The following is a 56,716-nucleotide window of genomic DNA, read 5'->3' as shown; positions in this document are numbered from 1 at the left end:
CCAGTCCTCAGTCTGAAATAAATGAAATAAAGCTGTTGATTTAGCTGCACACTGATGAGAACTACTCAAGCCACACCTGAGGCAGAGCACAGCCCAGGTGTCTGGAGGTTCACATCAAGGGGCACAGCCCTTGCACTAAATTGTGCTTCCTGAGGCACAGCAGCACACAAGCAAGGGAGCAGCTGGCATAGGAGCCAAGAAGACACTCCAGGATCAAACGAGGCCACAGAGTGTCCATTTCCATCACGTCCTCTACTCCCCATTGCAGATGCACATTGAACTCTTCACTTCGATTAAAGACAAATATATAGGTACCTTTTCTTCCTGTAAGACATCTTTACCTTTCATGCTGAAGTCTCAGTTCTGGTGTTTGAGGGAACCTGAAGCACCTCTTACAAGAGGTTTGGTGGGATGCAATAACCTCTGGGGAACAGGCACTGCTCTTACAGCTCTAAATCAGAGGTACCTGCCAACTGCTACCATGAAGCTCAGTGCCCCCAGGATGACCAACAGCAGCAGCTATCAGGACATAAACTACTCCTCCAAAGCAGCCAGGAGCTCCCTCAGTTGCCCCCTGCTCCCAGGCAAGTACAGGCAGCAGGGCCCAGCATGGGAGCAGGCCATCAACTTGTTTCAATTTTATCAACAACTTTGGGGGGGGGGGGGTGTGTGGGGTGTGGAGAGAGGGAAAGCAGCTTGGTTATTTGGAAAAGATTTATGGGACGATTGCTGTATGTGTGGCAGGAGCTGCTGCATGCAGTACTCGCCTGAATGCTCCAAGGCCACTGCACACACACACTCCACACCTCCCCCAACTGCTCCATCTAACACATCTGCTGCCAACATGTTTTTAGGTGACTAGAACACACCTTTGCTCGGTAAGGTGAAAATTACTCTATCCTTCAGCATAAAGCCTTGTTGAAGAGTAAAAAGCAGGTAACTGGCTTTACAGGCTGGACCCAGACCTATATGTGACTGGCAGAAAGATAACAGCCCTTAGGCACTGAGTGTTTTTCCACTTACACAGCCTTTTCAGTGGAGAAACATACCACTTCTACAAACCTGCCTTTTTTAGTCCAAATGGAATCCAATCACATAAAATACCATGTACACATCTGAGACAAAGTTCTCAGGTTGTAAGTTTGAAACGAAAGGGAGTTACAGCCATGAAATGGCCTTGATGTAGGCTCTGAGTTGTGTACAACTTCAAATGCAAGAACAACCACTGGGATGGGAAATAGGAAATAGTCAAGGTCAGTCCTGTACAAGGGTGGCAAGAATTCAGCCAGAGTCTTTAAGATCTATTTAAGGTCCCCAAGGGTCAGGGCTCACCCTGCAGGATCCCACAAGTAGTGGGACATTTGGGATCAAAGACCCTCTGGGTATCCCATCAACCCCACCAGGCTCCCAGCTTGGCTCCTGAAACCACGCCTCCGGGAGGGAGCCCAAAGGGGATATTAAGGAGGGTTACAAGTGTCATGTTGTTGCAAACCTCCTCCCAGCATTCAAGAGATGCTCAGGAGTGAGAGCTGGGTACCCAGCAGCAGTGCGGAGACACAGGGGCTGGCATGAAAAGAAGCATCAGACAAAGTAGTCAATGATGTGAGGGGGATGCTATTCATTTGAAGATGGTAACATGAAGCCTCCTAGCACGTTCCTCCTCAGAGCAGAGCATGCCAGCCTCTCCAACCTGCCCCACAAGCACTTTGCCAGCTGCCGTGGGCCAGCTTTCAAGCAGCAGCCCAGTTTTCAAATAGCCCAAAGCATAATCACAACCAACCTTACTTTCCACTCCTCTCCTCAGTGCCTGCTTCATGCCAGCTGCTGGCTGGAGACTCATCCCTTCCCACCCCATCCAGTAACTGTGTCAACAATTTGCTTCCCACAAGCAAAGAAGAAAGCAAGCAACATCCTTTTTAGCCTTGCATACAGAGAACAAATCAACACACTGTAGTGCTGTAATTGAAGCTGTCTCAACCTGTCACCATCACAGTGCTGTAGATTGGACTTAGTGTTCACCAGGCTGATTTGTTTGTTGGAGCTGTTAAAATATCTTCATTATTCTAACCTCTTGCTGTAGCACTTGAATTAAGACCCCAGAGGAGCACACATCAGTGCTCCAACTAATCAATGCAAAGACCTTTGAAACGCAGGCGGCGGCGACACAGAGGAAAGTTTAGTGGTCTTGGGGGCTGCTGGTGCAGACACTGAGCAGCTCTTCACCCTTCCTTAGCACCTTAATCACCCACTGCTCCCAGTCTCATTATGGTCATGGACTCAGCCTGACAAGCAGTGCAGCACAAAGTCATTCATCCTATTTGGTTTAGACTGGGGTGCCCAGAACAGGTAATGAACAGCCTGGAGCTTCACAAGCTAATGAGACACTGCAGAGCAGATCCTTGTTCTCTTAGTTCCTTGCTTTAAACAAGATTTTCTCCTTCTCAGTCCCCAGCACAAGCCAAAGACACCCTGGGAGTCCTGACTCAGTTGCTTATCTCTGACCCAAAAGCATGTCCCAGCCAGGTATCTCCTCTCATGGAAAGCCCAGCAACAAGCAGCAGGTTTTTGAGTGCTTCTCCAGACCAAAGCCCAGGGAAGACATTTTGAAGTACCTGGTGAGTGCAAACACACTGTGGAAGAAGTTATGAAACTTGAGCAAGGAGCATAATCTACAGTCTTGAACTCTAAACAGTGAGGCTCCTTTACCCCAAGGCAGGCATTCCAGTGTAAATCTTCAATCTGTTCAAGTGAACTGCAAGCAGGATGCCAAGGCAAATTGGGGAAATGAGAAAAGCTTCAGCCGTTCTCTCCAGACGGAAATAACTCAGCATTTCTCCCAACCTAGTGCAGTGAATCATTGAGGTAAGAAAGACTCCTGACTATTTTAACCAATCTTGCTGGATTTGGTCCGTGGTTCCTTGGCTTTTCACATGTAATTAACAATGTACAGGTTCCAGTAAATGATTTCAAATAAATCCTTAGACGACTAACAGACAGCAGCTCTAGAAATTCACATAATGGTGTTTGAAAACCTAGATTCAGATCATTACCTGGGGCCTTGGCTAGCTCATTGTATACCACAAGCCTGCATAACGATACTATAGATACTATATCTGTTTCCCTGCCACAGATCAGAGCCCCAGGAATTGTGTTGTAGTCTATGGAATGTCACATGAAGGTGATTTCTACAACAAACTTATCAGAAGAGAGGAGGAGAAATTTAAGCTCCTCCATTTCTCAGCCATCAGAAGACAGCGGTAGATGCCAGTGAATCACAGCATGCACACTGGCTATGTAGAAGTATTAACTGCTTTATCCCCAAAGTCCTGTACTCAAAGACAATTGGGTTGGGTACCCCCCCCCCCCCCCCTTTAAAAACCTTCACCATACACATCCCAAGCCCAGCCCTGACAGGTGACAACAGAGGTTTAGCCCAGAAACCTTCCTCAGTAATCATCTTTTTGGGCAAAAGCCTCTTTCCATTGCCCTGCCTAAACTCCCAGCTGTAACATGCTGTGAGAAAGATTGCAGGCATCACAAGCATCCTAAAGCAGCAAGGAATTTGCCAAAAACTCCTAGGTGAGGCTAGAAAACAGACTGATCCCACACCTCCCAGACAAGCTGTAACACCTGACACCGTTATCTGCTTTTCATCCAAAACCAAGTACTTCAGTGCATATTTAAGGTCTGCCAAATCCTGTTAAAATTGATTGCCAAACTCTCCCTTCTTATGTTCTACTGTAAGAAGTTTAAGTTGTCTATATGATGCTCTAGATGCACGGAGTTAAGATATTTTTCACTAGAATATAATTAAGTATAATAATAATAATTAGAGAATTGCATGCTGAACTACAGCTAACCTGTGATAACAAGTTTGTTGAACACCAATGATATGAGCATAGCTCAGAGCTAAGCAATTGTGATAACACCACATGTATTGCAACACACACAAGAATCGAAGCACTTGCCAGTTCCAGTGAGTTTGTAACATCCTTTTCTGTCCCAAATCACATAGAGCATCTACACACAAAACCTCTCGGTATCAGGACGCACTCCATGGGTTGCAACGAAGTTGAAGTGAATGGGCCATGTTACCCATCTCAGACACTGTTTTCCAAGTGTTACCATTTGTTGGCAAACAGATAAAGTCTGAGCCATGAACACCTGAGGCACAGCTGGTTTCTGCAGAGTTACTAAAATATTTCCAAATACCATGCCAGGAACTGCAGGATTTGTTAACACAGGGATTAAGCAGGTAGCCATACCTGGCAGAGCTGCTTAGCTTAAGCACAGGGCATGCAATTCCCATTTGGCCATGCCTTGCATGCTACACAAAACTAGAAAAACAATCCCAAGGCTGTACTTTCTCCTGTTTTCCCAAAAACCACTATGAGTCTATTTACACCAACTTCATCCAGGAGTTAACCACAAGGAACCTGTGATCACAGGGACTACACAAACATGACTTGGACACAACAGAAAAGGACTGAAAGGGCTCAAACCTGCCCCCTTGCACCGCAGCTCAGCTCCGCTCCCCGCCAGAGTCAGCAGCAGGAGGGAGAGCTGAGAGGGGGCTGACTAGTTCAGAACAGCAGCCAGCCCATATTTTCAATCCTTAGAGTCTTTTTACACTTTATCAACATTTTTCCATACCCAGGAGCGAAGGGGGGGGTAAGGGAGGGGCCGGAAGGCAGTGAGCAAAACCACTACACTTACCTGCCCACGGTCCCAGCGCACAGCACTGATGCATTCCATGTTGTGTCTCTCCAGTCAAATCAAGCCTGTTTCCTCTTGGGTCGAGGGCAGTGTCCTGCAGGGGAGTGAGGAGCAGCCTTGGCCTCTACCATCAGCTTCCCCCATGGCTGCTCAACAGCTGCACATGCCACACAGACAATGAGGGCTGGATTCTGCTACCGGGTGCCACACACCTGTACTCTTCCTCCCTGGGAGCCTCCGGGCCTACAGTCACACATCCATCCTTATTTCAGCTCACAGGACCCTCTGAGCAGATCATTCACTCACAAAGCCAAGTTTTGCCACCGCTCAGCTCAATGACCATTATTTTAGCTCCAAGAGCAGCTATCCACCCTCTCACAACCCTGCCACAGAGTCACTACAGGGAGCCCAGGACAGTCCCCATCAGCTGCTCTTTAGGTTTCCTGTCACACACAGCTGCTCCACTGGATATTCACTAGGGTCCCACCCAGAGCAAAGGGAAAAAAAACCCCAAAACTTAAGGAAAAAAAACCCCAAACCCAAACCAAAACACACCACAAACACCACAGTCGTGGTTTCAAAGCAGCTACACAGACATTTAATGTTAAAAATCTTAACTTAAACACAGAAAAATATCTAAAGAGAAAAAACCAACCCCACTTCACCCTCCATTTGTAAGCAGGGAAGAGAAAGTGCAGCCCCCAGGACCATGTGCACCCAGCTGATGACACTCCGTCACTTAGGGCTGGTAAGAGGCTTCAGCTGGGGGGAAGGTGAGTCCCACCATGGACAAGGCTCTGCTGGTACCCCTGTGAGGAAGAGGATGCCCCCCCCAGCCCATGACAGCTAAAATCCCAGTAATGAAAAGAAACATGAACTGAGACCAGTCTTGACATTTCTGGATCTTGTAATCACACTGGGTGACAAAAGCAAATTCTGGATCAGAGCCTTTCCTGGAGCAATTTAAACACATCTATTTTAAGGAGAGACTGAGTTAAACAAAGGGGTGACAGGCCGTAAGTTGAAAGCCACAGGATGTGGCATCCTGGGATTGTGTTAAAATCAGGCAGTCCAAGTAGCCTCCAAAATACATATTTTTTGGGATTCAGGGAGAAAAGGCGCTGCCACCACACAGCCAGCTGCCCTTTGTGCCATCTGCAAGTCCTCATCCCCCTGTGTGCCACGGAGAGGCACCGCCAACCAAAATCGCATGACCCCCTTGCAGGATGAAGGCTCAATTCAGAAGGATGAAATAATCAGGCAGGAAGCGAAAATTAAACCATTCAGTGGAAAATGGAGGGGAATGGTTTTTGCATTCATCTGCCTATGCTGGCATCTTGTCAAAGGACTATTATTGGGAAACCGCAGTGGGAACCAGGGACGCTGGTGGGGGGGAAAGCTCTATTTTTCCTGCTTGAGGCTCAGTGACTCCTGCGAGCTATCCTGCAGCAACAGGAGACGGGCTTGAGGTGAAACTTGAACTTTTGGTGCGTTTCCCCATCAGGTCCATTCACGCCTCCCCAGGCAGCAAATCCAGCTGTGTCAGCAGAGATGTGAGGCCGCGGTGCAGGGAGGTTTCTCATTTTCCAGCCCAGCCGGACCACTGCACGCTCTGCACAGCCCGGCAGCACTGGAACCAGCACCGTGCTGGCCGCTGCCAGAGCCCGAGCCATGAGAAATAGTGATACCTGCCAAAGGGAGAAACCTCCTTCCCCAGCACCCTTGCTTCTGCTCTGGGGGCTGCAGCACATGCCTGAGCGTGCAGAGCACCAGCCGCGGGGGGCTGAAGGGGCCTCTGTGAGGAGAGGATGGGGCTGCCCCGTGCTGGACGCAGCCACTTCCAGATGGTTCTGGCTGGTTCCAGATGGCTCCAACAGCCACACTGCAGGGCACAGCTGAGCCCATCAGTGATGCTGGTGGTGCCTCTGGGGAAATGTATTTAAGAAAGGGCAAAACCCTGCAAAGCAGTGAGGGGAGAGGGGGGAAAAGTGTGGGAAATGGCCCTTAGAGCAGCACAGTCAGGGAGGGAGGAAGGAGGAGGAGGGGAAGAAGAGGTGGTCCAGATGCTGGAGCAGGCGTTTGCCGGAAGCCCTCAGAGGAGTCCCTGCCAGAGCAGACAACCATGCCTGGGACTAATATTATAGAATCATAGAACCATTTAGGTTGGAAAAGACCTTTAAGATCATCCAGTCCAACCATTAACCTAACAATATCAAGTCCACCACTAAACCAATTAAGGGTCGAGTGATAATTAATTTCATGTTCCTGGCTTGGTGGCTGGATTATTTTTTAATGAAGTAAAACTAGGAATCATTAAGGTTGGAAAGGACCTCTAAGATCATCAGTCCAACCATCAACCCAACACCGCCATGCCCACTAAACCATGTCCCAAAGTGCCACGTCTGCCCGTTTTTTGAACACCTCCAGGGATGGTGACTCCACCACCTCTCTGGGCAGCCTGTTCCAATGCTTGACCACTCTTTCCATGAAGAATTTTTTCCTAATATCCAATCTAAACCTCCCCAGATGCAACTTGAGGCCGTTTCTTCTCGTCCTATCGCTAACTACTCGGGAGAAGAGACCAACGCCCATGGCATACGCTGATCAGCAACAAATTAATTTTCCCCGAGTCTGTTTTACCCGTGCTGAGTGACCTCCCTGCCTTGATCTCAGTCCGCGAGCTGTTTCACCCCCAGTGCTGCCAAGGAGGGGGAGCGAGAGGGGCTGGGCGTGCTGCGGGCAGCAGCCGAGGCCAGCAGCCGAGGCCAGCGCACCCAGCGGCCCCGGGGCCCCGCTGCACGGCCGGGCTGCGCCGCTCAACGCGCGGCATCGGCGCCCAGCTTCTGTGCGCGGCGCGGCGCGGCGGGCAGCGCGATGTGCAGCTCAGCGCACGGCTCGCCGCACGGCGCCCTGCAGGCCTGACGGGCGTCTCGGCGCCCGGCCCCCCAACGCGCCCCGCTGCCCGCCCCGGGCCGGGCCGCGCCCCGGTGCCGGTCGCCGCCGCTCGCAGCCCTCCCAGCCCCCAGGGGGCGCGCTAGCCCCGCCTCGCTCTGGCGGCGCTAGGGCCCGGCGGCGGCAGGAAGGAGCCTCCCGCGGCGCGCCCATGGAGGCCGGCGGCTCTCGGCGCCGCAGGTCGGCCCGCCCGGCGGGGAGGCCCCGGGGGCTGCGTGGGGGGGTTGGTGCCCGGGCCGGGCGGCCGCAGGGTGGGTGTCGGGGCGCTCTCCCCTCACCGTGCCTCCCCTCTCGCCCCGCAGCGCGGCGGAGCCGGTGGCGGCCCGCGGCCGCAAGGCCCCTCAGCGTCCCCACGGCCAGAAGGACTTCATCCCCGACGGCTCGGCCGAGCAGGCGGAGAAGCTGCGGCTGTGCCGGGAGGAGCAGTGGCAGCTCCTCTCCGAGGAGCGCGTGGAGCGGCTGTAAGTGCCCGGGGCTGGGGGCGGCCCGGCTGGGGCCGCAGGGCTGCGCTGGGCCGCCGAGCGCGGGGCTGCGCGTTCCTTTTTCCCTGGGAGGCATCATGCGTGGGGCGGGGGGGGCAGAGCACAGCCGCTGTCCATTCCGGTGTTGTTGTGAGTGGAATCGAGCTGTTAATAGCAGGCAGTGTTAGCCCAGAAAGTTCCCTTGCCTGTCCCCTCAGTCCGCCCGCTCGCGGCTCCCTGGTTGAGCAACAGCAGGGCGGCTCGCCCCGGCCTTCCCTCGGGAGCAGAAGGTCATGCTGGCACACCAGTGGCTTCGATGTGGGCATTCAGAAAGTCCTGCAAAGGGCCCTTAGTTTTCTCAGGTGTGTGCATAATCCTGTAGCCTTTGTAAATAGCCGCTGCCTTCTTGGGCATGGTCTGCGTTACACAGCCCCTTACGGATGCTCATGCGTGGCCTTGTGCGGGTTCAGTCGACTCTTGGTGTCCCTGTTTTATCAGTTTTGGTGGTTTCAACAGCGCTGCCAGTCTCAGGAGCGTATCATTTCTTGGGAGATTTTCACACGCTACCTCTCAGCACACGCTTTCCCTGTTTGGCTTGCTGTTTTCTGGTAGCGGTTTCTCTGCATTCATCCGTAGCAGCAGAAACTATTCACATAAAATCACACCACTGGGGGCTTCAGAGAGAGAATGGTGACCTCCAGCAGGCAGACATGTCAGGCAGGGTGGACCGTTACCTTCTGCTGTTGTCACAGATGGGTTTGTTCAAGTGCATCTGTAAATGTGTGGCTGGGGCAGCAGTGGAGACTCTCAGGATGGGAGGGTGACTGGGTAGGTTTAGGTTTCCTTTCAGATGGGGAAATTGTGGTACTGACTAAAGGTTCAGAGCAAGTCCATGGTGGACCCTACAGGTCTTCCTTCTGTTTCCTTGAGCCAGCTGCTAAAAATGCATGTTTTCATTCTTGCAAAGTGGCCCTGTACTTTTTGTCAGCTATTAAATTTCTCCTATGAGACCATGTGGGTAGGATATAGTGATCTGAGAGTCTTGGCAGCATCCGAACAATCGTATCTTGGCCACACATCTCCAGCAGGCTGCCCTAGCCTATGGACAGATGTCTGTGGTGCTAACTGAAGATGCTCTTAACTAGTTGGTGGTGATAAAATCTTCAGCTGGTACTGTTAGATCTAGAGGATGATGTCTTTCTAAGGCTTTACCCTGCAAAAATGCCACCTGGAAGTATGCTGCCTTTTGATACCTTCTTGAGCTTGTTGCGTTGTTACAATAGGAGTTGACTGTAGGACATGCTAGTAATAACAAACTAATCTTTAACCTTCTCAGGGGGAGTCTGGTGAAAGCTGAGTGGAAGCCAGGACAGAGCATCGTAGAGCTGCAGTCCCCTGCGGTGAGTCTGCTGCAGAGTGTACTCAGTGCCATCATCTCCTGCTGGCCATTGCGGATTCCTTAATTTGCTGCTTGAAATGGGAGAGAGCCTGGTTGTCAGCAGGGAACAGCCAGAGCCCATCATGGATTTGTGCTTCTGTTCCAGGGGAAGTTCTGGCACACCATGGGGTTCACAGAGCGTGGCAAACAGTGCCTGCTGCCCGAGGAAGCTCTGTACCTGCTGGAGTGTGTAAGTAGGACACCTGCGTGTGGATGGGGCATTGGGTCCTTCCTGAATGATTGGAGGAACTGTAGTGGCTTTAGACTGAAGTCTGAAATCACTTGACTTGTGTTGGTCACTGCTGCAGTTTGAGCAGCTGATAAACACCTGGCTCTCGACGAATTGTCTCTTTTAGCCTGTTGCTGATGGAGCTGTTTTGTCTCCAGGCCATGGGTTCATACGTTGAACTCTAAAGCAGGCTCTGTGTCATTGACAGCACATGTTAGTTCGATTGGTGGCCAGTTTATTCAGGTGGTATTGTGTTTAACCCACTCCTACGTCAAATATGACACTAGAGACTAGGAGAGTTTTAGCTGATCTGAATTTCTTTTAGTACAGCAGTAATAAGTCAGCTCTCTCATGAGAGTGAAGGGAGCATGAGGAGCATGTTACAAAATTTTTCTACTGAGATCTCTACTTTCTTGCTCTGGGGGTGATGAAGCACACATTTCTATATCAGTTAGTTCTTTACCAAAATCTGTGCATGGGGTGTTGAACTTCCACAGTCCAGGAAAACTCACTGTTGTGGGAATTTCTGGAAATGAGATCAAACCATTATCTTCTGTTCCTTGCAGGAGTTAATTGGAATAAAAGGTTTGACACTGAGAAATCCTTTTCCTCAGAACTGGTGTACAGTTAATTAGGCCATCTGAGACTGGTCAGTGCCTTTTCTGTCATAAGTTGACTTCCTCCCTTATCCAGTGTATCTTACATATTTTGCAGTGACAGGGTTCGTAAGTTCATTAGCACAGTTTTTCTGTGCTTCCCTAAGAAGCTGATGGGAATTAGTGAAACACTATCCAGCTTGGTAGGGCCACATTAGCAGCCAGTGCTGTACATACTTTACACTGAAGCAGAGATCTTTGAGGTTGCTACTTGGCATCTCTTCCCAGTATGTATGGCAGAAAGAAATATAAATGTGGCAGACAGGGGCATGAGACCAAGTTGCTTTCAGTGTTCCTCTGCTTGCAGAAATGCTGCTTAGGGCTCAGTTGGATTTCTTTGCTGTAGAGAGGGGTTTTTTTTGTTTCTCCACCGAAGCCTGTTACCAGTAGAATAGGCGCACCAATCTAAAGGGGAGCTTTTTTCCCTTAGCAAAACTTAAGCAGATTGTAGGCATCTGATGCCACCCCTTAAATCCTAACTGCAAAGCTAGGGCGCTTTTACCTCTGGCAATTTGACAAACAATACACCATAAACAAATTGATGAAAATAAAATTTAGTCAGTTGCTGAGTACAAAATCTCTCCCCAGAAGCAGAAAAGACCTGTTAGATGCCTTCAGCCCATCCCATGGGAGAGGTGTGGTTCCTAGTGTTTTGTTTTCTTTGTTTATGAGTAAACACATTTTTTTTAAAAAAAAGGAAGAAAAAGAGGCATAGCCTAAAACTGCCTCTTGGAGGTTAGTTACTGTTGTCTGGGGAGTCCACCTACGGGCTCACTGGGGCTGCAGTAAATGCTTCTGAGGAGCCACCAATTGATGGCATTCTCAGATTGCCATCAATTCCTCTGCTCCAGCTCTCTCAGTTGTACTGGTCCTAAACGTTTTTGTAGTTGTGCTGTGTCCCGAATCACTGAGATCATTGAAGTTAAGGAAAACTATCTCCCAAAGCAATGATTGTTTTAACAGTTAAGCGTTGTGCTCCCAGCTGCATCCTCCAAACAGATGCAGCGCTGGAGCAGGAGCTGACAGCTGTGGGTGGGAACTTCTTACCTGGCTGCTAAAACTAGGGCATGGGGGAACTGGGCATGGGAGAGGGACTGTAAGTAATCCAGGTGGCACATGGGGATACATGGATATCGTGAAGGTGCTGAGACTGGCGTGAGCTTACGTAGGTTTGTTCCCTGTGATTCTCTCAACACCAAGCTTTTGCCCTGCAGGGCTCTGTTCAGCTCTTTTACAGGGATTTGCCCTTGTCAATCCAGGAAGCCTACGAGATCCTGCTGTCACAGGAGGCAATGAGCCTGCCACATTACCAGGTGTGTTGGGACTTCCAGCTATTGCAGGGAGGATGAAGGCAGAGAGCCCAGCCTCTGCCACACAACCTCTTCCAGTGGCTGAGAGCAGAGTAGGACAGTTAGGGAGGGAAGGGGAGTCATTCTCAGTTTTTCCCACTCACCTTCTTCCAGGTGATCAGTTCCTGTTTCCCCACCTTTGCTTTGGGTCCTAACCCTGGCATTTTCTCCTCTGCCAGTGCCACACTGTGTTCACTCAGTTGTAGTGGAACTGAAGTAAATCGTTTGGTTTTAGGGTAGTCATTTAACCCTCTTGCTTTCCTTTGCTCTAAGGTGTTCAGCCACTTGAAGCAACTGGGTTATATTGTACTGAGATTCGACCCCAGGTAACCAGCTTTTCCTTTCCATGCTGCTTTCTCCTTTCTGAAGACCGTGAGCAGCTCTGTGCCCACTGTATGGCCCCAGTGGAATGGCAGAGAAGAGGACTTGGACCCTGCATCCCGCCTCTTGGGAGGATTAAAGGCTAAAAGTGGCACTCTACCCTTCCTTTCTCCTCCTTCTTGAGGAGGTGATTGGGAACATGAAATGGGGCATGAACTGAGGACCATCCTGGTCCTGCTTGTGGATTTTCTGTGCCTGGAAGAAAAGGTTTTTGTTGCTGTATTCTGGGGGCTGAGCAGAAGGGTAGTTTCACTGCCCCGCCCTGCTCTCAGCCTCTGTGTTGGTGTCTCCTTGCAGCACTGTCCTGTCTCCCTACGAGAGGCAACTGAACCTGGAAAGTCACTGCAAGAGCTCTGGGAAACCCAATCGCAAAAGGAGGAGGAGTTCCAGCCCCCAGTAAGGATGTGGCCGAAAGCTGCCTTCCATCTTCTCCCAGGCTCTGCAGCTTGGGAACAGCATCCTCAGCCCCTTGTGCTGTGGGTGACTTGTCTGGCACAGCTGCTCTTGGCTGTCCCCAAGCAGTGCAGTGCTTTTCCTGAACTCTTTGCAGTGTGCACTTTTGTCACATCTGTACTTCATGCAGGGCTAATAGGGGCAAAGTGCCCCTGAGCTTCCCAACTGCAGGGTTGAGATGCTGAAATAGAAGGGTAGAGAGGTCAGTGCAGAAGAAACACGTGGCAGATGTCTCCTCTTGCTCTTTTTTAGAGAGATCGCAGGCACTGCAGTGCCCATCTTGCACTTATCCACCCCCTCAATGCAGCTTACGTGCTAGGACTGTACAGCAGAGAGCATAGTTGGGTCCTGGTCCTTGCACATGGCCTCTAGAAGTTGCCAAAATGCAAACAGAAGCTGACATAATTACTAATTTTGCTAATAATTGTGATAGCTTCCAGTAGATGGCATCATCCTTTGAGAAACTGGGAGGATGAGACTGGGCTGCAAGTCCTCTCCTGTTAACAAGCAACTCAGTGCCTGAGGAGTTAAGAAATTTTAGGAATTGGGAGGTAAAACTGCTGGTTTAAAGACTGCCCGATCTTCTCCAGGAGCTAGGGACTGAATCTCATACCAGTAAGAGGTGCTGGCAGGAAGATTTCTGCCTGGCCTGTGCTGGTTTGGCTGAAGTCCATCATGTTTGTGTGGAGGTGTTTGGGTCAGTTTATGTATGGGGTGTGTGGAGGCTGCATGGCAGGTTGGGAATGTGTATCTATACAAATCAAGACTGCGATTCTCCCAGGTGTTGAAGTCAAACCTCATGCAGAACTGCTGAGAACTTTATTCTGCCTTTGGCATTCGCTGTTTGGTTTTGGCCTGCTTTTTTTCCTTCTCATTTTGTTACACAAGCAAACATCCTACTTCCAGCCAAGAAGTGGCTGTCAAGGGTTTGCAGACCTGTCTGGGGGTTCCTGCCACCTTTGCTGTCCTTCCTTCAGGCTTGGCAGACTGTATTCTTTCTGTTAGCAGGGCAGAGGCAGGATTCAAAGGGAATAAAGTTCCACCACACACTCTCCCTGTCTTTTTTGCTGCTGCTTCTGTCTTTAGGTCATATGAGAAGAAACATAAGGTATCCGAGGACCTTTCAGAAGCTGAAGGGACCTCTGAAAAAGCTGGAGATGACTGTGGAGACTCCGGCTGCCTTCCCGTGGATGAAAAGCCCTTGTCAGAGCAGCCAAAGGAATCAGATGCTGGCAGTGGAGAGGGGGAGTCAAACCCAGTTCCTCTTGATACAGGACAAAAGGACTCCCTGAGCCCCTCCAGGAGTCAGGTTGGAGACCGCAAGGAGAGCAGCACTGGCACCCATGCACCCCGCTGGGATTTTACCACCATCATCTTGCCAAACGTGGCCCCAGACCAGCCGTGCACACATCTGCCCTCACCTGACAACGGGCTCCTGCCAGAGAATGTGCTAGGGAGGGAGGTTGATGCAGCTTGCTGGTGCGCACGCATCAATCAGAAACAGGAGAAACTGTCAAGGAAGGAAAGGGAGCAGCGAGAGAGGGAGAGCTGGTACAAGAGCAGTGTCAACGCTGACCGGGAGGTGAGGGGCTGCTCCAACTGGCAGGAGTACAAAGCCCTTTTGGAGCAGAGGAGGCAGCAGAGGGTTTGGAGACGACCGCCGCATCTCTGGGACCAAGCTGTCACACCGCTTTTGCAGCCAGATGAAGCTACCTCATCAGGTAGTGGCTCTGGGAACTTGACAGGGACCCCCTTCTCCCCAACTCTGTGAAACATTGCCTGGTATGCAGCAGCAAAAGGGATGACATGGAGAAACTGAACATCAGTTTAGGGGACAGTACCTTGAGAAGGAGAATCTCATTAGAAGGCCTAGGCAAAGCAGGCGCAGAGAAGCCCAGCCATGGACATGGGGAGAGAGAAGAAAGCTTGTCCTCTGCCTTTCCATCTCTTTCTATAGCCCACTCAAGTGCCAGGATAAACAGGGCCTTGGGAGGTCTTCTAATCCATTCCCCATGTCCTACTGTATTGCAATCCTTCCTGCTAGGCTGTTAGGCATGTGAAATCAGGGCCAGCAAGATGCAAAGCAATTGCAGGGTGTCTGGGCTGTGCGCTGGGAGGAGATGAGGAAGTTGAGGACTTTGAAGTAGCCTGTGGTGACTGTGGTGCTGCCAGCCATTGTCGGAGGAGGAAGGCTCGTGGGTGGTGGTGGAGTGCTTGGAGTGCCCTGGGAGAGAAATAGCTGGTCTGATCCTTTCCTATTCCTTCTCCTTCCAGCTGCGCTCCTCCAGCAGATCAGCGTGCTGCAGCCCTCCCACATCCTGGATGGAGCCTCCCGGTTAGTAGCCAGCCAGCTAGCTCGTAGCTGTCGGGGAGTGGGGGTGTCTTGTGACTGTCTCTGCTTGTGAGGTCTGTGGGATGCTTGCAGCAGCAGCTTGGGAGCTGCCTGGCATCCAGGTTGCCGAGAGAATCCAGTGCTCCTTGACCCTGTTGCATCTGTAGTGAGGGGCTGACGTTTCCGTGAAGTACCATGTCCTGCAGCAACAGGGCTAGGGCATTCCAGGCCAATTAAAACATTGGGGTTGCTCTCTTCTCCTGCCGTTCCCTCTCTGCACCCCAGCCAGATAATCTCCCCCAGAGGTTTGGTTGGGTTTCACCTGTGCCTCATCCCTGGAATGTCCTGCCATCCCTGCTGCAGTGATTACAAAACCTTGGCTTTGGGACTTTTGTTTCTGCTCCTGCCTCAAAGAGTCTGTGTGGTGTTTGTGTGCAGTCCCTGTAGGGCAGAGCAGTTTTGCTTCCGTATCTGTTAGTGGTGCTTCTTGGAAGGGGGTCCGCGGGGAAGGGAGTGTGGCAGATGCGGGGCAGGAGCTTGCTCTGGCCTGACTGCAGGAGAGATCTGGAAATTAATTAGAACAGTTGCAGGGTCAGTCTTTTGAGGAGTGAAGCCTTTCAAAGGGCTCAAACTAGCCAGGCTTCAAGAGCTTTTGCTGCATCCTTCCTCTGCTGTATCTATACCCTACAATGTTTCATTCACATACGTATGTGGATGTGTTCTCTCCTATGTAGGCTGCAGGAGGACCCAGAGGGCATGAAGATAGACTTCAATGTGTATCAAGCAGATGCTGTGGCCAAGTTTAAGAAGACAAACCCTGGGAAGCCATATGTCAGGATGTGTGTTCGGAGGTATCCATGGGTTTTATGCTGTGTTCTGAAACATAGCAGTTGCTGTTGTGGAAATGAAGTCCTAATGACCTGTAAATGACCCAGCATCTTGTGAGCTTTACAGATCATCAGAGTGCTTCCCTTGAGGGTGGTCCTGCCCAGAATTATTTTTTCTTTCAGTTCCTCCTTTGTTGGAGGCTGTGGCTGACAATTCCCCCAGCCCTCGCACTCAGCCCACACTATTTGGTCATCTGGTTGCTGCTCATGTCTGAGTATTACTGGAGTCAGGAATAAGAAGCCACGGCTGTATTTATGCAATGCTTGTGAGACTCATGTAAAGCTCAGTGTTGCAGAGAGCTGTATGGTGCCTGAATCCTCAGCCAGTGCAGATCCCTATGGATTTCTGCAGAGACATACCTCCCCAGAGCTCTCTACAGGCTCAGGGCCATGGGTTTAGTATTTCGATCTTTGTCAAATGTAACTTAAGATCAGTATGAACAGAGGGTAGGCGTCCCCTTTCTTGCTGGATCCAGAACCTGATACTTAAACTCCATAGGCAGGTACAAAGTTCAGTCTCTGCCTTTTCTAACGTTGATATATACTAAAACTGTCCCTCCTCCACTCTCTGCAGCTGTAGTAGCCAGAGCAAGGAAGGTGGTAATGCAGTTTTACAAAGGTTTGTTGTGAGCAAGTAGGATGATCCTTGCTTTATAAATATTTTCATTTACTAGCAAACAGACTCTGCAGAATTTAAAGGAGGGAAAAGCAGGTCAGATGTTGATCCCAGCAACCTAAAGATCTTTCTAGCAGAAAGGTATTAAGATTACACTGGATTGGCAATATGCCAATAGCCCTTTGAGCCACATCTAATAGGTACAGCATGGAGCAGTGTGCAGTTGTCCTTGGTTTTGGCAAAGGATTTGACAGCTCCCAGTTCCTGGCATGCAGTGTACTTTCTCAGGGCTGGCAGCCTCCTGCTTTGACTGAAAGAGGTGGGGAGGGTCACTACCAACTCCTAAGACCGAAGTGAGTTGTTGTGATCATTGGCCAGGACAGCTTTGTCTCTGTATTCTTCTTGCTTTGAGAACAACGGGATGTTTTTCTCTCTCCAGCTTTGACGAGCAGATTCCATCCCTTCGGGCTTTGAAGCAGGTTACGTATCAAAGTGGGGACGTCCCAGTGGTCTTTGCGCTGGTGGATCACGGAGAAATTGCCTTTTATTCGCTAAAGGAATTCAAGCTGCCAGTTCATGTTAATCACTGAAGTTGCTGTCACTTGCAGAAGTGGTATGGGATGAAGGGAAGAGCTTTACTCAGGATTTGTTTTCTTGATTAATTAAATATTACAGACAATAGAGCCTGTGATAACTGGAACCTTGGGTAGTTGACCACATTATTCATTGTTACAGACTTCACCCAACCAGATGGCTCAGGTGTAATAGCAACATTTACATCAAACAAGTCTGTATGGCTTAGCTGGGCATTTCTGAACTGGAATACACACTGTTTTGTTCTTGAAGCCACTGTTTCTCCAGCTTTCACATCTCGTGGACCACTAGTGTGCCTTTTCTGTGTCATCTTTGGCTGACCTGTGGACCATTAGAAAACACTTTTGCTAGTGATCCTCTTGTCACATGTTAAGAACCACTATGCTACACCAGTCGAATGGTTGGAGAGTCATTGAGGTCAATCAGGGACAGAATAAGCTGATCAGATCAGGGGTGGTGTCCTGAGCCTCTGTCATTCAGCTATGCCAACAGCTGTCAGATCAGATTCTGATCTGAAAAAGGCACAGTCACAAAATTCAGCCACCCCGAGTAAAGTTTCCAGGCACTCGAGAGCAGGAAAGCGTGCCTTGAACACTGTTTCGTCAGCCGGAGATCACAGAAGGCCCCAGATATTGCAGATGGCACCCCCAGCCTCATGCTGGAGCAGCTGTGCTGAGATGTGTTTTGGCCACACAGCATTATGCTATATTAAAGTTTGGCCACTGATACCAGCACACTGTATCTGATAGTCTCACCAGGGCTGTACTGTAGCCCACTGTTTCAGCCTGACATCTTTCCTGGCTTTGGATCCTTCTCTTCTTTTGCAAGTGAGAGATCCCTGCATAAAGAAAGAAGCTATAAATTCCTCATGAGCCCTCCAGTCCTATAGCTGTTGTGCTCCAAACTGAGGACATCATTGCTTTCCAGGCCCTACTGTGGGAGCTTTCCACCAGGATATCCAGGTACCAAATTTGCTTTAACCTCTATGCAAAAGTGCCAGTGACAGGTGCCAGAAAGTCTGCTCAGTAGATAGAAGCATGCTGAGCATGGCTGTGTTCAGTATCAAGGTTCTTCAGAACTGTAATAGCAACTGTTTTAGATGCATTTTATTTGATAATTTTTGAGTTCCTTCTGGAGATGGGGAGAAGGCTAAGCAATAAAAAAGCCTTTTCGAACAGTGTGAGCTCCTCAGTGTGGTTCTTAATTCCTGCAGAAAATAAGTTATGCAGAGGGAGACACTCCTGGGGAGGCTGCGGGGACCCCCGTAGCACCAGCTGGTGAATGCTTGCTCATGGTCATACAACCCGGTGGCTGCGTAACCCTGTTCCTGCAGCCATCTGTGTTTGGATCCAGCCGCTGCCCCGTTCCCTGGGAGGGCAGTGTGACTCCGAGCCTGGAGGAGTCCGTACATCCGCGTGCAGTTCCTGTTGGCACACAACACCTTGCCACCTTCCTCCTGCGTGGTCAGAGGGTATTGTAGCCCAAGGTGGCATGGATCTGCTGCAAGCCCTGCGCCTGGTCCTATTTCATGCACACACCCCTATTATCAGATGCTGGAAGCCAGCAGGGCTCAGCTGAGGTGAGGGTCTGGCAGCTCCTCCCACACGCCCTCCCCTTCCTCTTCCTCCCTCCTCCGAGCAGTGCTGTTGCTCTGATAGTCCTCTTCAAACGCTGGGGTTGCTGGCAGCTCCAGTCTGTGCCCTCAGCATTCTCCCAGACTGTTTTGCAGATTAAAGGCAGTGGGAAGAGAGTTTCTAAGAACAGGCGCAGCCAGAAGAGCTCCCATCTGACCCACAGGGCTCACGTTTGTCCTGGAATTAGGTCAAACTCCTCTTGATTTCAATCAGTCTCACCTGCTTATGCCAAGGTGGAATTGTATCGATGAACTCTACAAGAGCCACCCAGTGAGTTTCGCTGGGGCAGAGACTCCCTGATTCAGCACAAAATAATTACAATTTAATAACCACTGCAGGGAGGATTGAGAAACTGTGGCTGCCTTGCTCAGCACCACAACATCTGACGGTGCCTTTACCAGGATGGGATTATGATGCAGACTGATACCACTGCTTCATTTTGGCCTGCGATGCAGATCAGCTGGATGTTGAAACAAGATGACAGAAATGAGTATTTCATTTGAAAAACATCACTTTTGAGAAGCTTGGCTGAAACGTTGGCCATTACCGGCCCCTCGTCAGAGGTAATTTCATGAGGTAATTTTGCACGGATGCAGAGAGGTTGGCAGACCTTGGACTGCCATTGCACACCACGTAACTACTGATTCCTCGCCCGGCTGTTGTTCCCTGCAGCAGGACCCGGGCTGTCCGCAGCCGAGCTGTGTCGCAGGACAGCAGCAGTTGCGCGGCTCTTTCCAACTGAGGCGTCAACTTTCCGCTCTTTCCGCCGACAGGTTGGCACCTTCCCCGGGCTCCGCGCTGAGTCCCTGCCCCTCGCGGGGCTGGCGGACGAACCGCGGCGGGAGGAGGGGGCCTGGCACGCGTGGCAGCCGCCTTTCGCGGCCCGCTAGCGCCGGCCCGGGCCGGTGCTCGGTGTCCGGGTGTCCCCGGGGCCGGGCCGGGGGGCGCGGCGCGCCCTCCCCGAGCAGGCAGCGCGGCCGCCCGTGTGGCAGTGGCCGCTTTCTGATTGGCTCCGAGCGAGCGGAGTGCTGAATTATTCATGACGGCGCCGGATGGAAGGGAGGAGAGGCCGCGGCTCAGCTTAATTTGCATGCGGGGCCCCGCCCCAGGGGGAGGGTTTGTGTCTGCGGGGCCCCGCCCCGTGGGGCGCTTTGCATTCCAGGCCCCGCCCCGCGCGGGCGGTGCGCAGCCAGGCCCCGCCCCGCCGCGCCCCTCCCGGAGCTGCCCGGCGAGGGAGGCCGAGGCCGCTGCCGCTGCCGCCGCCGCGCAGGCGAGGGGGGAGCGGGCGCGGAGCGGAGCGCGGCCGGGGCGGCCCGGCGCAGGCCCCGCAGGTGAACGCGGCTCGCTGGGGCTCCGCGGGGGGGGGTGCGGGAGCGGGGTCGGTCTGGCGGGATAGGCGCCGGGGAGGGGGTCCTCGCGGGGGTCCGGCCGGCGCGGCCCCGGCAGGGCTCGCTGCGGCCGGCCGGGGCGGCACCCGCGCCTCCTGGGCTTTGCGGCGCCCCGCGGGCTTGCTCCCGGAGTCCCTCCGGCGGGGCTGGCAGGTGCTCGCCGGTTCCCCCGCCCCCGGGTGCCCGGGCCCTCCGCGCTGCCCCGCTCCGACGAGCCCGGCTGCCGGCACCGGCCCGGCCGCGCTGGGGCTGCCCGCACCTGAAGCCGCCGTGCCCCAGCGCACCCCGGGACGCTCGGCTCGCCCGTAAAACTTCAGGCACTGGCGCTGAGGGGTTGGGCTCGTTGGGGGTTTCTGTTTGCCTTTTGTTTGGCTTGCCGAGTTTGATGTACCGCGGCTGTTGTGGCCGGAGCGTAGCTGAGGGGTACCGCACGGGAGTGCACATCCTGGGATTTCCTGGCGGAGGTCGCGGCCGCGGCCGCTTGCTCCACAACTTCCTGGTTGAGCCCTCGGCGCGAATGGGTCCGGGCCGGCGCCGCTCCCGGGGGGCTGCCGGGGGCGGCCCCGTCACGGAAGCTCCCGCAGGAGCCGCGGCCGCCCGGGAGCCGTCCCGGAGCGGCCCCTCGCACCGCTTCTGCCTCCTCCTGCGTGGGAGGGGTCCCTGCTTGCAACCTGGCCTCGCAGGTCTCCATCTGCTACGCCGGGGTCGAAGCAGATGTGGTTAATAAAAATTGCAATGTCTCCTTTGGGACGCTCTGTTCGCATTTTCTTTTGGTTGCTTGCTTGTTTTTCCTTCAAATCCCTGCCCATATTAAATATACCACGTTACTGGGGTTCTTTCTTCCTCCCCAAAGTCGTAAGAGCTTGATGGGTGAGGGAGCGTGTTGCTTCTAACAGGCGGTGAGCAGGTGAAGCGAGTTGTGTAGCCTTTGCCTCGGGTTGCCCTGCACTTGTGGCATGGGAACAAGCCGGTTGCTGACATCTCCTCTCTGGAGGTGAGGCTCAACCTTGGCTTTGGAGAAAGTTTTGTGTGTTTATATTTTGTGTTGCTAATGGTGCAGAGCAATTGAAGTAGACTTCTGGGTCTGTGTTTCTCTAATCTAGTGGCGCAAAGCTTTATACTTGTGCGAGGATAGTGACAAGGTAGGGGGGCAGCTTCACTGAGATAATAAAAGTTGTCCGTTGTAATGTGTTACTTGCTGGGGAACGCTGCTCTTTGTAGTCATCTGAGAGCGCTTCAGTCAACTGGAATATCTTGCTTTACCAAGTCCCAGGTGAAGCTGTATGCCCAAAGCAGCCGCCTGGTGATTTTAGCTTTGATTCGGGAAGCTGGCGCTTCTGGCAAGCGGAATGCAAAGCGGTGGTACGTCCCAAGGCTTCTCCGTGCATCCTGGCACGTTCGTTGCAAAGACAGCCTGGCCCACAGAGGGGACAAGGATGATCTGTGCAAATAGTGAGCAGTCCCTAATCCTGCTCAGTGCTGCTCGTAGCTGCTTGAGGGGCTCCATTTGGTTTACGGTATTGAAAAGGGAGAAGAGTTCTCAAACATCTTCATAGGATGGTGCTGAGGAATGTCTCTTACTTGGTTTTGAACAAATTGCATCTGCTGTAACTACCGACTGAAGAAAATTGTTGGAGGAATTAAACCAGTTGAGAGTCCTACATCTTCTAGTGGCTTTTTGGTACAGTAATGTGATTATTACTGGGAATCGCTTATGGAAGAGGTGTGGTTTTTTTTCTTGGCTGACATACAGGCTTGAGAGATGTTTAAGAGTAAGAGGTTTTAAACATATATAATGTAATGCAGTTAGTACATGGCAATAAAAGTATGTGATACTGCTAGTAGCCTGATCTTACTTTAAAATAATTTATCGAAGGAGGGACCGGTGGTAGCTAAATGTTTGATTTCTGTGCAGAAATTCCATGGAAATTCTCCACTCCAATTCTCATCTAAAAGTTTCTTCTAGTTAGATCTCTTTGTGTTGCTTTAAGAAGCAAATGCTTTCGTGGTTTACTCCATTGACCCACTATGTTTGGTGTAAAATGCTGTTCCACGGTTACAAGCCACTCTTCCGTTTGAATCATGCTTCTTAGTAGAAGCATACAAAGAGTTTTGCATCATGTGCAATAATGTTGTTCAGTGCAAAGACTTTGTTCTGCTGTAGCATTTTGAAATTTCATGTTGTCATGCTCCCATGACAAGGAGAACACAACAGGAGTCATTATGACACACAAGGTTTGCACAATTAGTAAATGCATTGGAAGTGGGCAGTCGCTGGTAACTCTAAGCACAAAGCTGTGAAAGTACATGAACTTGCCTGATTTGTATGATTGGTTCTCAAATTATTTTCCAAGAGCTCTTGGGGAATCTATCTCTGATCTCTTATTTAATATTTTCTGTGTTTTGGGAGGGTGGCCACCTGCATCTAGTGTTGGCACAGTCTGTTCAAGTTGTTCATTTAACTGTCTGTCTCTCCAGGTTCACAAAAATAAATCCTTTTTACAGGAGGATTTTTTGGTTTACCTCTCTGCTAGTGCCTGACTACTGTATTCAAGGTGTATCTGAACACTCTCCTGTTTATAAAAGTGTGCGTGCTGGGGGGCTAGCAGTTGATCAGCAGCTATGTTGTGTAAGGGAGACCTCTGCATGGTCTCATTAAACTATGACATTAATGTTGTAAGAGCATCTTCCCAGTGAAGCCTTATCCTGGGAAAAGGGGGTGGTATCTTATACTTCCAAGATTTCCACGTACTGCAGCTGTTTCTTCCTTTGCTCTAGCTGTTCTGCTTGGCTTGTGCTTTCTTCTTGAGTATCTGTCTTGATAGTGTGTTACAGCCGAGCGTGACTGTAGAGATGAACTTTACAGTGACAGCCCAGTTAAAGAATAGCTAGGGGTTGTTTCATCGTTTTCAAGCTAAAAGTGTTCTTAAACTTGTAATTTCACAGTGAGTCATGTCTCATGATTCTGATGGCTCCTGTAATCGATAAACTTGATAAGACTAGTATTTAAATGATGCTTTGATCATTTTTGTTGTTGTGAGATCATTGGTGCTAAGGAATGGCTTTTTCATGTGTAGTTGACCCAGCCTCTGTTCTGTTGCTGCTGACTGTGTTGGTAACAGGAACAAGGCAAACTTCTGGGTGCAGGAGGAAACCTAGTTCAGACAAGGCCACGGCGGTGACTGTTTGTTATAGGAGCACTAACTGCTTGTAGTTCAAACAAAGCTTCTTGATAAGGCCTCTTTTATTTTAGCAGGGTTGATAATACTTTATCAGATGCATAGGCAGAAATTCTCCCTTTAAGGACCTGTAAGTAGGAAGGGGTGATGAGGAAGGAATGAAAAGGAGACCTAAAGCAAGGCAAGATTTAAGAGTTCTTGAGATACTTGATGGCATTTTGAAAAGGAAGCTGTTGGACCTTATCCCATTGAAAACCTGTTCAAGCTGAGTAAAGGTTGCCTAGGAAGCACAGAGACGGTACCTTGCAACTCTCCTACGTGAGCAAAATAAACTCATTATGGGTATGTTTTTGTTGTGGGGTTAACTTGGGACCGTTTCCACACTTAATACTGTCTACGTAGTAAAAACTTCTGACCTGGGCTTCCTCATCTTGTAAGACTGGATTAACTTGTGTGATTGGGACTTACAACATTGGTTTTCTTATACTTTTGGCTGGAAATTCCACTATCATGGGAGGACATAAGCAAAAATTGCAACAAATTTCTACAAGGGGTAATTTCCCCCCCAGCCCATGCCTAGTTGATGGAGAAAATCCAGAGTGCCTTGGCATGCTGTGCCTGGGCATCAAGACACATCGCTGCATGCAAAAGCAATGAAGACAAAGCAAAATGTGGAGCTCTGATAGGATTGCTAACGCGCAGCAGTGAGGAACAATTAATGCTTCTCCTAGGAAGAAGCATTTGGCCTTCTATTGAATATGGGTCTGTCGTGAGACGTGGCATGTGTACTTGCCATAAATCTCAACATCTAAAATGAACGGAGCTGAGCAAGGAAGCCAGAATGAAATCTGGTTTCAATGTTAACTGCTCCTTAGCCTGTGATTGGAAACAGGATCATCTTGCAACTCATGCTTTCATTGCCTTTCTATATGAATAGCAAAGAGCTTTTGTTTTGTGGCTGAATCTAATCAAATGCGGTGAAAAAGGGTGTCTCATCATATTTAGCTAAGCATTCAGCTAATGAAGCAGCAGGAGCTCGATGTACAGGGCACTCTGAGCTTTGCTGTCAGGTGTCCATGTACTGAATATGTACTGAATTGGAATTGACTCATCCTTGGGCTGTTGTTGCCTATAAACAGCTGACCCCAGTGCATCTTAGAAGAAGAGAATGTTGCACATGGTTTCTGGTAAAAGGCTCTTCTTTGAAAGCCTAAAGAATTGTTTCCTTGGAAAATAAGAACATTAGATACATGCAGACCTGGCATGGCTTCAGAGGCTACTGGAGAATTCCTCTCTGGCTACTGGTAGCCACAACTGTTACCATATGGTTGTAAATGCTGACTGGCAGATAACTGCAGAGCACGCGGGACTGGAGTTTTGTGTAAGACATCGAAGGTGTGTGGGAAAGAAACTGGTCTGCTAATATGTAAATGTGCATCTGGAAGATAAGATTATACAGATTGAGGAATCTTTTTGTTTTTCTAGATTTGGAAAAGGCGCTTGCTTATTGTGCTAAAAAGAAAATTCTTCTCATTGACAAGAGCCTTGTAAACTTGTAATAATAATTACAAGTCCTCTTGGACAACCTGTGCTACAGTGGATGCCAGTCTCTTCACTGTTGCTTTTTTGCTTTTGCTCAAAACTGCTTTTCCTCTCATCTCCTCCCGTACCGTGACACTCGGGAATTCTTTGGTCAGGCATGAAACCCTGATACAAGTCAATGAGAGATGACTTTTGTAGCATGCCTTCTCTGATCGTAATGGACACATCAGCTTGCCAGGATGATGTTTCTTCAAGTGAGTGACTGCTCGATTCTGAACTACTATGCTCCTTAGCCAGTTGAGCCAGTTGTTGTGGGCTGGAGTGTGAATGCTAGATCTCTTGCATAAGCAGGTTAAAACAGCATGCTTCTAGATGCAATTAATATTTCAGGATAAAACGTTCTAGCAGGGTGTTAAATATGAAATAGCGTCTCTCTCAAATCAAACCCACTCTTCTCCTTATTTTGCTTCTACCAATGCGTTTGTCTCTGCTGTTACAGCTGAGGAGGTCTCTTTTCCAAAGTCGGGAGGATAAATAGTAGAGTTTCTCTGTGGGTTTGCCTAGTTTAACAGGTCCAGGATATTGATTGACAGTGGGAAAGGGCGCGTCTCTTTGGCACTTTCCTTTCCTTGTCTGGCTAAGGGCAAACTGTGTGTTATACATGGGTGTGATATGCTCTCCTTGCATAGCACAGCAGCTTGTCACTGCTCTGTAGCTTTTGCTAACTTAGAGTAAATATAGCCTTGTGTAAATATGTCCCTCTTTCTCTCAGGAATGTCTGGTGAAAGAAGACTTATCTGATACAATTTTTGAAATTTCAGTTCAGGTACCTAAATCATTGTAGAAGAATATACTTTCCAAATAACCTCCACTTTTATTCCTCTTTTTTGGGGGGTGTTCCCTGCTATATGTGTTCCCGTGCATATTCTTCATCCCTGCATGTGCTGATGGCACAGTTCACGAACAGAGATGCCTGTAACTGCCTGCTCAGAGCCATTTTGCTCTGTGGTGAGTGGAGATGCTAGTGATTCTAGGTGGGGACTATGTGACTCAGGGTGTTGGTGCTGATGTGATCTCCTGGTCCTCTGAACCAGGACTGCATTGCAGTCCTTTTATTGAGCTCAGGACAGTATTGTGTAGGTGGCTGGAGATTTTGGAGCGTGAGCAGGAAAGGTAAAAGGGGATTAATGCAACAAAGAGGTACAAGTTCTAGCTTGGAGAGTTTCTAAAGGGACTTCTCAATATATGGTGATGGAATATCCTGTTTATAATACCATTTCCTTTTTTTTGGTCCTTCACAGCTGGTAAGGCCTTGCTAGAAACCATTTGAAAAACTATTCAAGCTCCTCAGGGATGGCTGGCTGATTTAAATCATTAGCGAAAGACCATCGTTATTGGCAGGAGCACATGGATAGCCACCTTATTTGCCAGCTCTGCTGCTCCCATCTATACAGATGGACTGTGAAAGCTCTCTTCCCTCAAACACCATGCAGCCCCACAGTTTGAACGAGGGCCCAAAGCCCTCTGTTCACTGGACAGTCCCTTTGGTGCTCCTGGTCCATCTCTTCCTCTTGCGACACCAGCCTTCTCCCCCCTGCTCCCCACCTTGCTGTATGTGTGTATGTATCTCTTCTGATGATGTGTTACTATAGAATATATATACTGAGTCTTCATTGCACCTCAGAAGTTCTGGCCCCCACTGTGCATGTATGTTGTGTACAGAGTAGCTGGTAAATTGCTATAACTTCTTGTCCAATAAATTAAAATAAAATACCAACTGGAGTGTCCAGTAACTGTTTCATGAACAACTGAGCTATCTGTACACTGGAAACTGGAGCTTGTGAAAGATGGCCAGGGCAGGCAGGAGCACTTATGCCAAGGTAAGTTGTCAGGATGTGATTCAAACCTTTGCTCTTGGATTGGCAGAGTTTTACTTGCTGCTTAGCACCTCTGCACAGGGGAGATGTGACAGAGACTCTCTTGAGCTGTGCAGAATATGAGGCTGTAGCCTGGTATCCCCAGTGTGATTGCTAGGTTGCAAGTCAGGTCTATTTGTCATGCTTGGATCCTCCTGGTATTGAGACACACAAGGCGGTGAGATATACTGAAAAGCTTGTGCTTGTAGCTGCACATTGAACTGCAGGTGCAGGATTTCCTTCCCCTACCCCCACCTTGAGCAGGGAGTTAGGCTTGATATTTTACAAAAGCAAGTTAATAATTAATGCAGCTACCCTGCAGGCAACACAGCGCCCTTTCTGCCGTACCCATGGAGTGAGCTGAAAATGTGTTTCTTTCTCTTTTTAGCTCAATAGCTGGAGGGTTACCTGGGGTGAAAACTGATACTAGTCAATAATGCCTGTGAGCCTGGGAGTTAGCCTTTTGATTGTGTTTGTCTAAATGTTTATGCAAATGTTGCAGTTTTCCTTGCCTCTTCTTTGGATAAGGTCAATTGAAGTGATTGCAAAATGGTCAAGTGTAAAAACTTTTCTAAAATCCTCTTGGCTTATCTGTACTGGTTTGCTATAGCAATGTGAAAATGTGTATTGTGTAAGTCCTGCATGAGAGGTGCCGCTCCGTGTTGGTATCAGGTTTTAGTCACTCAATAGTGATGTCGTCTCATTGTGCTCTGGCTGATTTGTGTTACCTGCTAAACCAAAATAAATAACCTACTTCTGCTTGTTCTCTTCTCAGGCTGCTTTTGTTTATATAGCTTTGCTTTTTTTTTTTGGTTAGGATTTTTGGTGCCAAGATACTACAGCAAGGAAAATGAGAAGGTTCTTAAGACCCGGACATGATCCAGTGAGAGAGAGGCTTAAACGCGACCTTTTCCAGTTTAACAAGGTACAGTGCTTTCCTCAAATTTCAAGGCATATGTGTGTGAGGCAAATCTATCCTGAACCACTGCACAGTATAAAGGGAAGGAAAGACTACTTGAGTGTGGGTGGAAAAGTTAAATTTAAGATAGGCAGTTTGTTCTCTTTTTCAATTCTGTCCTTTTTTCCCTGATGTGCCTGACTAGTTTTCTTTAAGCTCACAAGCATGTTCTCAGTTCTGGCTTTCCTTTTTAAGAAAAAGGATATTGTCATGCCGTTGAGTGGCACTTGCTGAAAGAAGAGATCTTTGCAGCAGTTTTTATATACTCCGAGTGTTCCGTGGTTTGTCCTGCTATGTGCTGTGACTACTTATGTTATAGGTAATCTTTGCAGTACCACTGTGAAAGTAAATATTTTTCTAAAGATACACAATAAGACACAGCTTATGATGCAACTGAAGCCAGAGTACTTTGTCTGTGATTATACTTTGGGTTTATAAGTATACCTCTGTTTTTCAAATGTGAATTTAAGTCTGTGGTAGAAATGTGGTAGCACCTAGGGAGCACAGTGGCCATTAATAATGAACTTGCTATTACCTTAGTCTGAATCTGTATCTAGTTTTTTTCCTTCCCTCTGTGACGAGGAAACGGCAATGGCTGTGCTATCTATCCAGCACTCTGGGCATTTTCTTTTGAGGCCTGGCCAGGAACATAGTGCTTTCATCTTTGTAAATGCCTAGTATTAATTCATTGCTAGGCTAGTGGCTACTTATAAACACCTTCCTTGGGTATCAGAAATATATTTGTAGGTTTTGTATTTCCAAGGTTTAAATGGAATTTTGCTGAAAAGTATGATGGGTAAATGATGTCAGCCTAGGAAATAATCTCCTTGATTCATTAAAATCCTAGTGTAGATACGTACTTAAAGTGGAACTTGGATATTTGAGATGAACGATTTAATGTAATTTGGTACTAAACCACACCATTTCCACGCATACCTCCCTCGCACTGGGGAGACAAAAGGAACTCGAGAGTGCTTCAGGCCTATTTTCTGCTTGCTACCATAAGGAAACACTAGTGCAGATGCAGTAAAAATTTCAGTAAATGAAGACCAGGATTGAGTTGCTTGCATATAGCTGAATGCAATGTCAGCTTCAGAAAACATCCAAGGGATGGGTCAGAATTGCTTATGAGCGTATAAAATTGTATATACCTCGGAAAAACCTTTGCTGTTTCAGGGATGTCTCTTCCTTGAATATGCCTTTCTCTTATGAGAATGTTTGGCCAAACTTTACCTGCCAGAGACAAACTAATTTGGATGATGCAAAACAGGGTTGAGCGAACTAGCTTTTGCAGCAGAGGGAAACTTCCAAATATATTACAAGTTGGCAACAGGATTTGTGACTCCATTTGATTCAGTCCTGAAGGTAAATATTGCATCTTGTTTCTAGGGAGACAACTACTTTGGACACTTCCTAATGGTTTACTCTCATTAACAACTTGGTAATTAAAGGCCTTGCAAATTGCATTTGCACTTTTAAGCCACAGTAACTTGTTCTTTTCTAACAAGAATCGGAAAGGGAATGAACATTATACCATTACATTATACCAGAATCTTTTACATTACAGTTTTTTCTTGCATAAAGGTTTTTATTTCCCCCCAAGTTTTGTGTGTCTCATTCCAGTATTTCCAGAGATAATGGATTATTTGAAAGCCTCTACCCTTTGATACAATAAACATCTACTCACAGCTAGGTAGAATGAGAAGATCTGGGAAAGTCAGAGCTTAATTCTGGCCTGTTGAAGGTTGTGGCTTCAAGGAGCTAAGAAAATAGTACTTTCTGTGCCAAGACTGTCCTTGTCTAACGTGCTAGTAAAGCAAGCACATTAGTGCTGGTAAGCAAGTTTTTAAACACTTGTTATTGGAGGTCTTTGAAACACTTCTGATTAAGAACCTGCTTGGGAAATAGTTGGTGGGACTATAAAGTTGCTGATCAGAGAAATTACATGGTGTATTTGCACCTCTTCGGTGTATGATGCTGGTAGTGACTAAATGGAAGGTCTGTACCTTAAGAGTGCTGGGGGGGTTCCTGCCCTCATTTTATTGTTTATGCTGAAGTTGAATATGAATGCATGATGCCACACAAGTTTAGTGTTAATACAGTGGAATGTATTTGGCCGTGCTGACCTAGTAATGGACTTCAGTTAAAAAAGTCTTTTTAGTTGGTGGTGATGGATTTTTTTGTTTGTTTATTCCCTCAAGTATAAATAGGTTGCGATCTTTTTACTGTTTCCCTCTTACATTTCTGTTCCAGATACGAGGCGGTCCAGATGGTTTTAAAGGACTGATTGACCACTGGACTAGCTCTTCAAACTGTCCTCAAACTTGTGTTTGTTTCAAAAAAACACCATCCTAAATTCTGCTAGTCACTTAGCTTTGCATATGTGTTTCTCTGTATGAGTAAGAACTTCCCATACTTGTGTGTACCTGTTGCAAGAATCTGTTTTTAGCTCAGTGGATAGAATGAAGGATAAGGTATGTGGACTTGGCAGTTTACTACTTTAAGTTTATCCTGCTTTTGGAAGTAGTATTTGGATGCCTTTGGCTCAGTGCAAGCCCTGCAGAGCAAACATGTTTGGGCTGGCATTGTCAGACTAGATGATGGGTAACACACAGGTGAACCAGCCTGTCTTACAGCTGAATGTTACCAAACTGGGAACATTGCACTTAATTTATTGCTTGCTTTTTTTTTTTTTTTCTCTCGCCTATTTTCAGTCTTCCTAACCTGTTGCTAATGGGTGTGATGGATAGCTTACCTTAAATCTGAATTAGTGTCTATGCAAGGTAGATTTAACACATACAGTCCTCATTGTTTCTTCAGAAGACATATTAACAAAGGTACTGGGTTTGTATTACCTGTGGCTGGGTTTGTCTCTGCTTTGTCATAAAACAATCTGAGAGGAGAAGTGGAGAGAAATGAACGAAGGAAGACAGCACTGAATTTCATCTGCACAGCTTTAGTGTGGGCTGGGAACAACTGTTAAGTTTGGCCACATTTTTCCTGCAATAAATATGACTGACACAAAGCATTTCTGTTAGTTAATGCTGCTGACATGAGGCTTACTTGTACTGAGTCTGACAAATCTGTGGTCTGAGGAAAATGAATATGAAAGCTCCTACCTTTCCTCAAAGAAACAAAGGCCCTTTTGAGAAGGAGGGCACATTGTGGGCACTCCAGTTTCTTATTTCAGCTCTGCTGAAAAGGCTCCATTGTACCCTCTTGCCTTCTTCCCCCCTCCCTCCCCCTTGCTGGGTTTACCTGCTGAGCAGGTGAAAGGATTGGCTGATGAGAGCTGCGGAAGAGAGGGGAGGAAAGGAGGCCAGCCAAAAAGCTGACTTGATGTGATTTAACAACTGGGTGTAAATAAGTGCAAGAAAAAGATCTAGGTAATCGGTACAGTGAATGTGAATGCCTGGCCCTGGTGGTGTCAAATACAGCCAAAAAGCCACCCTGATGCTTTTCTTGCCCAGCTGTGGAAACAAATGAACAACATAGGAGGGAGTTATCTTTGTTACGTCTTATGGGCATCTTGGTTGAAGATTCAAAGCTATCAGAAACCATTAGTACATTTACTTTACTGCATTAAACAGTTGTGTAACACTGTGGTTGTTACTGATACTCTCTTGTGCTTCTGCATGCAGTACTATTTTCTGCAGTGGCCTTCTATTACTAACAGTTTACCCCTGGATGTAATAGTTACTGTAGCTTTGGGATGGGGGGTACTTAAAATTTTCTGTTGAAGGAAAACCTGGAGAAAAAATTACTATCCTATTATTATTACTGAATGGTACACACTCTGTTATGCAGTTCATAGGTCTCATACTTGAAAATTAAAGCTTTTATTGACTTGTCTGATGTGTTTACAAATTAACACATCAAAGCCAAGTTATAATTAGGCCAATATTAAGGCTAGTATTGACAGCTTCCTAACAGGCAGTACAGTATTGTATGAGTCATGGTTTTCTATTATGAGAATTATGGCTAAAGCCTTATCTTCTGGGCTGGAAGACGTCTCAGAATAAACACAGTTTCTTATTGAAATTTCATTGAAAATGGCACCTAGTTGTGCTGATGACATGACAGCGCGGCAACTGTGAACAAGTTGAAAGGAATTACGCTGGTGTCTCCCTAACAAGTTCCTCGCTTGTTTGGGGGAGAGTGGAATGGTGTCTATTGCCCATGTTACACCTGATTCAATTAAATGTCTGATCCGTTGTTAAGATAACGTTACCTTGAATCTTCTTCCCAGAATTGTATACCATAGCTTCATACTCCCACAACTTTGACAACTAGGAAGCTTTTCTGTGTTGTCTCAGTAGGTACAGAGAAATTCTTCTTTGCCTGTGCTGGTCTAGAAAACTGCCCTGTTTCAATTCTGAGTCCATAGATAAGTTCCTATTTTCGTACAGTCTCCTCTAGGAAGTTTTATATGAGTAGCTAAGCAAAGGTTGGTTAGCAACAACTTCAAGGGTGACATTAAAAAGACTGACTTCTCAAAATTCATTTTTAATAATGCAAACTTAACACTTAAATAACCTTCTTGAAATATAAATAAGTAAGGCTGGGGATTAAGTTATCATAAATGGAAATAAACTCAATGGTCTTGGAGCCAGTAGTACTAATCTTAATTTACTACATATAAATGGTTAAAAATTAGTAACTACTCCTTTGCCCAGTCTTATGAGTTGGCAAGCGGAAAATTGGGAAATGCTCCAATATTTCCAATTTTATATCTTCTACAATGTCTCATATTCCCCTAATAGGACCTCAGACTGGGGTAACTGATGATTTAGAGGAAGGAGGTCTATTTTTACAATTTATGAATTGTGATCAAATGGCTAAAACTGAAGCAATCTGGCAGACTATGGAGTCAGCCATATCCTCCTATGCCTGTGTCTTTTGAGCAGGAACAGTAAAAGGGCATTAAACTACTTTGTAGCAGCTGGGAACACCTCAGGCTAATGGCATGACCACAGAAATGAAACTGGCTTTATTTGGTTCTCCTGCAAGGGATTAAGTTGGGAAATCACTGTGCAGGAAATAAAGTCCAGGTGTTACTATTAGGTTGAATAAACCATAAAGCCAAGTGATGTGGTAGCTCTGTCTCAAAGACATGATGGAAATGAGGATGGGAGTGAGGTGCAAGTGCTTGCTTCTGTAGATGGAGGGTTCTCTGATTCTTATTTTTTTGCATGAACGGTCCTCAGACTGTTTTGTAACAAATTCCAATTCTGTAGCTGAGCAGCTTGCCTTAGAAGAACATATTTTCTAGAAGCCAGGACTGTAAGGATAACAACATTTTCCAGGAAGTAGCCCTATTAATCTTTGGGCACACAAATCCCTCTTTACATGGCTATATGTTGTTGAACACTCATGCACACTTGTTTTGTCTAAACAATGATAGTAACTGTATATTAGCACTTCTAAAAACTTGATTGAGCTATTTTACAAGCAGCTTGGTTGCATCCTGTAAGTTATAGCAGAATATTATTCCATAGTGTGTAAATGCATTGGCCATGTTAAGTGTGGTGTGTACAACATGCTCCAAATCTTCCTCTTGGTGTGGTGTAAATTGTACTTTAGGGAGGCCACTAAGGCCAAGCAACATGCTGCTCGCCATGATAGTGACTGACATCTTTTTATTACCGAATGGCTTTGAATTAGCCTAAGGTGGCCTAGCAGGCTCCGGCTCTCATTAAATTCCAACATTCCTTGTACTGCCTCTGGAAAATGGATATCAGTTACATTAGTTTTCCTGACTGCCCCATAGGAAATCTGTTTAGTTTTCTTGATGAGCACTGATGTTAACTCAATAATTCTTCATAGCTTTGCACTATTTCTTGGTGTCAATCAACAAGAGGAGGTCACAAAGGCTGACCTGTGTGGAATTTGGCAGATAAAGCTGACCTTACAATACACAGTATTTGTGTTGGACTTTGAAACTGGTTTACAGAAGTAGAGTTGATGTGGAGTGATGGAGTATGTTGTGGTGACTGAGTAAGATGTGCTTATGCAGAGTTATTTATAATCTTAACATAAAGAGCTGATTGGGTTACTGTTTTCAGAATATTTGTCTTTCATTTCTGTTACACCTCTGCGTATCCTGGCTGCAGAGCAAGGGGTTCTTGGAATAGATTCATCCTTAGGCTATTGTTCAGCAAATCTAACCTGTGTTTGAACACTTTTCAACAGAAAAAGCTGCCATTAACTGCTGTATTTCAGACTGCCATGCCATATTTAACTTCTGGTTTTTATCTGTATACAATAATGCCCATGAAACATGCTGTTGATCATGATTTTTCTTTCTCTCTACCAGACTGTGGAACATGGATTTCCCCATCAACCCAGTGCACTGGGCTATAGCCCATTTCTCCGCCTTATGGCCATTGGAACGCGATCGGGAGCCATCAAACTGTATTCTTTCAAACAACTTTGACTAGATTTCTCTGACTGCATCAGAATGTGCAACTTTGAAGACACTGTAAAAAGTTAGGCGAAGTATAAATTTGCAAGTAAGGGTTACTGGAACATTGGAACAGTTTGCCTAGGTTTGAAGTGATGTTGGTCTGATCAGAATGGGATTATCTTGCCAAGAGCTGAACTATAGCTCAAACAGAAGCTGAGCTGATGCAGATATTAGATAAGACTCTCTGCTCTTGCTATGCAGAAGGTCGGACTAGATCTGGCTTAACTTTAGCAGTCCTTCATGTTGTAAATTCCAGGGTCGTTTAAATATTTGGGGCAAGGTTCGTTCTTTTTTTTTTTTTTAAAAGCAATTCTATTTCAAAGGTTAAAACTGAAGTCAGAAATGCTTTCAGCTTCCTGAGTTTTTGACCATCCAGGCATTAAAGACCTAAACATTGAAGGTGGTGACTTTTTTTTAGCTAATGATGTCCAGTCTGATTTTTGTGTATATGTGAGGCACTGAGGTGATTCCCATGGCACGGTACCAGCTAGGCAAGCTGTAAAACAGGCATATCACTCAGCCCAGAAAGGAAAAGTTGGTGCGCTCTCTGCCTGCTTAATCATTCATTCCTGGTGTTGTTTGTGTTCAGAGGCTGGACTCCACATGCAGGCACTAGCCATCTGTCTCTTGGTTACAAATTAGTTAAGCAGGATTGTAGTGTCTGGGAAACCACTAAACATCTCTGAAAAAAACCAGGGTCCAGGCACCTCTTCTGCATATGCTCAAAAGATAAAGTAAACTTCCACGATCTCCTGTAGTGTGTGTAACCTGCCACAAGCATATAAAATCAAAGTAGACGTGCATTGGTTCTTTTCAGTCCAGATCACTAACAGTAAAACATGGTTTCAAACTAATCTCTTTTCATCTTGCTTGCTAGCAAGCTTCTTATCAATTAATTGTAGCTGTGGGTCATCCTAAATACTGTAGATCCTCAACAAACTCTTCAGATATGGTGCTCCTGGGGTGGAGTTCATGGGTTTACATGAAGAAAACAATACTGTAATGCAGATTCACTTTATACCTGATCAGGTAAGTGTATTTTCAGTACCTCTGCAACTTATGTATACCTCTCTTAAACAGCTGTTGAGTTTGTTCCAGGCAACTAGGCTGCTATTACCAAGTATATTCAAATGCTGCTTGGTTGGGAATGCTTACCCAGTGTATTTTGTGCTCTCAGCAGCACTTGTTGCTGTGGAGATGCTCAGTAAAACTTAAGAGTAGCTTTATTGTTTGTAACTGTTAGTCATTTATCTCAAGCAACATATTGGGAATGGTAATAAGGCCAGAATAGTTCAGGCAATCTGCTGCAGAAGCGAGAACTTCTTTTTCCTTTTGCAGCCCCTATTCTTCCAGTAGGTCTGTGTGGTCTGTGTTTTGCAGAACAGATAGAACAGTAGCTGCTGCTGAACTGATTTAATTGTTTTCAGGAGTTCAGAACAGTACTACTAACCTCACAGGCTGTTAAGCTTGTTGCCTTTGTGTTTTGGGGTATTGAATTTTGCTCCTGGGGATTGCTGAACAGTTATTGCCACAAACTAAAAATAGGAAGGAAGAATTTTCCAAATGTCTGCTGGCTGTCTAACCACTTTCCCTTCCTTTGACCGGCAGACTGGTGTCTTGGCCACATACTTTGTTGCCTGATGCCCCCAGTGTAGCACGAGTGGCCTCTTTATGAGAGGGATTTAATTCTTGAGGTGGTTTTGGGTGTCTGTTTGCTTAACTAATGGTATAAGCTGAAACTCCCGTGGGGAGTGTTGCACCAGGTGTGGCTTCAACAGGTAAAATGCTTCAATTTGAGCATACAGCCAGCAGGGCTGGGCTCATAAAAGGACTCTGACACAACCCTCCAGAATGAGGTTGGACACAAAGAATGCAAGGAGTGTGGTGTAGTAGACTGTATCAGCCCCACCCAAAGCTGGGGTGTGTTGCAGCAAACCACGCTGAGCGAGAAGGTGGTGAGCTAACAGCCTGTATCTGCCTGGCTGAGCTTTACAGCATAGGCTGATCTTTTTCAAGAGCCTAAACCCTTGTCATCTGCCTCGGTGATAACCTGTGCCTTTGTCCTATATAAGAGAGTTTTCAGCCTTTAGGCTATTTCTTGTCCTCCCCCAGCCCCCAAATCCCTTGATGTTAGCTAACAGCTTTGCTGCAGTATATACGCACCACTATAAAGAACTGTGGCTGGCTCCTCAGTCCTGTTTCAGCAGAGAATTACGAACAGCAGCAACTTTATTGCTAGATTTAGTGTCTTATATTTAATATTATGATTCTGAAAAAAGCATGTTGTGTGGTTTTGTAGTGCCAGCTGGTGACATTGCTAGATGATAACAGCTTGCATCTCTGGAGCCTGAAGCAGCACAGCGGAGCATCCGAGCTGCGGGAGGAGTACCGCTTCACGTTGAAAGGGCCACCTGGGTAATCCGCAAGAGAGTTTTTGAGCTAGTTTGGGGATCAACAAGCAAGAAAGAAAATTCTGCTATTGTTCTAGCTAGAGCTTGTCCTGTTCTTACAGACTGTCACTCCTGTGAATCCATTAAAGGGGCATCCATTGAAACCAAACAGTTGGCTAGGGCCTGGGAGACAACCTGTTAAGAGTGTTGTACCAAAGTAAAGGGTGACATCTTTTTTTAATATCGTGCATCCACTTCTGTGTGTACAGGAGCTGTAAACCTTAAGATTAAGTAAATCTAAGCATCCCTTAAGTCAGAGTTTAAAATGCTGCTATGGTTTTAGTTTCACTTGATCTTGCCAGTTTTGGGTGAGCTATTTTTAGCTCCTTTGGGGACATTTAATAAGAGAGGCTTCTGTAAAAAGGCATCTGGGTCTTTGTCCATGCGCTTGTCAGAAGCCTTTTGATATAATTTATCTTAAAGCTAGTGTTTTCCTCCTTCAGAAAAATAATGCCTGGCTCAAAATCTCTGCCCATAAAATAAATGACACTTGTAAATATCCATGTTGAGTTGTTACTTCTCTCAAGTTCAGTAACAATAGTCATCTTGCATGCAGTTGATGAGAGTCTCTTTGCATCGCCAGGTCTTCGCCAAGTGCCACGCAGATAACAGCTGTCCTTCCCCATTCCTCACGGGAAGTCCTGTATCTTGGCACGGAGAGTGGCAACATCTTTGTAGTGGAGCTTCCGTCATTCAGAGTGCTAGAGGACAGGACCATAACCTCTGAGGCTGTGCTGCAGCGGTGAGTGAGCAAACAGGCACTGCTGTGTAGAGGTGGAATCCCATTAGCAGACGTATCCTTTGTTAAAATGTCACCCTAGATTATGTATTGGAGCCTCACTGTTGTGTTAAGCATTGTCCAAATCTGCATGACTCCTGTGAAAGTAGCTTTTGGTTCTGGTATCTGTTAAGTAACAGTTTCTGTCCTGGTCAACCCAGTAGTCACCGTGGAGGTATAGCATACAGGCAGAACTATACAAGACACACTTGGAATAAATCTGCAAACCTTCTGCCCTGTCCCTTTTGTTTACTTTTGCAAAAAAATGTTATGCTTAGCTGTAATTACCTATTTATTTTTTTGACCAGTGGCAGAACTTCTGATGCTGCTTTGTCTAAATGAGGATTTTGTCACTCTGGAGATTCAAGTGCTGCTGAAAACTGTCCTACTTCATGTTGTTGTTGCTTCCTACTGACATTTCCATGTTACCTTTATTCTGTAAGGGTCACAAGAGAATAGGGCAGGTGATCCAGACTGTCTTTACACCCCTGGGATCCAGTCCTGGGATTTGTTGTAAACCTCGGGTTTTCCCCGAAGAAAATGAGACTGGATGCATGTTCATGTGGCAGGCCTGGTGTGATGTCTTACATAAGCCTTTTCTGCTGCTTGAAGGATTCATGAAAAGATCATACTTATTCTCATCTGTTTGAACTTTTTGTTGCTTAATTTCCTATTCTTATAGCTTAACTGTTATTACAGTCATACTGGGTTGTACCTGGAATAAACTCTTCTTGGTTTTCTTTTCTGGTTCTGTAGGGTACCAGAAGATTACTGTAACAGGCGATCATGTGAATTGGTGGAAGCCCTTCGGGAGCATCCTAAGAACCCTGACCAGATCCTGATTGGATACAGCAGGGGCTTGATTGTCCTCTGGGACCTGCAGAATAACAAAGCAACACATCATTTCCTGGGTAGCCAGGTATTAATTCAATCCAGAGTCAGTTCAGCAGGGGAGGAAAGGCTCTCTCCTCTCAGACCACTCTGAAGACAAGTAGGTGCAGGGCGAGTCTGACAAAGCTTCTTTTTTAGTAAGAATGCATTGATTTGGGGGGGGGGGGGGGGGGGTAACAGCTCTCTGCACAGCAGTCATTGTGTGTCTTCCTCTTTAGCAACTGGAGAACCTCTACTGGCAGAGGGATGGCAGTAAATTCGTTAGTTGTCACTATGATGGAAGTTACACCCAGTGGCCAGTATCCAGTGACAACAGGCAGCCTGAGCCTCTGGAAAACCTTGTGCCTTATGGTCAGTAAGTGAGGCTTAATTGTTGCATATTCGTCTAAACACAAACTCATTTTGAGCTTGTGTGGGATATTTAAGTTGCGTTCTCCCCAGTGTTTAAACCTAATGGCAAAATGCAGAGCTGCCTTTTGAATGGATCATGAGCCTAGACTAAGGGATTTCAGTCTGGTTTATTTTTTTTCATGGATTTTAAGCTCCTTTACAAGAGGTCTGTCCTGAACATGGAGAGCAAATGCGTTGAAGAAATTAGTGTCCCTTATGAAGAAGTGTGTTGGTGATTCAGCTCTTTGGTTTAGTTCGTGTCCTGTTCGGCAGGAGTTGCTTGGATCTTCTGTAATTAATAGTGAGCTAAGTGTGCTTTTTGTCGACCTGAGCAGTGATGAAATGATGCCTCTGATTTGCTGAAACCCATCAAATGGGGATGACCTCATCTGTCAAGCATATAGAAGCTTCTAAAGCCCTATCACCTTTACATTAGTTTCAGGAAAGCCTGTGTTTTTAACAATCCTTTCTAGTTAATCAGCTTCTACAACAGCACTTCCACTCCCTGTTAGCCATCAGCAAAGTGGTTCAAAACTTCCCCTGAGGCTAAACCTTGTTTTGCTGAGGAGTACTGTGGTCAGGGTGTCCCAGAAGACTACTTGTCTGATGTGGCTTGGTCTGGGGAGGTGGTGGTGGTGCCTACTAATTCGGGTGGCTCCCCTTGACTTGGAGGCTGAGGTGACCTAGGAGAAGCAGAATAAGGAACTTCTTAATGTAAAGATGCACTTCTTGAATTACGGCAAACAACTCTGTTCTCTTAGGTCCTTTTCCTTGCAAGGCCATCTCCAAGATCTACTGGCAGACAACAAAAAATGGGTAAGTTCATGGTGTATCCCTTCACTCTCACCTGTTTAAAGACATCTAAAGGGTGCAGTGCGCAATACCGTAAGAGCCCTTTAGAGTAACATAAGAAATTTTTGTCATGCCTTTTTGAAATTTGCTTATTCTTGACTTCAGCATACACCACTCTAACTCTGTCTTTCTCTTAAGGCTTCCTTACATTATATTCCAAGGTGGGATGCCCCGGGCTAGCTATGGTGACCGGCACAGTATCTCTGTTGTCCATGGCAGTCAGCAAACAGCCTTTGACTTCACATCACGGGTGATAGACTTCTTTATAATCTTCAGTTCAGAGCCTACTGCAGGTATGTGATGAAAGGGCAATACTGAAGAATTAGGATAGCTGTGTATGCATGTGGAAATCTGCCTGGTATAAATAACATATGAAATGTGATAAGGAGGTCAATTGTTTGGGGGTTTTCTGAGACTTTAACAGAGAATCATAGAATCATTTAGGTTGGAAAAAATTTAGTCCGACTGTAAAAGAGATTTGCCATTTAAAAGTGAAGTGTAAAATACCGGTGTAAAGAATGGTCTGGTTACAGATGCCATACATTCCTCAAAAAATTAAGCTACTCTATTAATGGGAAAAGATCTCTTAGGCTCATGTCTGTGTAAGCTGGACACTGGACATAACCAGGTCGTGAAATGAAGATCTGAATATTGCTGTTTGGAAATAACACTTCAAAGGAGGCAATAATTAAAACCAGAATGTACTCCCACTGAGACACTGTTCCTTTTAATTACTACCTGGATTTATGACTAGGGCTCTGGGTAATAAATCAGCAAAGGGTGACATAGAACTAAGGGTCAGCATATAGAGAACTTAATTTACTGACTGCTGGTGAACATGAATGTAAACAGTTCTAAAACTGAATAGCACTCATTCCACAGCTTGCTTAGAGCTTGTCAGATTCTTGCTTCTGTTGAAGAGCTTTGTTGCCCTTACTTCCACAGTAGCCGTAATATTCTTTCTTTTCATGGAATTGTAAAGGATTTTCTCCAAGAACTGTTTGTCTAATGCTGGTGTAGTTCTTGCTTCTGGTTAACTTGAAGTAACTAAGTACAAAATGCTATTTCAAGCTCCACAAATGTGCAGTATTGGAAGTTGGGTTAGACCAAATCGCAGAAGTCTAGATGCTTTTTAGGAGCTTGTAAGCAAATCTTCTGTTACTAAATCTTCTTAGGCTTTCTAGTGTCTGGTTGGCCTAGTAGACTGGTTTCCAAACCAGTCCTGTGTGCTGCCACTGGTGGTGGTGACAGCTCCCAGCTACACACTGTGCAGGCATGGGCATTCAAGTACATCGATGCAGGTTGGCTCCCTCTGGCCTATTGTGCAAAGCAGACCACAGACCCAGGGGAGGGCGGTCTTGGGAAAGTAAGCTTAAAGAAACAGCTTTTGGATTTCCCCCTGCCTTTCTCACTGGACCTTAACAGACCCTTTCAAGTCACTGAAAAACCAGTAAAGAAATAGGCAGAATGTAACTGAGATGAAGTGCCTGTGTCTGTCTGTCTATTATAGCTTTTTCCCTACACGACACTGCCTTTTATAAGCATCTTCCAAATGTGCGGAACCTATAGGTCTAAATGTTCAAGCTTAACAATGCCATTAAACCTGAGGTACTGTTTAGCTTTTATCATTAAAGAAACTAGACCCTTTTACTTTTTATGAAGTTGTCAGAGCTGAGACTCTAGATGATGGAACAAAAGTCTTAAAGATGGAAGAAATCTGAGTTTTTTAGGTGAGAGATTGACTACTTAAAGTTCAGTTCCTGGATATGATTAGAAGTCCTTTAGGATGAAGTAACTGAACTTCACAGGTTTTATAGTTGTACTTCCCAAGGATTGAATTATGTAGTTAACATGACTTCTAGGGGGTACAGACAGGAGCTGCTAGAGGAAGCTGAAGCTGTTGTACTTAGATGAGGAAGTTTTTTTACAATAAAATGAGGTTTCTGTGGTTGACAGGATTCCTTGTGGCTGATTGCCTAAGCTTGGTGGATCTACGTAGCTTGCCTTGTTTGCCATTAAGCAGTCTTCCCTGCAATGGCAATACGAAGGTATTAATTGTATACCAAAGCCACTTAATTTAAAAAGCACAAAGCTTATGCATTGCAGCATGGTGGTAGCTGGTGACTTTCCACTACCCTGAATATGCTGTGGAAACAATTTTTAAAAGGCTAGCCCTTCCTGTTTTCTTTTTTTTAAATTAGCAGGTGGATGAGTGTATGGCAGTCATGACAAATTCTAGTATGCTTGCTACTTCAGCAACTTAAAATAGATTCTTGCCATAAGCAATGAGCTCGGATGTGTGCCTTTGCAGGGAAAAAATTGTTCAAGTGGAATATATTTGGTTATTGTTGGCAGCAGCAGTCAGAGTGTAGGGCTCATCATGCATAATGTAGTACAGGTATGATATTATTTGTTCTATTCAGAAGTCCTGTAGGCAACTGCAAATGACGGCACATAAGAAAGCAAAGTAAAACTGAATATAAAACATTTTTTCATGAAGAAACTGAACTGATTAGTGGTATTATGGCTGTGGCTAATCAGAGGTGAAACTTGGGGTGTCTAACTAGAGTGGTGCCAAGTACTAATTATTTGAAGTTAATTTTGCTGAGTGAACAGTGTTGGTATGTGCTTGCTTATAGACGTGCCTTCTTGCAAGTATGTTCCAGGTAATCAAACAACTAAAGAAGGGAAGTAAAAGTACAGGTTAGCAGGGAAGGTCAGTGAAAAGCTGCTAGTTTGCTTATGGCTCACTGTTTATCATAGCCCCTGCAATGACACATTACAGCTATGCATTCACTTAGATTTCTGTAGCTGTGTTCATCATTATTGGTGTGAACTGATTCGTGGTTTTGGTTTTCCCCACCAGTTGCTATTGTGGCTGTCTCGCAAACATTACTGCAATAATGACCTTGTAGACTAAATTTTTTTCACTTTAATTCTAGTTACAATGAAAAAATCTTAAATTCTTGATTGTGTCAGGTGTCATCTGTAAATTTACGTTAACAGATTTCTTGTGTTTGTAATCTTGTCTAATATACATATGAATATATATTAGATGATGTACACACTGTTTAAAAAAGAAAGTCCAGAGGATGTCTCACAGCATATGAGAAGCAGGGAGAATGAAAAGTAAGAGCTGAACTGTAAATACTTGTCAGTTCAAGCAGAGCAGCATTCTGCAGAGCCCAAGGCATTACTGTGTTTAAGCAGCTTAGCCTAGATGGGCTGTGGTCCTAACACAGTACTAAATGGGTCACTGCTGGGGTTTATGCATGTCTGTCCACCCCATGCTGTTAATTAGCTGTAGGTAAAGTCCTTTGAGTTCTGGCTGTGAATATGAGCTTGTGTTATTTAGCCATGTATGCTGGTAACAAATTTTTTTTTATTCTGCAGTGGAATCTATGAAAAGTCACTCTGACAGTCCCAGGAGTGGTGTCAAGAAACATGAATTTGCAGTAAATCTGTTTAGTATCTTGAAATCTATTAATGCTAGTGCCTCAATAGGCGCAGTTAACACAGAAGCATTTAGAGGTTTTGCCAACAAAAATGTTTGTGTAGAGCTCTGTGAATAACAGTTTTCAAATAAGCCTTACAGGAAGCTTGTTTCTATTAACCTTGGATGGTCATTTTTCTCAGCCTCAATGAATCTTATTTCTGCAGAGTTTGATGACCCTTCTGCTATGGTGGTGCTGGCAGAAGAAGAGCTGGTAGTTATAGACTTGAAAACTACAGGCTGGCCAGCAGTCCATCCTCCATACCTGGCTTCTCTCCATTGCTCAGCCATCACCTGCTCACACCATGTCTCTAACATCCCACTGAAACTGTGGGAGAGGATTATCAGTGCTGGGAGCAAGCAGAACATTCACTACTCGAATATGGTATGGCAGCTTTAAACGTACATGTGTTCCCATGCATTTAAGAACAGCATGACTGCTCAGAATGTGGGTGGTCTGTGCGGCTGACTGCGTGTGGAGGGACGAGTCCCAGCAGACATTGTCCTGCCTCTTAATAGGGTCGAGAAAGGCTTTTTCCCAGAGCACCACCAATACAGTTACTCACACTGGGGGATTAAAATGTGGTATTTTTTTCAGGCTTTGACAAGCTAGAAGGAAAGTCTGAGTGTCCCCAGCTGTCAGTGGTAACAAACTTCTCGTTTAGAAGCATGAAGCTTTCGGCACAGCTTCTTGAGGAAATGTGTAGAGTATCTTCTAAAAAGCACAGCTGGTGTCAGAACAGGAACATCTAATCCAAACAAAAGCTAACAGCATGGACTGTTTCACTGCCACTTGCGCTGAAGTTCATGCTCTCCTGCTGACTGCATATTCTCTTCACACTGTCACTGCCTAGGAAGTCACAGTCTTCCCTTACTGTATTTGTAGCCGTGGCCGATTGATGGTGGTACCAACATAGCTCCAGATCCTCCGCAGAGGGACTTGCTTCTAACAGGGTACGTACTTAACTGATAACAATCAAGGAACCCTTTCCAGTTTCTGTTCTTCCTTTTGAACTAACTGAGGCTTTCCCGTGAGATTGAAGTCTGCTCATCTTGTAGGGAGAAGGCTGCAGCTTTACAATACAGCTTCTCAAAGCTGGGCTGCTAGCTTTGTAAAGCTGACTGATACTACTACTTCTGAGCAAACGGGTCATGATGTCCACAGATAACCTATAAAGCTGGCTTATTTGTAGTTCTGACGTGTTATCCATTGCCCCCACAAACATCAATGTAGAAGTGCAGGCAGTAATCCAGACTGGTTCAAAGGGAGCAATGTAAAAGTGGAGCTTGATTTTGCAGGTTTTGAAGCATTTTTTCCCCCTACGTTACGCTGTTCTGAATCTCAAAAAAGAGGTTAGCTTGGGCTTGTGTCTGCTTTGATCAGCATGAACAGATCTAGTTAAGCGGTGGAAGTAGCTAGCAAGAGATTGTCTCATTGCATAAAAATGTATCATTTTCTTTTCAAAGCACTTTTAAGAATTTCAGTGGGCTATTTTTCAGACTACATTCTTTATGTTGGAAGAATGTGGCCAATTTTCACCTGGAGAACTAAGATTAAAGCTTGATTTCTTTCCCTCCCTCCCAGTATTATTAATTTTTGTTGGGATGAGTTGTTCCTTCTGTATGCTAAGCTTTTTTCCCTTTTCAGTGCTTTTTGGAGTAATCTTAAATTGTACACTGGTGTCAGATCATTGAGAACAAACCGGATTAAAAAAAAAAAACAACTTAAAATAAAACACACAAAAAAAACCCCCAAAATCATCTTCTTGAAGCTCTAAGTTGCCACAGCTCAGGGCTTTGTAAACAGTGTGGTTTAGTCTTTGGTTGTGTTTTTTCCCCTCTTTTATCATCCTTGTCTGCGTGATTTACTGTTCTCCTGTATGATGTGTGTTTCTGAAACCCTCCCCCATACAGGCATGAAGATGGCACTGTGCGGTTTTGGGATGCATCTGGTGTCTGCTTACATCTCCTTTATAAGCTAAGTACAGTGAGAGTATTTCTCACAGATGCTGATCCCAATGACAATATGAACACCCTGGGTGAGGACGAATGGCCTCCACTTCGCAAGGTAAGATAGCTGTTGCTTGTAGAAGCTTTCTGAAAACCTGAGGAGTTTTGATTCTTGTCCTAGTTAATGCACCTGCAAAGACCAGCCACTGTGTATTCTCTCGCCTAGGTTGGTACCTTTGACCCTTACAGTGATGATCCTAGACTTGGGATCCAGAAGATCTACCTGTGTAAATACAGCGGATACTTGGCTGTAGCTGGTACAGCAGGACAGGTATTGAAATATAAACAGTCATCATAAACCTTGCTTTCAGTGCAGATTGTCACAGTGCAACTTGGAGATGTGTTAAAATTGGAAATAACTCATTTCTATAGTGGTAAATTGATCCACTTGCTGGAAATGTTGTTTCATGGTTCTCTCCTTTCTCTAATCTGTATTTTAGACTTCAATGCTATTTATCAACCCTGAGAGATGCTGTAGTTTTGCAGCTGATGAGAGGTCCTGCAGCTTGGAGGACTGCTTGAATTGTAAAAGCTGTAGCAAAGTTTGTCCTCTTCCTTTCAGATACTGGTGATGGAACTGAATGACGAAGATGCAGAACATGTCGTGGACCATGCTGAAGCAGATCTCCTGCAGGACCAAGAGGGCTATCGATGGAAAGGTCATGAGAAACTAAAGACTCGAGATGGACCTGTTCGATTTGAAGCTGGTTTTCAGCCCTTTGTCCTTGTCCAGTGTCAACCACCAGCGGTGGTCACCTCATTGGCCCTTCACTCTGAATGGAAGCTTGTGGCCTTTGGTACCAGTCATGGTTTTGGGCTTTTTGACCACCAGCAGAAACGACTGGTCTTTGTCAAGTAAGTATCTTCTGTCTGGGAGGTCTGTGGTAATCCTCTATTAAAGATGGCCTGGAATTGCTAACAAAGCAAATTGTGGTAAGTGATTTCTCAAGAGCAGTCAGTCTGGCAAGAAGCCTTGCCTCATTGGACTATGTCCTTGAAGATCTTCAAGAATATATAAGCATGTTCTGACATTTGATTGCCACCCAGTAGAAAGTGACCATGTGCCAACTGTCTCCCTCTTTCAGGTGTACACTGCATCCCAGTGACCAATTGGCCTTAGAAGGCCCACTGTCTCGGGTGAAATCCTTGAAGAAATCCCTCCGTCAGTCATTCAGGCGGATCAGGAGGAGCCGGGTGTCCAGTAGGAAGCGACGAGGAGGTAGTGGAAATGCCTCAGAGGTGAGGGGCCCACCTTTTTGGGGTCCTGTCTGTTCATAGTTGGGAGCATGCAGAGTCCTAATTAGACTGCCTAGAGCAGGAGGTGGTCTGCGGTCCTCTATGGTATCAGTAGCTACTGGTATAAGGGCAAAAATGGCAGCTTCTGATGCTGTTAGATAAAATAGTCACATTTTTAGACAAAATGTATGGTCTGTAGTTGAACATATGATGCAGAATATACCTGTTCACTGGTATGATAGTGCTTTCCCTTTCTGTTGCTGCCATCTCTCTCTCTCCTATGTCTTTGCCTGACTGACAAAATATCTCTTGATCTTTAAAGGTGCAAGAAGCAAATGCCAAATTTGACCAAGACGCATTGCAGGAGATGGAACTGGCTCCAGTCCAGCGGAAGATTGAAGCCCGGTCTGCAGAAGACTCTTTCACTGGCTTTGTGCGCACCTTGTATTTTGCTGATACCTTCTTGAGGGACAGTGAGTACAAAAAGCATCTCTCCTTTCTTCCAAATGGGTTTTTCTTACTTCTGCCAAGGAATGTATTAGGATTTACTGCCAGGAAAATTCAGCACCTCCTGTGTCCTACTTTGTGCTATGCTGAAAAACTAATATAGAACAAGAGCATGTGTTGTCATGAAGAATTGTTATTTAGCCATTCTGGCTGCTGCCTAATCCAAGGCAAATAGCCGTTCGTCTTTTGGAGGCAGCCTTTATGGTTTTCAAATGTTCTGGAATGACATCTGACTTTTTAATATAAGCTTTTCCTTGTCTCATTACTCTAAAGTTCACCCCTGCCCCCAGAAGATCCTTTTCATTTTGGTGAGAATGGTTGTGGCTGGTTGTACATCAGAGCCCAAACTGATATCATGCACAAGTTTACTCTGCTCATATGCGATATAAATATGTGAAAACTGGATGCAGCAATTATAGTGTCTGATGGAAACAGCACTCTGTTCCCTTTATTTGCACGCCATGTCCTTTATCAGGCCTGCTGATGGACATGTACTGGGAAAAGAAGTGCTAAGAACCTGTGGTTTCCCTGGCAAGTCTGTCCTAATATAAAGATGTTTAGGATGTAAACGGAGGATGTGTAGAGCTAGTGGAAAGCAGTTATCCAAGGATGTCACAGATGGTGTGTTGCTCATCAGCCTTCTTGTTGCTCCAGGCTCCCGCCACTGCCCATCCTTGTGGGCAGGCACCAATGGAGGTACAGTCTATGCCTTCTGTTTACGTGTTCCTCCAGCGGAGAGGAGGATGGATGAACCTGTCAGGGCAGAGCAGGGTAAGTATGCCTTGTGAAAGCAAGGTCCTAATGGATCTCAGCTATTACTCGTATAAGCAACTGTTACATACAGAGAAGCAAGGTAGCTCAATTACTGCTGTTTATCAGTGAGAGTGGAGCTAAATGTAGCAGTGTCTGAGCTAAACAGTGCTCGCTGCAGCTAAGCAATGCTCACTGCAACAACTGAACTGAAGAGTAAGTGAGCTCCAGCACTGCCTTGGCCTCATTTCCTACTGACTTCAGAAATTCAAATTTGCGTCCGCTGTCATTGAAGTTTACCATCAAGCCTCAGTGCACATGTACCTTATTCTGACAGCTGGACCTGCTATCTTTATGTATTAATAGTTACTGTTTAACATGAACCAGTTCAGTCCAAATACCCTTTAACTACTAAATCTTTTTAGGCAGGGTTTCTATAGCCACACGGCATAGGTCTCCAGCTCTGAGAGGATGCGAGTGAGGTGCTAACATAGTGTCTTTTACTAGACTCCTGTTTGGTTTTTCTGTTTGTTTATTTTCCTCCTTATCTTGCTTGTCTAGCCAAAGAGATTCAGCTGATGCACAGGGCTCCTGTTGTGGGTATACTTGTCTTGGATGGACGCAGCACTCCCCTCCCAGAACCTCTAGAAGTAGCACATGACCTTTCTAAGAGTCCTGATATGCAAGGCAGCCATCAACTGTTGGTGGTGTCTGAAGAGCAATTTAAGGTAAGTCTCACCCAGGAGGTGCATATGGACTGCGCATAAAATCTGCTAAAGCACTGAGCACTGCTCAGTGGAAAGATAACTCTTGGGAGTGCTTATCCTTCTGTACCTGAATAACACCCCTGGGACAGTGTTTCTGTTTGGTGCAGTCCATAAATCAGGTGTGTGCTGGCAATTGGGTATTCAGCATAGTGATTTACATGTTGAACATAGAAATTTTATTCCTGTATTACCTTATACTCTTTGGACGGGGCTGCTTCTGCTTTTGGGAAAGAGCTTTTGCTGTGGTTAGTACAGAAGCAGGAATTGGTAGGCATTTCTATGAAGCAACTAAAAAGCTTCTTGTTTTGCACACTAGTCAGCATAGAAGAGAAGACTTGAAGTAGCTTGCTGTAGGCTGGCCCTAGTGTTTTAATGCGGAAGAGCGTGCAGCTAGTGTAAACCCTGTTCTCCTTCTGTAATAATTTGAAGCCAAATATAGAGGGGGGTTGAAAAAACTAGGGGAGAAATGCAGTTTGCAGCCTGAAGGGTAAAACTGCTTGACGTCAGAACAGAAACAGAGTCTAATGCTGACTGTAGCTGATTACTTTGCATCCCATGAGCAGGGGGCCGGGTTGACTCGGATTACACCTGTGTGTATTCACTGTGAATGAAAACATTGTTAAAGGAGGGAGCAGCAGATGTCCTGGGGTGCGGCCACTGCTATTGTGCAGGAAAGAGATGTCAGTGTTGTATTTCTATTGACAGGTATTCACATTACCTAAGGTTAGCTCCAAACTGAAGCTCAAGCTGACAGCCCTGGAAGGCTGTAGGGTACGAAAGGTGACGGTTGCGAACTTTGGCAGCTGCAAGACTGACGATTACAGTGAAAATGACCTGGCTGTCCTGACTAACCTGGGAGACATTCAGATCATCTCGCTGCCCTTCCTCAAATTACAGATCCGCTACCCTTGCATCCGCAAAGAGGACGTGAGCGGCATTGCATCCTGCGTCTTCACCAAATATGGCCAAGGTAAGGTGTGCTTCTCCCAAATCTTCTACCTCTCTTGTGTGTTTGAGACAATGGAAAAGGAATTACAGGGCTTAGTTTAGAACTGGCTGTGTATATATGTCAATATTACATAAATACATCCATTGTATGTTTCTGGCCAGTACCAGTTGCCAACAGGTACTGACACATGAATTAGCAGAAGTGAGTTTATTCCGTTATTGTTACTGAATACACTAGTTCTGGATGTGCCCCATAGGTAGCTTCCACCTGGCCACCTTCCTCTTGTCTGGAGTCAAGAGAATGGCTCTCTAAGCAGCAGGCACTGGGGAAATGGCTGCATTGTGCCTCCTATATGTGCCTGTGGTGGCTCAACACTCAAATTGCAAAACTGAGATCCAACATCCTATGGCTGCTGAAGGCAGATCGCTGCTTTGCAGTTCAGTTTTACATATTGCTATGCTGCTTTTCATAAGTGTCAGCACAGGACAATACAGTTATCTCTCAGGATAATCTTAACTTGCCCAGTCTCTAGGCTAACCAATCCTTGGGAAACTGAGATAATATCTTCCTCAATGATTCCTTCTCATTTACATAGGAAGAAATGCAAACCCTTTCTGCCAAACATAGAGGATGCTTAGATCTGTTCTTTTTTGGATCACCTCTAGTTCTAGAACTGTATTCTTGGACTTGAGAATTGCTTATAAATTCCCAATCATCTGTAGGTTTCTATCTGATCTCACCATCGGAGTTTGAGAGGTTTTCCCTTTCTACCAAATGGTTAGTGGAGCCCCGGTGTGTTGTGGATGTGCCAGAAGTTACAAGCAACAATCACGTGCACAATAAGTCTGGTGTGGAGAATGCTGCAAGAAAATCCAGGTAAAGTCTGTGAAACTCTTGCACACTGACTGTGTCTGAATAGTGAGATCTACTTGACTGTTTCCAACAAAGTTTTGTATTTTATAAAGAATGTCATCTTTTTTTTTGGTTGGTTTTTTTTTTTTTTTTTAAAGACTCTGAAGTCTTTGTTAACAATGTTCCTAGATGGATTGGCATGAGAAACATAACTTTGTCCCTGATGGTTTTCCTACTTACAGTACAGCTGGTGGGACAAAGTAGTGAAGCCCTGGCATTGGTATCCCTAAGCTAGAGTCATAAACTGTAAGCTCTGGCTTGCTTTACTTGTTCCCTAATGACGTATCTGACACCTGACTCTTGCACGCTTCAGGGGCTGTGTGTTACTGATGAGGCTGAACTGTTGCTCTGTGAAGAGAAATCCAGTGTTCCCCCTCTCTTCTTAGAACATCAGCAAATAACAGTAGATCTGACACTCATGGAGATCCTATAGGAATTTTATTCCAAAAGTTGAGAGATGGATGTTCTCTGGTGCCTGCAGACTTCTGCATTACCAACACATGATGAAGCCCTTGCCACATTCTTGTTCAACAAACCATTTAGTTAGCATGCACTGGAGCTTCTTGTAGCTGCCAAGAGTATAAATGAATTCTCTGCAAGCCTATGCCTCAGAGTCAGTGATTGTTTTCTGCCTCCTTTCCTTTTCTAGGGGATCAGGAAGGAGTTTGGGTGACTATGGTGAAGATGGTAAGCAAAAAATAATTGTACCAAATGCAGCATGGTGACATACAAACCTGAAACATCTTTCCTATTGCTACAGTTGATATTTTCTACCTTAGAAAGGGGAAAGTAAGGAGGGACATGAGGGAAACCTTGTGACCTGCCTGGACTCAGTAGTTGCTAGCTTTAAAGTAAGTTGCATGTGGTAAGATTGCCTTGAAGGGATAGGACATAGCTTCTGCTGGAAGAAAGAGGCTGTGGGAAGAGAAGATCTGAAATTACAGATGAAATCTTCTGTTAGCCAAACTAGTATTGCTGGAAAATACAGCTCAGTATGTGAGAGGCTTTAAGGATTAGTTGTGAAGCATTCAGTCAAGTCAAAAGGTACTTAACAGGGGGAAAAAATAAAATCCAGTTCTATTGTGGGTTTCCAAAACTGTACATATTTCATGAAAAAAGGAAAATATTGTTAGGTAAAAGCTTTTTTCCTGCTCTTTTTTTAGAAAGGAAGTCTGGGAGGCTGATGGAACATGCCTTGCTCAATGACGAAAGTGAGTGAGATGAAGTCTTGCTACTGACAGGGCAGGTGCCTTTCTGGGTGGGAAAAGAAAACAACTGCTGGGAATTTTGTGGGTTCCAGTACTTGGTTCCAAGGGATCTGCATTTACACAAGACTGGTAGAAATACTGGGTTTTCATGAATCAGTGGAAGTGAGGGGTTGGACAGATAGTCATGCCCTCAGGCAGGGGTTGTTCTACATAGTTGCATTCGCTCTTGTGATAAGAGAAGGATCTTTACTTTCCAGTAGGACTTGTGTAAAATGACAGCTGGAACAGACTGTTCCTTTCGGGCTCTGGTACACTGGGACTGGCAATGTTTCCTCTGGCAAATGGCTGCTTCAGTCCTTTATGCCAGCCTGCTCAGTAAAAACCTGGTACTGTTGAAGAGACAATGATGATATAAGGTCTGACCTCTGTGTTGTGAGAGGCAGGTTTTAAAGACTGTTCAGCTGGGAGGTGGAATGTGGCTAGGCTGCTGCCTGAAAGCAGGTCTCTGCTGGTTTGGCTCACTGCTTTAACCCTCTGCTTTCCAGAAGTCCTGAAGGAGATCCAGAGTACTCTGGAGGGGGGCAGAGGGTGAGTATCAACCAACTTCTGTTCCTAATGGGTGGGGCTGGCATGGGAGGGCATTTCTAGTTGAAAGCAGGGGGATGCCCAACACGATGGCACGGATCCTTGTGCTGGAATCTGGTCATGTATGTGTCCCACAAACTATCAAAGGGACATAGTAAGAGAGAGGCAAGTTCTCTTTCACATGTTGTCCCTTGATGTTTTTTATGAATAATGCTTTGTCTCTTTCTCTCCGAAAAGCAGGAGAGATCACATTCCCACATCCCAAAGGAACAGGACTCTGAGTATTCGCATACAGGTTTCTATTTGTGTCAACCCATACTGATCTAAGGGCAGGCCACACGGGCTTAGTTGGTCGAGGATGGGACTCTGGAGTTTTAATCCTGGCTTGACACTGTCACTTGGACGTGTTCAGTATCTCTGCTCCCATTCTGCCTATACAATAGAGCTAAGCTACGACCATGGGTGCGGGGCTTTATCTTGTCTCCCTAGAATACTGATGTTCAGGTGACAGGGGCTACGGAAGTGTAGACAAAGGACTACTGTTTGCAACGGATGCAGGAAGCTTGGTGGGATTGGTAACTGCTGGTGTCTAAGGATAAGTGACTGCCTGACATGCTCTGCTCTGCGCACTTCCTCTGGACACTACCTAATCCTGGTCTTCTGTCAGCAGCTGGGAGTGGATGGGATGATACTGCATTGCGATAATGAATCTTTTCTTCTGTCATTGCAGGAGCTATGCAGAAAGAAATTTGGCAAGAAGTCCGTTAGGACATGGACTAAGTAATGGAGGAGGTAAGTGAGGCTAAGGATATTTCAGGCCCAGTGAAGTAGCCAAAGGAAGCAGAAAATAGAATGAAGTTTGTTTATAAAATTTAGCTTATTTAAATGCTTTGTGATAGTGCAGAACTCTGGTCTGAATTTTCAGGATGGGAATCTGCTGGCTGTGTGAGATACTAGCACTGTTCAGCACCTTATGTGCTACATGAGTAAATACGCTGCATCAGCTTTAAAGGAAGAGATAAAAATCCTTTTAAGGCCTGACTCTTTAACTTCACCATAAAGCAAGCTGGAGAGGTAGCAAGAGCTCATAGCAATAATCTGTTGAGACTTACTAAGGACTCCCAAATAAATGGGTGCCTTCACTGAGCATAACGGGATGCACAGAATCCCTCTTTTTACCCTCTTCCCTTCCTCTGTGCTTGAAAGGTTGTACAGTGCTGTAGTGACTATAGCAATGTGTGAGTCTGCATTAATTCTGAAAACCCTTGGGCAGAAAATAGGGGAGGGAAGTTGCTGTATTTTTATAGTTTCATACATTGATCTTTCAAAATAAGATCATATCTAGTGTATGTGTATGGAGATCTACCTTGTCAGAGCTTTTGGGTCCAGTGTAAATTCTTGTAGTTGATGCAGTGATACACATTACATATGGCATAATATCAACTCATTAGCTCTCATTAGCTTTCAACTTCAGTTTTCTTAAATGGCTTTTGCATTCTTTTATCCCAAAGCAGATTGACCAAAATTCATCAAGAACTTTCTGGCATTGGATTGAGTGCCATAACACTACTGACTGGGCAAACCGTCCTTGGGGAGAGGGCACCACTGCTCCCTGCATCGCAGGCTAGTGAGCCGCAACTTGCATGCGTGTGCATGCCTGCCTCTGCCTCCCCTTTTAGTGCCTCATTAGAGACATCTCCTCTTGGAGCCCGCCTTGCATTAGGACAGAAGTGGATCGCCAGGTCTGATGCACCACAAGCCTCTGAGTACATGTAACTTTTAAACATTTGCACATTTCTCTTTTCTACTAGGCTGGGTTTTAAATTATAAATGTTACTGCCTTGGTGCAGGATTTTAATAAACGCACACTGTTACCTCCAACTGGTTTAAAATTATTTTTTGTACAATTTTTTTAAATCGTATAGGTATTTCAGTTTTAACGGAAACATTTTAGAAATTTACTTTTTAAAAAAAACCATTAAATAATATATGCTAGATTCCTGTGACTGCTGTATGTGGTATCTGAATGAGTAATTTTGGTTTTTGTTTGTTATGGTACTGTTAACTGGCTTTATGGATTTGGGTAGAATCTATTTTTGTAGCCATTCAAATCAGAGGAAAACTAATTGAACTTGATTTTTGTTTCAACGCTACGTTGCTCTTTTTTGGAAATAAAACTCTGAATTCCCTTTTGTGATCCTTGTCTGCTCTCATATCTGTTCTTTCCATCGGCAGCTTTTTTCACATTGGCAACAGGCTCATGCTTACTTACCCCTTGAAGAAGGTGGAACTGTCCTTTGAGCTGTACAGGCAAAGAGCACTCCGGGAGATTAAGTGGCCTCATTAAGCAAGGTGGTGGTTGGGAGAAAACACATGTGGCAAGCAAGTTGGTTGTATCCCTGTCCTGCAATTCATACATCATGTTGCCAGAAAAGGGCACTGGTTCAGATTATAGTCCCCAGAAGGTTATGTACTAGCTTGTCCTGAAATAACTTGGGTGATAATACACTGAAGGGAGAAACAGTTGATCTGGCAATGCTGCTGTACTAGTCAGCCAATGGATTTTTAATTGAAACTGGTGAAACTCTGCATAGAGCAGTTCGTTACTCTTTAAACTTTTTGGTTCCTTTGTCCCTGACTTAACACGACTTTCTTCTTTTCCAGCTAAGAAAAAGAATAGAGTAGTCTCCTATTTCTCTCCTGTAGCTTGCTTGTAGCACTATGTGAGTCAGTGAGAAAGAACTAAATCCTCCCAGACTGGGTGCAGAGCTGTCATCCTTGGCATGCTTTGGAAACCTCTCCTTGGAAGCCCTCTTGTTTCGGGCTCTGTCTTTATCTTCCTGAGCAAGGCGGAGGGATCCTTTATTTCAGAGTACTAGGGTGGCGCTTTCTATTCTGCAGGAGAATATGGCTGCAGAGTTGCTGTTGCTTGGGTGATGTTTCAGGCACCCTTCCTTCTAGAAGTATTAGTATCTCCTTTGAGACCTAATTTATTGCCAGTGAGGTTTTAGAGAGCCTTCTCTCCTACTCAGCGTGGTCTGACAAACTAGTTTCCATTTCCTTATTTCTACTAGCTTCATTATTTCCTTGTTTCTATTGCTGCAGGATTGAGGCTGACAGAAAGGTGGCCTGCTGTTTTCCACCTCTTGTGCCAGGCATTGATGCTGAAAATTTATGGAAGTTAGTTATGGTTTAATCAGCAGCTTCTGAGCTGGTGTGATGCATGTGCATCATCCTGGTGCACCCAGCTGCTGCTTCTGCTCCTCGCAGATGGGCTGATTCTAAATGCCTTTTCTGAGTATTTCATTTGCTGGCAGGCAGGGGTAAGTGGCATGGCAGTCCTGCTCAGAAAGGGCAAAAGCAGTTTGTAACTTCTCCCCATTTTCACCCACATAACTTGAAAAATCTAATCGGTCTGCTGAAAAAGACAAGTCACAGAAATGCTATCATAATTCGTACACCTTAAAGTGAATTTAGATTTAAAAAACAAAATAAAAAAAACTTTACCCAGGTTTCTTGTTATTTTCCTGAAAGCACAAGCCAGACTATTAATGGGATTTAGTAGTTTAGGATGTGTGCTGATATATGACAGATTTTTCCTAGCAATGCTTATTTGAAACCTACAGCTGAAGGATTTACTGGAGTAAGCTGCTTGGCTTATTGTTGCAAGCAAAGGTATTAAGAATTCTTTTGGAGCCGCCATGCCTAAAATACAAGAGGAATAGCAAAGGGGCAAAGCAGGGGAAGACTGGAACTCGTATGTTGTGCTTTCAATTATATTCTGAGCTGAGCAGGAGAGGATGGAAAAGCTCGTGACATTCAGAGCTAGGGCGTATTTTTTGTGCTGTCAGAAAACCGCTAGCAAGTAAAATCAGTGATGGGATAAGGTGGTCATAAAGGATGGAGTTGTCAATGAATGTCTGTAAGCAGCTTTTGAATGTAATGGGGGAAAAAAACCCTCTGCATCTTTCCCTTTCAGGAATTGCCTTCTGAGCCTTGCTATTACCCTTAGTCTGCCCATCAACTGACAATAATAATAATAGCCTGTTTCTGATCAGAGGATTCAGCTGCTGCCAAACTCATTGAGTTTTGTGCCTACCCTCTACTTTTCACTTGAACTCCCCTTGTCTGGGATCTGATAGAAGCTTGCTGTCTCCAAGAGCTAACGCTTAATGCTTGGAAGCACTCTGAGGCCTCATTGGCCCTTATTAACGTTATTGCCAGTCAGGCTTTGGCAGTGCTCTCCCCTTCTCCTGCTTTATGCAGTCTCATTGGGGTCTGGCACCGTAAAGTGCCCCTTCGCTGCAGGAGCCGAGCTGCTCTGCCAGTGCTTGAAAAAAATCCTTTCTTATAGCTATGCTGGCAGCATGTTCCCTAACCCCTGCAGACCTGTTTCTCTGCAGAGGGGAAAGTCTTGGATCACAACTAAAGAACAGCCCAAATTTTCCACATCTGAATACACATTGGGTACCTAATATGGGATGCTGTTTTATAGTGGCCTGAGTTTTAGGTCAAATGCTTTCTTGTAATGTGAGCTCTTTTACAGGGTTGCATATTTGGTGCCAAAATTCTCTAGTCCTAGAAAAGCTTGGCCTGGGGCTCTTTTTATTTTTTTTTCAATAGTAATGCAAGCTTTCCTCAGATGTTCAGCAACCGAATATTTGCTGAATTTGTCTAACAATTCTATTAGAAGAACATAATGTTGTAAGGAAAAGTACTTTTCATCTTAGTTATAAGGCCTGAGGCATGTCTGGTTAGCGAGAGAATGAAATTTTTTTACAGCTTAATTGG

The 56,716-nt window shown here is 45.8% G+C and overlaps 2 protein-coding genes across 4 annotated transcripts; both read left to right on the top strand.

The window, feature by feature from the left end:
• The first annotated feature begins 7,819 nt into the window (after positions 1–7,819).
• On the top strand, positions 7,820–17,550 carry TSEN54 (tRNA splicing endonuclease subunit 54). The gene is made up of 11 exons (XM_075719648.1): positions 7,820–7,848; positions 7,971–8,129; positions 9,466–9,529; positions 9,674–9,757; positions 11,667–11,765; positions 12,075–12,127; positions 12,480–12,578; positions 13,722–14,356; positions 14,910–14,970; positions 15,702–15,818; positions 16,910–17,550. Exons 1-11 carry the CDS (start codon positions 7,820–7,822, stop codon positions 17,058–17,060), a joined length of 1,551 nt encoding a protein of 516 aa, XP_075575763.1. The 3' UTR covers positions 17,061–17,550.
• A 10,023-nt stretch (positions 17,551–27,573) lies between these two features.
• Positions 27,574–52,725, top strand: LLGL2 (LLGL scribble cell polarity complex component 2). Of its 3 annotated transcripts, none has more exons than XM_075719612.1 (25): positions 27,574–27,648; positions 33,998–34,095; positions 35,095–35,176; positions 36,447–36,562; positions 37,181–37,339; positions 38,132–38,294; positions 38,485–38,617; positions 39,418–39,472; positions 39,647–39,801; positions 43,169–43,386; positions 43,888–43,955; positions 44,916–45,069; positions 45,178–45,282; positions 45,574–45,866; positions 46,097–46,250; positions 46,570–46,720; positions 47,409–47,525; positions 48,066–48,232; positions 48,977–49,241; positions 49,943–50,096; positions 50,782–50,819; positions 51,296–51,343; positions 51,886–51,928; positions 52,166–52,220; positions 52,656–52,709. In XM_075719612.1, the coding sequence occupies exons 1-25, from the start codon at positions 27,574–27,576 to the stop codon at positions 52,707–52,709; spliced, it is 3,120 nt and encodes a 1,039-aa protein (XP_075575727.1). The 3 variants fall into 3 exon arrangements, with proteins under 3 accessions (XP_075575727.1, XP_075575726.1, XP_075575725.1); XM_075719611.1 differs by having other exon boundaries at positions 52,163–52,220; XM_075719610.1 differs by lacking the exon at positions 52,166–52,220 and having other exon boundaries at positions 46,097–46,277; positions 52,656–52,725.
• The last annotated feature ends 3,991 nt before the right edge of the window (positions 52,726–56,716 follow it).

Source organism: Pelecanus crispus, chromosome 12, assembly GCF_030463565.1.
Source record: "Pelecanus crispus isolate bPelCri1 chromosome 12, bPelCri1.pri, whole genome shotgun sequence".
In the NCBI taxonomy this organism is placed as follows: domain Eukaryota; kingdom Metazoa; phylum Chordata; class Aves; order Pelecaniformes; family Pelecanidae; genus Pelecanus; species Pelecanus crispus.
This window is presented reverse-complemented; position numbering and strand designations above follow the sequence as displayed.

What these genes read in the sequence shown, in the direction of transcription:
- LLGL2 (XM_075719611.1), top strand. Translation starts at nt 27,574, where the DNA reads ATGAGAAGGTTCTTAAGACCCGGACATGATCCAGTGAGAGAGAGGCTT. An exon ending in TCTGAGGCTGTGCTGCAGCG is followed by an intron (nt 37,340 to 38,131) that starts GTGAGTGAGCAA and finishes CTGGTTCTGTAG; the next exon opens with GGTACCAGAAGATTACTGTA. An exon ending in GTAGTGGAAATGCCTCAGAG is followed by an intron (nt 46,251 to 46,569) that starts GTGAGGGGCCCA and finishes TGATCTTTAAAG; the next exon opens with GTGCAAGAAGCAAATGCCAA.
- TSEN54 (XM_075719648.1), top strand. Translation starts at nt 7,820, where the DNA reads ATGGAGGCCGGCGGCTCTCGGCGCCGCAG. An exon ending in CTCTGTACCTGCTGGAGTGT is followed by an intron (nt 9,758 to 11,666) that starts GTAAGTAGGACA and finishes TTTGCCCTGCAG; the next exon opens with GGCTCTGTTCAGCTCTTTTA. An exon ending in AGGAGGAGTTCCAGCCCCCA is followed by an intron (nt 12,579 to 13,721) that starts GTAAGGATGTGG and finishes TTCTGTCTTTAG; the next exon opens with GTCATATGAGAAGAAACATA.